Raw genomic sequence first — 72,089 nt, forward strand, 5'->3', positions numbered from 1 at the left:
CTCACTGAAAATCTCTGACACTCTCTGAAACTCTGTGAAACTCTCTGAAACACTCAGACACTCTCTGACAATCTCAGACGCTCTCTGACACTATTTGACACTTTCTGAAACGCTCGGACTCTCTCTGACTCACTCTGCAACTCTGTGACACGCTGCGACACTCTCGGACACTCTCTGACACTCTCTGACACACTCTGAATCTCTCTGAATCTTTCTGACACTCTCTGAAACTCTCTGAAACTCTCTGACTCTCTCTGACTCTCTCTGAAACTCTCTGACACTCTGTGACACGCTCAGACACTCTCTGACACTCTCTGACACTTTCTGAAACTCTCTGACACTATGTGACACTTTCTGAATCTCTCTGGCACTCTCTGACATTCTCTGACACTTTCTGAAGCTCTCTGACACTATCTGACACGTTCTGAATCTCTCAGACACACTCCGACAGACTCAGAAAATCTCAGAAACTCTCTGGCACTCTCTGACACTCTCAGAAAGTCTCTGAAACTCTCTGACACTCTCTGAAACTCTCTGAAATTGTCAGACACTCTCTGACACTCTCTGAAGCTCTCTGAAACTCTATGAAACTCTGTTAAACACTCTGAAACTATCTGACACTCTCTGAAACTCTCTGACACTCTCTGAAACTTTCTATCACTCTCGGAAACTCTCTGAAACTCTCTGACACTCTCAGAATCTCTCAGAAGCTCTCTGGAACTCTCTGACACTCTCTCACTCTCTGTGACACTCTCAGAAACTCTCTGGCACTCTCTGACAATCTCAGGCACTCTTGGACACTCTCTGAAACTCTCTGAAACTCTCTGACACTCCCTGACACTCTCTGAAACTCTCTGAAACTCTCTGAAACTTTCTGACACTCTCTGAAACTCTCTGAACCTCTCTGAAACTCTCTGACACTCTCAGAATCTCTCAGAAGCTCTCTGGAACTCTCTGACACTCTCTCACCCTCTGTGACACTCGCTGAAACTCTCTGACACTCTCTGACAATCTCAGACACTCTCTGAAACTCTTTGAAACTCTCTGACACTCCCTGACACTCTCTGAAACTCTCTGAAACTCGCTGACACTCTCTGATTCTCTCTGAAACTCTCTGACACTCTCTGACACTCTCAGACACTCTCTGACACTCTCTGACAATTTCTGAAAATCTCTGACACTGTCTGACACTTTCTGAATCTCACGGACACTCTCTGACACTCTCTGACTCTCTATGACACTCTCTGACACTCTCTGACACTCTCTGAATCTCTCTGAAGCTCTCCGACACTCTGTGACACTCTCTGAAACATTCTGGCACTCTCTGACACTCTCTGAAGATCTCTGAAACTCTCTGACAATCTGTGACACTCTCTGAAACTCTGTGACGCTCTCTGAAAAACTCGGACACTCTCTGACACTCTCAGACACTCTCTGACACTCTCTGACACTTTCTGAAACTCTCTGACACTATGTGACACTTTCTGAAGCTTTCTGGCACTCTCTGACATTCTCTGACACTCTCTGAAGATCTCTGAAACTCTCTGAAAATCTCTGACACTCTCTGAAACTCTGTGAAACTCTCTGAAACACTCAGACACTCTCTGACACTCTCAGACACTCTCTGACACTATTTGACACTTTCTGAAACTCTCGGACACTCTCTGACACACTCTGATCTCTCTGAAACTCTCTGGCACTCTGTGACACTCTCTGACACTCTCGGACACTCTCTGAAACTCTCTGAACATCTCTGACACTCTCTGAAACTCTCTGAAACTCTCTGACTCTCTCTGACTCTCTCTGAAACTCTCTGACACTCTGTGACACTCTCAGACACTCTCTGACTGTCTCTGACACTTTCTTAAACTCTGTGATACCATCTGACACTTTCTGAATCTCTCGGACACTCTCTGACACTCTCTGACACTTTCTGAAGCTCTCTGACACTATCTGACACTTTCTGAATCTCTCAGACACACTCCGACACACTCAGAAAATCTCAGAAACTCTCTGGCACTCTCTGACACTCTCAGAAAGTCTCTGAAACTCTCTGACACTCTCTGAAACTCTCTGAAACTGTCTGACACTCTCTGATACTCTTTGACACTCTTTGACAATCTCAGACACTGTCTGACTCTCTCTGAAACTCTCTGAAACTCTCTGACACTCTCTGACACTCCCTGACACTCTCTGAAGCTCTCTGAAACTCTCTGACACTCTCTGACACTCTCTGAAACTCTCTGAAACTCTCTGAAACTCTCTGAAACTTTCTGACACTCTCTGAAACTCTCTGAAACTGTCTGAAACTCTCTGACACTCTCAGAATCTCTCAGAAGCTCTCTGGAACTCTCTGACACTCTCTGACAATCTCAGACACTCTCAGACACTCTCTGAAACTCTTTGAAACTCTCTGACACTCCCTGACACTCTCTGAAACTCTCTGAAACTCGCTGACACTCTCTGACACTCTCTGACACTCACTGACACTCTCTGACAGTTTCTGAAACTCTCTGACACTTTCTGACACTTTCTGAACCTCTCGGACACTCTCTGACACTCTCTGACTCTCTCTGACACTCTCTGACACTCTCTGAATCTCTCTGAAGCTCTCTGACACTTTTTGACACTCTCTGAAACATTCTGGCACTCTCTGACAGTCTCTGAAGATCTCTGAAACTCTCTGAAAATCTCTGACACTCTCTGAAACTCTGTGACGCACTCTGAAACACTCTGACACTCTGACACTCTCAGAAACTCTCTGACACTCTCTGACTCTTTCTGAAACTCTCGGACACTATGTGACACTTTCTGAATCTCTCGGTCACTCTCTGACAATCTCTGACTCTCTCTGTCACTCTCTGATATTCTCTGAATCTCTCTGAAACTCTCTGACACTCTGTGACACTCTCTGAAACTTTCTGGCACTCTCTGACACTCTCTGACACTCTCTGAAGATCTCTGAAACTCACTGAAAATCTCTGACACTCTCTGAAACTCTGTGAAACTCTCTGAAACACTCAGACACTCTCTGACACTCTCAGACGCTCTCTGACACTATTTGACACTTTCTGAAACGCTCGGACTCTCTCTGACTCACTCTGCAACTCTGTGACACGCTGCGACACTCTCGGACACTCTCTGACACTCTCTGACACACTCTGAATCTCTCTGAATCTTTCTGACACTCTCTGAAACTCTCTGAAACTCTCTGACTCTCTCTGACTCTCTCTGAAACTCTCTGACACTCTGTGACACGCTCAGACACTCTCTGACACTCTCTGACACTTTCTGAAACTCTCTGACACTATGTGACACTTTCTGAATCTCTCTGGCACTCTCTGACATTCTCTGACACTTTCTGAAGCTCTCTGACACTATCTGACACGTTCTGAATCTCTCAGACACACTCCGACACACTCAGAAAATCTCAGAAACTCTCTGGCACTCTCTGACACTCTCAGAAAGTCTCTGAAACTCTCTGACACTCTCTGAAACTCTCTGAAATTGTCAGACACTCTCTGACACTCTCTGAAGCTCTCTGAAACTCTATGAAACTCTGTTAAACACTCTGAAACTATCTGACACTCTCTGAAACTCTCTGACACTCTCTGAAACTTTCTATCACTCTCGGAAACTCTCTGAAACTCTCTGACACTCTCAGAATCTCTCAGAAGCTCTCTGGAACTCTCTGACACTCTCTCACTCTCTGTGACACTCTCAGAAACTCTCTGGCACTCTCTGACAATCTCAGGCACTCTTGGACACTCTCTGAAACTCTCTGAAACTCTCTGACACTCCCTGACACTCTCTGAAACTCTCTGAAACTCTCTGAAACTTTCTGACACTCTCTGAAACTCTCTGAACCTCTCTGAAACTCTCTGACACTCTCAGAATCTCTCAGAAGCTCTCTGGAACTCTCTGACACTCTCTCACCCTCTGTGACACTCGCTGAAACTCTCTGACACTCTCTGACAATCTCAGACACTCTCTGAAACTCTTTGAAACTCTCTGACACTCCCTGACACTCTCTGAAACTCTCTGAAACTCGCTGACACTCTCTGATTCTCTCTGAAACTCTCTGACACTCTCTGACACTCTCAGACACTCTCTGACACTCTCTGACAATTTCTGAAAATCTCTGACACTGTCTGACACTTTCTGAATCTCACGGACACTCTCTGACACTCTCTGACTCTCTATGACACTCTCTGACACTCTCTGACACTCTCTGAATCTCTCTGAAGCTCTCCGACACTCTGTGACACTCTCTGAAACATTCTGGCACTCTCTGACACTCTCTGAAGATCTCTGAAACTCTCTGACAATCTGTGACACTCTCTGAAACTCTGTGACGCTCTCTGAAAAACTCGGACACTCTCTGACACTCTCAGACACTCTCTGACACTCTCTGACACTTTCTGAAACTCTCTGACACTATGTGACACTTTCTGAATCTCTCGGTCACTCTCTGACAATCTCTGACTCTCTCTGACACTCTCTGAAACTCTCTGACACTCTGTGACACTCCCTGAAGCTTTCTGGCACTCTCTGACATTCTCTGACACTCTCTGAAGATCTCTGAAACTCTCTGAAAATCTCTGACACTCTCTGAAACTCTGTGAAACTCTCTGAAACACTCAGACACTCTCTGACACTCTCAGACACTCTCTGACACTATTTGACACTTTCTGAAACTCTCGGACACTCTCTGACACACTCTGATCTCTCTGAAACTCTCTGGCACTCTGTGACACTCTCTGACACTCTCGGACACTCTCTGAAACTCTCTGAACATCTCTGACACTCTCTGAAACTCTCTGAAACTCTCTGACTCTCTCTGACTCTCTCTGAAACTCTCTGACACTCTGTGACACTCTCAGACACTCTCTGACTGTCTCTGACACTTTCTTAAACTCTGTGATACCATCTGACACTTTCTGAATCTCTCGGACACTCTCTGACACTCTCTGACACTTTCTGAAGCTCTCTGACACTATCTGACACTTTCTGAATCTCTCAGACACACTCCGACACACTCAGAAAATCTCAGAAACTCTCTGGCACTCTCTGACACTCTCAGAAAGTCTCTGAAACTCTCTGACACTCTCTGAAACTCTCTGAAACTGTCTGACACTCTCTGACACTCTCTGACACTCTCTGAAGCTCTCTGAAACTCTCTGAAACTCTGTTACACTCTCTGAAACTCTCTGACACTCTCTGAAACTCTCTGACACACTCTGAAACTTTCTATCACTCTCTGAAACTCTGAAACTCTCTGAAACTCTCTGACACTCTCCGAATCTCTCAGACGTTCTCTGGAATGCTCTGACACTCTCTCACACTCTGTGACACTCTCTGAAACTCTCTGACACACTCTGACAATCTCAGACACTCTCAGACACTCTCTGAAACTCTCTGAAACTCTCTGACACTCCCTGACACTCTCTGAAACTCTCTGACACTCTCTGACACTCTCTGACACTCTCTGAAACTCTCTGACACTCTCTGACTCTCTCTGAAACTCTCTGACACTCTCTGACACACTCAGACACTCTCTGACACTTTCTGAAACTCTCTGACACTATCTGACACTTTCTGAATCTCTCGGACACTCTCTGACACTCTCTGACTCTCTCTGACACTCTCTGATACTCTCTGACACTCTCTGAATCTCTCTGAAAATCTCTGACACTCTTTGACACTCTCTGAAACGTTCTGGCACTCTCTGACACTTTCTGAAGACCTCTGAAACTCTCTGAAAATCTCTGACACTCTCTGAAACTCTGTGACACACTCGGAAACACTCTGACACTCTCTGACACTCTCTGACACTTTCTGAAGCTCTCTGACACTATCTGACACTTTCTGAATCTCTCAGACACACTCCGACACACTCAGAAAATCTCAGAAACTCTCTGGCACTCTCTGACACTCTCAGAAAGTCTCTGAAACTCTCTGACACTCTCTGAAACTCTCTGAAACTGTCTGACACTCTCTGACACTCTCTGACACTCTCTGAAGCTCTCTGAAACTCTCTGAAACTCTGTTACACTCTCTGAAACTCTCTGACACTCTCTGAAACTCTCTGACACACTCTGAAACTTTCTATCACTCTCTGAAACTCTGAAACTCTCTGAAACTCTCTGACACTCTCCGAATCTCTCAGACGTTCTCTGGAATGCTCTGACACTCTCTCACACTCTGTGACACTCTCTGAAACTCTCTGACACACTCTGACAATCTCAGACACTCTCAGACACTCTCTGAAACTCTCTGACAATCCCTGACATTCTCTGAAACTCTCTGACACTCTCTGACACTCTCTGACACTCTCTGAAACTCTCTGACACTCTCTGACTCTCTCTGAAACTCTCTGACACTCTCTGACACACTCAGACACTCTCTGACACTTTCTGAAACTCTCTGACACTATCTGACACTTTCTGAATCTCTCGGACACTCTCTGACACTCTCTGACTCTCTCTGACACTCTCTGATACTCTCTGACACTCTCTGAATCTCTCTGAAAATCTCTGACACTCTTTGACACTCTCTGAAACGTTCTGGCACTCTCTGACACTTTCTGAAGACCTCTGAAACTCTCTGAAAATCTCTGACACTCTCTGAAACTCTGTGACACACTCGGAAACACTCTGACACTCTCTGACACTCTCAGACACTCTCTGACACTCTCTGACACTTTCTGAAACTCTCTGAAACTATCTGACACTTTCTGAAACTCTATGGATACTCTCTGACACACTCTGGAACTCTGTGACACTTTGTGACACTCTCTGACACTCTCAGACACTCTCTGACACTCTCTGACACTCTCTGACACTCTGTGACACTCTCTGAAACTTTCTGGCACTCTCTGACAATCACTGAAGATCTCTGAAACTCTCTGAAAATCTCTGACACTCTCTGAAACTCTGTGACACTCTCTGAAACACTCAGACACTCTCTGACACTCTCAGACACTCTCTGACACTATCTGACACTTACTGAAATTCTCGGAATCTCTCTGAGACACTCTGCAACTCTGTGACAATCTCTGACACTCTCTGACACTCTCTGAATCTCTCTGAAACTCTCTGACACTCTCTGACAATCTCTGACACTCTCTGACACTCGCTGAAACACCGTGATAGGCTCTGACTCTCTCTGAAACTTTCTGACACTCTCTGACACTCTCTGAACATCTCTGAAACTCTCTGACACTCTCTGACTCTTTCTGAAACTCTCACACACTCTCTGAAATTCTCTGACACCCTCTGAAACTCTCTGAACATCTCTGACACTCTCTGAAACTCTCTGACACTCTCTGACTCTCTCTGACACTCTCTGAAACTCTCTGACACTCTGTGACAATCTCTGAAACTTTCTGGCACTCTCTGACATTCTCTGACACTCTCTGAAGATCTCTGAAACTCTCTGAAAATCTCTGACACTCTCTGAAACTCTGTGAAACTCTCTGAAACACTCAGACACTCTCTGACACTCTCAGAGACTCTCTGACACTTTTTGACACTTTCTGAAACTCTCGGACTCTCTCTGACTCACTCTGCAACTCTGTGACACTCTGTGACACTCTCGGACACTCTCTGACACACTCTGATCTCTCTGAAAATCTCTGGCACTCTGTGACACTCTCTGACACTCTCGGACACTCTCTGAAACTCTCTGAACATCTCTGACACTCTCTGAAACTCTCTGAAACTCTCTGACTCTCTCTGACTCTCTCTGATACTATCTGACACTTTCTGAATCTCTCGGACACTCTCTGACACTCTCTGACACTTTCTGAAGCTCTCTGACACTATCTGACACTTTCTGAATCCCTCAGACACACTCCGACACACTCAGAAAATCTCAGAAACTCTCTGGCACTCTCTGACACTCTCAGAAAGTCTCTGAAACTCTCTGACACTCTCTGAAACTCTCTGAAACTGTCTGACACTCTCTGACACTCTCTGACACTCTCTGAAGCTCTCTGAAACTCTCTGAAACTCTGTTACACTCTCTGAAACTCTCTGACACTCTCTGAGACTCTCTGACACACTCTGAAACTTTCTATCACTCTCTGAAACTCTGAAACTCTCTGAAACTCTCTGAAACTATCTGACACTTTCTGAAACTCTATGGATACTCTCTGACACACTCTGGAACTCTGTGACACTTTGTGACACTCTCTGACTCTCTCAGACACTCTCTGACACTCTCTGACACTCTCTGATACGCTCTGACACTCTCTGAAACTCTCTGAAACTCTCTGAAAATCTCTGAAACTCTGTGACACTCTCTGAAACTTTCTGGCACTCTCTGACAATCACTGTAGATCTCTGAAACTCTCTGAAAATCTCTGACACTCTCTGAAACTCTGTGACACTCTCTGAAACACTCAGACACTCTCTGACACTCTCAGACACTCTCTGCCACTATCTGACACTTTCTGAAGCTCTCGGAATCTCTCTGAGACACTCTGCAACTCTGTGACACTCTCTGACACTCTCTGACACTCTCTGAATCTCTCTGAAACTCTCTGACACTCTTTGACACTCTCTGACAATCTCTGACACTCTCTGACACTCTCTGAATCTCTCTGAAACACCGTGACACGCTCTGACTCTCTCTGAAACTTTCTGACACTCTCTGACACTCTCTGAACATCTCTGAAACTCTCTGAAAATCTCTGAAACTCGCTGACACTCTCTGACTCTTTCTGAAACTCTCAGACACTCTCTGACACTCTCTGAAATTCTCTGACACCCTCTGAAACTCTCTGAACATCTCTGACACTCTCTGAAACTCTCTGACACTCTCTGAAACTGTCTGACACTCTCTGACACTCTCTGACACTCTCTGAAGCTCTCTGAAACTCTCTGAAACTCTGTTACACTCTCTGAAACTCTCTGACACTCTCTGAAACTCTCTGACACACTCTGAAACTTTCTATCACTCTCTGAAACTCTGAAACTCTCTGAAACTCTCTGACACTCTCCGAATCTCTCAGAAGTTCTCTGGAATTCTCTGACACTCTCTCACACTCTGTGACACTCTCTAAAACTCTCTGACACACTCTGACAATCTCAGACACTCTCAGACACTCTCTGAAACTCTCTGAAACTCTCTGACAATGCCTGACACTCTCTGAAACTCTCTGACACTCTCTGACACTCTCTGACACTCTCTGAAACTCTCTGACACTCTCTGACTCTCTCTGAAACTCTCTGACACTCTCTGACACACTCAGACACTCTCTGACACTTTCTGAAACTCTCTGACACTATCTGACACTTTCTGAATCTCTCGGACACTCTCTGACACTCTCTGACTCTCTCTGACACTCTCTGATACTCTCTGACACTCTCTGAATCTCTCTGAAAATCTCTGACACTCTTTGACACTCTCTGAAACGTTCTGGCACTCTCTGACACTCTCTGAAGACCTCTGAAACTCTCTGAAAATCTCTGACACTCTCTGAAACTCTGTGACACACTCGGAAACACTCTGACACTCTCTGACACTCTCAGACACTCTCTGACACTCTCTGACACTTTCTGAAACTCTCTGAAACTATCTGACACTTTCTGAAACACTATGGATACTCTCTGACACACTCTGGAACTCTGTGACACTTTGTGACACTCTCTGACACTCTCAGACACTCTCTGACACTCTCTGACACTCTCTGACACTCTGTGACACTCTCTGAAACTTTCTGGCACTCTCTGACAATCACTGAAGATCTCTGAAACTCTCTGAAAATCTCTGACACTCTCTGAAACTCTGTGACACTCTCTGAAACACTCAGACACTCTCTGACACTCTCAGACACTCTCTGACACTATCTGACACTTACTGAAATTCTCGGAATCTCTCTGAGACACTCTGCAACTCTGTGACACTCTGTGACACTCTCTGACACTCTCTGACACACTCTGATCTCTCTGAAAATCTCTGGCACTCTGTGACACTCTCTGACACTCTCGGACACTCTCTGAAACTCTCTGAACATCTCTGACACTCTCTGAAACTCTCTGAAACTCTCTGACTCTCTCTGACTCTCTCTGATACTATCTGACACTTTCTGAAACTCTCGGACACTCTCTGACACTCTCTGACACTTTCTGAAGCTCTCTGACACTATCTGACACTTTCTGAATCCCTCAGACACACTCCGACACACTCAGAAAATCTCAGAAACTCTCTGGCACTCTCTGACACTCTCAGAAAGTCTCTGAAACTCTCTGACACTCTCTGAAACTCTCTGAAACTGTCTGACACTCTCTGACACTCTCTGACACTCTCTGAAGCTCTCTGAAACTCTCTGAAACTCTGTTACACTCTCTGAAACTCTCTGACACTCTCTGAGACTCTCTGACACACTCTGAAACTTTCTATCAATCTCTGAAACTCTGAAACTCTCTGAAACTCTCTGAAACTATCTGACACTTTCTGAAACTCTATGGATACTCTCTGACACACTCTGGAACTCTGTGACACTTTGTGACACTCTCTGACACTCTCAGACACTCTCTGACACTCTCTGACACTCTCTGACACTCTCTGATACTCTCTGACACTCTCTGAAACTCTCTGAAACTCTCTGAAAATCTCTGAAACTCTCTGAAACTCTGTGACACTCTCTGAAACTTTCTGGCACTCTCTGACAATCACTGTAGATCTCTGAAACTCTCTGAAAATCTCTGACACTCTCTGAAACTCTGTGACACTCTCTGAAACACTCAGACACTCTCTGACACTCTCAGACACTCTCTGACACTATCTGACACTTTCTGAAGCTCTCGGAATCTCTCTGAGACACTCTGCAACTCTGTGACACTCTCTGACACTCTCTGACACTCTCTGAATCTCTCTGAAACTCTCTGAAAATCTCTGAAACTCGCTGACACTCTCTGACTCTTTCTGAAACTCTCAGACACTCTCTGACAATCTCTGACACTCTCTGACACTCTCTGAATCTCTCTGAAACACCGTGACACGCTCTGACTCTCTCTGAAACTTTCTGACACTCTCTGACACTCTCTGAACATCTCTGAAACTCTCTGAAAATCTCTGAAACTCGCTGACACTCTCTGACTCTTTCTGAAACTCTCAGACACTCTCTGACACTCTCTGAAATTCTCTGACACCCTCTGAAACTCTCTGAACATCTCTGACACTCTCTGAAACTCTCTGACACTCTCTGAAACTGTCTGACACTCTCTGACACTCTCTGACACTCTCTGAAGCTCTCTGAAACTCTCTGAAACTCTGTTACACTCTCTGAAACTCTCTGACACTCTCTGAAACTCTCTGACACACTCTGAAACTTTCTATCACTCTCTGAAACTCTGAAACTCTCTGAAACTCTCTGACACTCTCCGAATCTCTCAGAAGTTCTCTGGAATTCTCTGACACTCTCTCACACTCTGTGACACTCTCTGAAACTCTCTGACACACTCTGACAATCTCAGACACTCTCAGACACTCTCTGAAACTCTCTGACACTCTCTGACACTCTCTGAAACTCTCTGACACTCTCTGACTCTCTCTGAAACTCTCTGACACTCTCTGACACACTCAGACACTCTCTGACACTTTCTGAAACTCTCTGACACTATCTGACACTTTCTGAATCTCTCGGACACTCTCTGACACTCTCTGACTCTCTCTGACACTCTCTGATACTCTCTGACACTCTCTGAATCTCTCTGAAAATCTCTGACACTCTTTGACACTCTCTGAAACGGTCTGGCACTCTCTGACACTCTCTGAAGACCTCTGAAACTCTCTGAAAATCTCTGACACTCTCTGAAACTCTGTGACACACTCGGAAACACTCTGACACTCTCTGACACTCTCAGACACTCTCTGACACTCTCTGACACTTTCTGAAACTCTCTGAAACTATCCGACACTTTCTGAAACTCTATGGATACTCTCTGACACACTCTGGAACTCTGTGACACTTTGTGACACTCTCAGACACTCTCAGACACTCTCTGACACTCTCTGACACTCTCTGACACTCTGTGACACTCTCTGAAACTTTCTGGCACTCTCTGACAATCACTGAAGATCTCTGAAACTCTCTGAAAATCTCTGACACTCTCTGAAACTCTGTGACACTCTCTGAAACACTCAGACACTCTCTGACACTCTCAGACACTCTCTGACACTATCTGACACTTACTGAAATTCTCGGAATCTCTCTGAGACACTCTGACACTCTCTGACAATCTCTGACACTCTCTGACACTCGCTGAAACACCGTGACAGGCTCTGACTCTCTCTGAAACTTTCTGACACTCTCTGACACTCTCTGAACATCTCTGAAACTCTCTGACACTCTCTGACTCTTTCTGAAACTCTCAGACACTCTCTGAAATTCTCTGACACCCTCTGAAACTCTCTGAACATCTCTGACACTCTCTGAAACTCTCTGACACTCTCTGACACTCTCTGACACTCTCTGACTCTCTCTGACACTCTCTGAAACTCTCTGACACTCTGTGACAATCTCTGAAACTTTCTGGCACTCTCTGACATTCTCTGACACTCTCTGAAGATCTCTGAAACACTCTGAAAATCTCTGACACTCTCTGAAACTCTGTGAAACTCTCTGAAACACTCAGACACTCTCTGACACTCTCAGAGACTCTCTGACACTTTTTGACACTTTCTGAAACTCTGGGACTCTCTCTGACTCACTCTGCAACTCTGTGACACTCTGTGACACTCTCGGACACTCTCTGACACACTCCGATCTCTCTGAAACTCTCTGGCACTCTGTGACACTCTCTGACACTCTCGGACACTCTCTGAAACTCTCTGAACATCTCTGACACTCTCTGAAACTCTCTGAAACTCTCTGACTCTCTCTGACTCTCTCTGATACTATCTGACACTTTCTGAATCTCTCGGACATTCTCTGACACTCTCTGACACTTTCTGAAGCTCTCTGACACTATCTGACACTTTCTGAATCCCTCAGACACACTCCGACACACTCAGAAAATCTCAGAATCTCTCTGGCACTCTCTGACACTCTCAGAAAGTCTCTGAAACTCTCTGACGCTCTCTGAAACTCTCTGAAACTGTCTGACACTCTCTGACACTCTCTGACACTCTCTGAAGCTCTCTGAAACTCTCTGAAACTCTGTTACACTCTCTGAAACTCTCTGACACTCTCTGAGACTCTCTGACACACTCTGAAACTTTCTATCACTCTCTGAAGCTCTGAAACTCTCTGAAACTCTCTGAAACTATCTGACACTTTCTGAAACTCTATGGATACTCTCTGACACACTCTGGAACTCTGTGACACTTTGTGACACTCTCTGACACTCTCAGACACTCTCTGACACTCTCTGACACTCTCTGACACTCTCTGATACTCTCTGACACTCTCTGAAACTCTCTGAAACTCTCTGAAAATCTCTGAAACTCTGTGACACTCTCTGAAACTTTCTGGCACTCTCTGACAATCACTGTAGATCTCTGAAACTCTCTGAAAATCTCTGACACTCTCTGAAACTCTGTGACACTCTCTGAAACACTCAGACACTCTCTGACACTCTCTGACACTCTCTGACACTATCTGACACTTTCTGAAGCTCTCGGAATCTCTCTGAGACACTCTGCAACTCTGTGACACTCTCTGACACTCTCTGACACTCTCTGAATCTCTCTGAAACTCTCTGACACTCTTTGACACTCTCTGACAATCTCTGACACTCTCTGACACTCTCTGAATCTCTCTGAAACACCGTGACACGCTCTGACTCTCTCTGAAACTTTCTGACACTCTCTGACACTCTCTGAACATCTCTGAAACTCTCTGAAAATCTCTGAAACTCGCTGACACTCTCTGACTCTTTCTGAAACTCTCAGACACTCTCTGACACTCTCTGAAATTCTCTGACACCCTCTGAAACTCTCTGAACATCTCTGACACTCTCTGAAACTCTCTGACACTCTGTGACACTCTCAGACACTCTCTGACACTATTTGACACTTTCTGAATCTCTCGGACACTCTCTGACACTCTCTGTCACTCTCTGAAGCTCTCTAAAACTCTCTGACACTCTGTGACACTCTCTGAAACTCTCTGACACTCTCTGACACTCTCCTGAAACTCTCTGAAACTGTCTGACACTCTCTGAAACTCTCTGACACTCTCTGAAGCTCTCTGAAACTCTCTGACACTGTCAGAAACACTCAGAAACTCTCTGAAACTCTCTGAAACTCTCTGACACTCTGTGACACTCTCTGACACTCTCTGACACACTCAGACTCTCTCTGACACTTTCTGAAACTCTCTGACACTATCTGACACTTTCTGAATCTCTCGGACACTCTCTGACACTCTCTGACTCTCTCTGACACTCTCTGATACTCTCTGACACTCTCTGAATCTCTCTGAAACTCTCTGACACTCTGTGACACTCTCTGAAACGTTCTGGCACTCTCTGACACTCTCTGAAGATCTCTGAAACTCTCTGAAAATCTCTGACACTCTCTGAAACTCTGTGACACACTCTGAAACACTCTGACAATCTCTGACACTCTCAGACACTCTCTGACACTCTCTGACATTTTCTGAAACTCTCTGAAACTATCTGACACTTTCTGAAACTCTATGGATAATCTCTGTGGCACTCTGGAACTCTGTGACACTTTGTGACACTCTCTGACACTCTCAGACACTCTCTGACACTCTCTGATACTCTCTGACACTCTCTGAAACTCTCTGAAACTCTCTGAAACTCTCTGACACTCTGTGACACTCTCTGACACTCTCTGACACTCTGTGACACTCTCTGACACTCTCTGACACTCTCTGACACTCTCTGAATCTCTCTGAAACACCGTGACACGCTCTGACTCTCTCTGAAACTTTCTGACACTCTCTGACACTCTCTGAACATCTCTGAAACTCTCTGAAAATCTCTGAAACTCTCTGACACTCTCTGACTCTTTCTGAAACTCTCAGACACTCTCTGACACTCTCTGAAACTCTCTTGCACCCTCTGAAACTCTCTGAACATCTCTGACACTCTCTGACACTCTCTGACACTCTCTGACACTCTCTGACACTCTCTGAAACTCTCTGACACTCTCAGACACTCTCTGACACTATTTGACACTTTCTGAATCTCTCGGACACTCTCTGACACTCTCTGACACTCTCTGAAGCTCTCTGAAGCTCTCTGACACTCTGTGACACTCTCCGAAAATCTCTGACATTCTCTGAAACATTCTGACACTCTCTGAATCTCTCTGAAGCTCTCTGAAACTTTCTGAAACTCTCTGACACTCTCAGAAACACTCAGAAACTCTCTGAAACTCTCTGAAACTCTCTGACACTCTCAGAAACTCTCTGAAAGTCTCTGACACTCTCTGAAACTCTCTGACACTCTCTGAAACTCTCTGAACATCTCTGACACTCTCTGAAACTCTCTGACACTCTGTGACACTCTCTGAAACTCTCCGGCACTCTCTGACAATCACTGTAGATCTCTGAAACTCTCTGAAAATCTCTGACACTCTCTGAAACTCTGTGACACTCTCTGAAACACTCAGACACTCTCTGACACTCTCAGACACTCTCTGACACTATCTGACACTTTCTGAAGCTCTCGGAATCTCTCTGAGGCACTCTGCAACTCTGTGACACTCTCTGAAACTCTCTGACACTCTCAGACACTCTCTGGCACTATTTGACACTTTCTGAATCTCTCGGACACTCTCTGACACTCTCTGACACTCTCTGAAGCTCTCTGAAGCTCTCTGACACTCTGTGACACTCTCTGAAAATCTCTGACACTCTCTGAAACATTCTGACACTCTCTGAAACTCTCTGAAGCTCTCTGAAACTTTCTGAAACTCTCTGACACTCTCAGAAACACTCAGAAACTCTCTGAAACTCTCTGAAACTCTCTGACACTCTCAGAAACTCTCTGAAAGTCTGTGACATTCTCTGAAACTCTCTGACACTCTCTGAAACTCTCTGAACATCTCTGACACTCTCTGAAACTCTCTGACACTCTCTGACACTCTCTGAAACTCTCCGACACTCTGTGACACTCTCAGACACTCTCGGACACTCTCTGACATTTTCTGAAACTCTCTGACAATATCTGAAACTTTCTGAATCTCTCGGACACTCTCTGACACTCTCTGACACTCTCGGACACTCGCTGAAGCTCTCTGAAACTCTCTGACACTCTGTGACACTCTCTGAATCTCTCTGACACTCTCTGACACTTTCTGAAACTCTCTGAAACTGTCTGACACTCTCTGACACTCTCTGACACTCTCTGAAGCTCTCTGAAACTCTCTGACACTCTCAGAAACACTCAGAAACTCTCTGACACTCTCAGAAACACTCAGAAACTCTCTGAAAGTCTCTGACACTCTCCGACACTCTCAGAAAGTCTCTGAAACTCTCTGACACTCTCTGAGACTCTCTGAAACTGTCTGACACTCTCTGACACTCTCTGAAGCTCTCTGAAACTCTCTGACACTCTGTGACACTCTCTGAAACTCTCTGAGACTCTCTGACACTCACAGATAATTTCTGAAACTCTCTGACACTATCTGACACTTTCTGAAACTCTCTGATACTCTCTGACACTCTCTGACGCTCTCTGAAACTCTCTGACTCTGACTGACACTCTGTGACACTCTCTGAAACTCTCTCACACTCTCTGACACTCTCTGAAACTCTCTGACTCTCACTGACACTCTGTGAAACTCTCTGATTCTCTCTGGCACTCTCTGACACTCTCTGACACACTCTGAATCTCTTTGACACTCTCTGACAGTCTCAGATACTCTCTGACACTCTCTGAAACTCTCTGACACTCTCTGACACTCTCTGACACTCACTGAATCCCTCTGAAGCTCTCTGACACTCTGTGACACTCTCTGAAACTTTCTGGCACTCTCTGACACTCTCTGAAGATCTCTGAAACTCTCTGAAAATCTGTGACACTCTCTGAAACTCTGTGACACTCTCTGAAACACTCTGGCACTCTCTGACACTCTCCGACACACTCAGAAACTGTCAGAAACTCTCAGGCACTCTCTGACACTCTCAGAAAGTCTCTGAAACTCTCAGACACTCTCTGACACTTTCTGAAAATCTCTGACACTCTCTGACACTTTCTGAATCTCTCGGAGACTCTCTGACACTCTCTGACACTTTCTGAAACTCTCTGACACTATCTGACACTTTCTGAATCTGTCAGACATACTCCGACACACTCAGAAAATCTCAGAAACTCTCTGGCAATCTCTGACACTCTCAGCAAGTCTCTGAAACTCTCTGACAATCTCTGAAACTGTCTGACACTCTCTGACACTCACTGACACTCTCTGAAGCTCTCTGAAACTCTCTGACACTCTGTGACACTCTCTGAAACTCTCTGTAACTCTCTGAAACTCTTTGACACTCTCTGAAAGTTTCTGAAACACTCTGACACTCTCTGAAACTCTGTGACACGCTCTGAAACACTCTGACACTCTCTGACACTCTCAGGCACTCTCTGACACTTTCTGAAACTCTCTGAAACTATCTGACACTTTCTGAAACTCTATGGACACTCTCTGACACACTCTGCAACTCTGTGACACTCTGTGACACTCTCTGACACTCTCAGACACTCTCTGGCACTCTCTGACACCCTCTGATACTATCTGACACTCTCTGAATCTCTCTGAAACTCTTTGACACTCTGTGACACTCTCTGAAATTTGCTCGCACTCTCTGACACTCACTGAAGATCTCTGAAACTCTCTGAAAATCTCTGACACTCTCTGAAACTCTGTGACACTCTCTGAAACACTCAGGCACTCTCTGACACGCTCAGACACTCTCTGACACTATCTGACACTTTCTGACACTCTCGGAATCTCTCTGAGACAGTCTGCAACTCTGTGACACTCTGTGACACTCTCTGACACTCTCTGACACTCTCTGAATCTCTCTGAAACTCTCTGACACTCTGTGACACTCTGTGACACTCTCTGACACTCTCTGACGATCTCTGAATCTCTCTGAAACTCCGTGACACGCTCTGACAATCTCTGAAACATTCTGACACTCCCTGACACTCTCTGAACATCTCTGAAATTCTCTGAAACTCTCTGACACTCTCTGACTCTTTCTGAAACTCTCAGAAAGTCTCTGAAACTCTCTGAAACTCTCTGAAACTCTCTGAAACTGTCTGACACTCTCTGACACTCTCTGAAACTCTCTGAAGCTCTCTGAAACTCTCTGACACTCTGTGACACTCTCTGAAACTCTCTAACACTCTCTGACACTCACAGATAATTTCTGAAACTCTCTGACACTATCTGACACTTTCTGAAACTCTCTGACACTCTCTGACACTCTCTGAAACTCTCTGACTCTGACTGACACTCTGTGACACTCTCTGAAACTCTCTGACACTCTCTGACACTCTCTGACACTCTCTGAAACTCTCTGACTCTCACTGACACTCTGTGAAACTCTCTGAATTTCTCTGGCACTCTCTGACACTCTCTGACACACTCTGAAACTCTTCGACACTCTCTGACACTCTCAGATACTCTCTGACACTCTTTGAAATTCTCCGACACTCTCTGACACTCCCTGACACTCACTGAATCTCTCTGAAGCTCTCTGACACTCTGTGACACTCTCTGAAACTTTCTGGCACTCTCTGACACTCTCTGAAGATCTCTGAAACTCTCTGAAAATCTCTGACATTCTCTGAAACTCTTTGACACTCTCTGAAACACTCTGGCACTCTCTGACACTCTCCGACACACTCAGAAACTGTCAGAAACTCTCAGGCACTCTCTGACACTCTCAGAAAGTCTCTGAAACTCTCAGACACTCTCTGACACTCTCTGAAACTTTCTGAAACTCTCTGACACTATCTGACACTTTCTGAATCTCTCGGACACTCTCTGACACTCTGACACTTTCTGAAGCTCTCTGACACTATCTGACACTTTCTGAATCTCTCAGACACACTCCGACACACTCAGAAAATCTCAGAAACTCTCTGACACTCTCTGACACTCTCAGAAAGTCTCTGAAACTCTCTGACAATCTCTAAAACTGTCTGACACTCTCTGACACTCTCTGAAGCTCTCTGAAACTCTCTGACACCCTGTGACACTCTCTGAAACACTCTGACACTCTCTGAACGTTTCTGACACTCTCTGAAACTCTCTGAAACTCTCTGAAACTCTCTGACACTCTCTGACACTCTCAGAATCTCTCAGAAGCTCTCTGAAACTTTCTGAAACTCTCTGACACTCTCAGAAACACTCAGAAACTCTCTGAAACTCTCTGAAACTCTCTGACACTCTCAGAAACTCTCTGAAAGTCTCTGACACTCTCTGAAACTCTCTGACACTCTCTGAAACTCTCTGAACATCTCTGACACTCTCTGAAACTCTCTGACACTCTGTGACACTCTCTGAAACTCTCCGACACTCTCTGACAATCACTGTAGATCTCTGAAACTCTCTGAAAATCTCTGACACTCTCTGAAACTCTGTGACACTCTCTGAAACACTCAGACACTCTCTGACACTCTCAGACACTCTCTGACACTATCTGACACTTTCTGAAGCACTCGGAATCTCTCTGAGACACTCTGCAACTCTGTGACACTCTCTGAAACTCTCTGACACTCTCAGACACTCTCTGACACTATTTGACACTTTCTGAATCTCTCGGACACTCTCTGACACTCTCTGACACTCTCTGAAGCTCTCTGAAGCTCTCTGACACTCTGTGACACTCTCTGAAAATCTCTGACACTCTCTGAAACATTCTGACACTCTCTGAAACTCTCTGAAGCTCTCTGAAACTTTCTGAAACTCTCTGACACTCTCAGAAACACTCAGAAACTCTCTGAAACTCTCTGAAACTCTCTGACACTCTCAGAAACTCTCTGAAAGTCTGTGACATTCTCTGAAACTCTCTGACACTCTCTGAAACTCTCTGAACATCTCTGACACTCTCTGAAACTCTCTGACACTCTCTGACACTCTCTGAAACTCTCCGACACTCTGTGACACTCTCAGACACTCTCTGAGACTCTCTGACACTCACAGATAATTTCTGAAACTCTCTGACACTATCTGACACTTTCTGAAACTCTCTGATACTCTCTGACACTCTCTGACGCTCTCTGAAACTCTCTGACTCTGACTGACACTCTGTGACACTCTCTGAAACTCTCTCACACTCTCTGACACTCTCTGAAACTCTCTGACTCTCACTGACACTCTGTGAAACTCTCTGATTCTCTCTGGCACTCTCTGACACTCTCTGACACACTCTGAATCTCTTTGACACTCTCTGACAGTCTCAGATACTCTCTGACACTCTCTGAAACTCTCTGACACTCTCTGACACTCTCTGACACTCACTGAATCCCTCTGAAGCTCTCTGACACTCTGTGACACTCTCTGAAACTTTCTGGCACTCTCTGACACTCTCTGAAGATCTCTGAAACTCTCTGAAATTCTGTGACACTCTCTGAAACTCTGTGACACTCTCTGAAACACTCTGGCACTCTCTGACACTCTCCGACACACTCAGAAACTGTCAGAAACTCTCAGGCACTCTCTGACACTCTCAGAAAGTCTCTGAAACTCTCAGACACTCTCTGACACTTTCTGAAAATCTCTGACACTCTCTGACACTTTCTGAATCTCTCGGAGACTCTCTGACACTCTCTGACACTTTCTGAAACTCTCTGACACTATCTGACACTTTCTGAATCTGTCAGACATACTCCGACACACTCAGAAAATCTCAGAAACTCTCTGGCAATCTCTGACACTCTCAGCAAGTCTCTGAAACTCTCTGACAATCTCTGAAACTGTCTGACACTCTCTGACACTCACTGACACTCTCTGAAGCTCTCTGAAACTCTCTGACACTCTGTGACACTCTCTGAAACTCTCTGTAACTCTCTGAAACTCTTTAACACTCTCTGAAAGTTTCTGAAACACTCTGACACTCTCTGAAACTCTGTGACACGCTCTGAAACACTCTGACACTCTCTGACACTCTCAGGCACTCTCTGACACTTTCTGAAACTCTCTGAAACTATCTGACACTTTCTGAAACTCTATGGACACTCTCTGACACACTCTGCAACTCTGTGACACTCTGTGACACTCTCTGACACTCTCAGACACTCTCTGGCACTCTCTGACACTCTCTGATACTATCTGACACTCTCTGAATCTCTCTGAAACTCTTTGACACTCTGTGACACTCTCTGAAATTTGCTCGCACTCTCTGATACTCACTGAAGATCTCTGAAACTCTCTGAAAATCTCTGACACTCTCTGAAACTCTGTGACACTCTCTGAAACACTCAGGCACTCTCTGACACTCTCAGACACTCTCTGACACTATCTGACACTTTCTGACACTCTCGGAATCTCTCTGAGACAGTCTGCAACTCTGTGACACTCTGTGACACTCTCTGACACTCTCTGACACTCTCTGAATCTCTCTGAAACTCTCTGACACTCTGTGACACTCTGTGACACTCTCTGACACTCTCTGACACTCTCTGAATCTCTCTGAAACTCTCTGACACTCTGTGACACTCTGTGACACTCTCTGACACTCTCTGACGATCTCTGAATCTCTCTGAAACTCCGTGACACGCTCTGACAATCTCTGAAACATTCTGACACTCCCTGACACTCTCTGAACATCTCTGAAATTCTCTGAAACTCTCTGACACTCTCTGACTCTTTCTGAAACTCTCAGAAAGTCTCTGAAACTCTCTGAAACTCTCTGAAACTCTCTGAAACTGTCTGACACTCTCTGACACTCTCTGAAACTCTCTGAAGCTCTCTGAAACTCTCTGACACTCTGTGACACTCTCTGAAACTCTCTAACACTCTCTGACACTCACAGATAATTTCTGAAACTCTCTGACACTATCTGACACTTTCTGAAACTCTCTGACACTCTCTGACACTCTCTGAAACTCTCTGACTCTGACTGACACTCTGTGACACTCTCTGAAACTCTCTGACACTCTCTGACACTCTCTGACACTCTCTGAAACTCTCTGACTCTCACTGACACTCTGTGAAACTCTCTGAATTTCTCTGGCACTCTCTGACACTCTCTGACACACTCTGAAACTCTTCGACACTCTCTGACACTCTCAGATACTCTCTGACACTCTTTGAAATTCTCTGACACTCTCTGAAATTCTCCGACACTCTCTGACACTCCCTGACACTCACTGAATCTCTCTGAAGCTCTCTGACACTCTGTGACACTCTCTGAAACTTTCTGGCACTCTCTGACACTCTCTGAAGATCTCTGAAACTCTCTGAAAATCTCTGACATTCTCTGAAACTCTTTGACACTCTCTGAAACACTCTGGCACTCTCTGACACTCTCCGACACACTCAGAAACTGTCAGAAACTCTCAGGCACTCTCTGACACTCTCAGAAAGTCTCTGAAACTCTCAGACACTCTCTGACACTCTCTGAAACTTTCTGAAACTCTCTGACACTATCTGACACTTTCTGAATCTCTCGGACACTCTCTGACACTCTGACACTTTCTGAAGCTCTCTGACACTATCTGACACTTTCTGAATCTCTCAGACACACTCCGACACACTCAGAAAATCTCAGAAACTCTCTGACACTCTCTGACACTCTCAGAAAGTCTCTGAAACTCTCTGACAATCTCTAAAACTGTCTGACACTCTCTGACACTCTCTGAAGCTCTCTGAAACTCTCTGACACCCTGTGACACTCTCTGAAACACTCTGACACTCTCTGAACGTTTCTGACACTCTCTGAAACTCTCTGAAACTCTCTGAAACTCTCTGACACTCTCTGACACTCTCAGAATCTCTCAGAAGCTCTCTGAAACTTTCTGAAACTCTCTGACACTCTCAGAAACACTCAGAAACTCTCTGAAACTCTCTGACACTCTCAGAAACTCTCTGAAAGTCTCTGACACTCTCTGAAACTCTCTGACACTCTCTGAAACTCTCTGAACATCTCTGACGCTCTCTGAAACTCTCTGACACTCTGTGACACTCTCTGAAACTCTCCGACACACTCTGACAATCACTGTAGATCTCTGAAACTCTCTGAAAATCTCTGACACTCTCTGAAACTCTGTGACACTCTCTGAAACACTCAGACACTCTCTGACACTCTCAGACACTCTCTGACACTATCTGACACTTTCTGAAGCTCTCGGAATCTCTCTGAGACACTCTGCAACTCTGTGACACTCTCTGAAACTCTCTGACACTCTCAGACACTCTCTGACACTATTTGACACTTTCTGAATCTCTCGGACACTCTCTGACACTCTCTGACACTCTCTGAAGCTCTCTGAAGCTCTCTGACATTCTGTGACACTCTCTGAAAATCTCTGACACTCTCTGAAACATTCTGACACTCTCTGAAACTCTCTGAAGCTCTCTGAAACTTTCTGAAACTCTCTGACACTCTCAGAAACACTCAGAAACTCTCTGAAACTCTCTGAAACTCTCTGACACTCTCAGAAACTCTCTGAAAGTCTGTGACATTCTCTGAAACTCTCTGACACTCTCTGAAACTCTCTGAACATCTCTGACACTCTCTGAAACTCTCTGACACTCTCTGACACTCTCTGAAACTCTCCGTCACTCTGTGACACTCTCAGACACTCTCTGAGACTCTCTGACACTCACAGATAATTTCTGAAACTCTCTGACACTATCTGACACTTTCTGAAACTCTCTGATACTCTCTGACACTCTCTGACGCTCTCTGAAACTCTCTGACTCTGACTGACACTCTGTGACACTCTCTGAAACTCTCTCACACTCTCTGACACTCTCTGAAACTCTCTGACTCTCACTGACACTCTGTGAAACTCTCTGATTCTCTCTGGCACTCTCTGACACTCTCTGACACACTCTGAATCTCTTTGACACTCTCTGACAGTCTCAGATACTCTCTGACACTCTCTGAAACTCTCTGACACTCTCTGACACTCTCTGACACTCACTGAATCCCTCTGAAGCTCTCTGACACTCTGTGACACTCTCTGAAACTTTCTGGCACTCTCTGACACTCTCTGAAGATCTCTGAAACTCTCTGAAATTCTGTGACACTCTCTGAAACTCTGTGACACTCTCTGAAACACTCTGGCACTCTCTGACACTCTCCGACACACTCAGAAACTGTCAGAAACTCTCAGGCACTCTCTGACACTCTCAGAAAGTCTCTGAAACTCTCAGACACTCTCTGACACTTTCTGAAAATCTCTGACACTCTCTGACACTTTCTGAATCTCTCGGAGACTCTCTGACACTCTCTGACACTTTCTGAAACTCTCTGACACTATCTGACACTTTCTGAATCTGTCAGACATACTCCGACACACTCAGAAAATCTCAGAAACTCTCTGGCAATCTCTGACACTCTCAGCAAGTCTCTGAAACTCTCTGACAATCTCTGAAACTGTCTGACACTCTCTGACACTCACTGACACTCTCTGAAGCTCTCTGAAACTCTCTGACACTCTGTGACACTCTCTGAAACTCTCTGTAACTCTCTGAAACTCTTTGACACTCTCTGAAAGTTTCTGAAACACTCTGACACTCTCTGAAACTCTGTGACACGCTCTGAAACACTCTGACACTCTCTGACACTCTCAGGCACTCTCTGACACTTTCTGAAACTCTCTGAAACTATCTGACACTTTCTGAAACTCTATGGACACTCTCTGACACACTCTGCAACTCTGTGACACTCTGTGACACTCTCTGACACTCTCAGACACTCTCTGGCACTCTCTGACACTCTCTGATACTATCTGACACTCTCTGAATCTCTCTGAAACTCTTTGACACTCTGTGACACTCTCTGAAATTTGCTCGCACTCTCTGACACTCACTGAAGATCTCTGAAACTCTCTGAAAATCTCTGACACTCTCTGAAACTCTGTGACACTCTCTGAAACACTCAGGCACTCTCTGACACTCTCAGACACTCTCTGACACTATCTGACACTTTCTGACACTCTCGGAATCTCTCTGAGACAGTCTGCAACTCTGTGACACTCTGTGACACTCTCTGACACTCTCTGACACTCTCTGAATCTCTCTGAAACTCTCTGACACTCTGTGACACTCTGTGACACTCTCTGACACTCTCTGACGATCTCTGAATCTCTCTGAAACTCCGTGACACGCTCTGACAATCTCTGAAACATTCTGACACTCCCTGACACTCTCTGAACATCTCTGAAATTCTCTGAAACTCTCTGACACTCTCTGACTCTTTCTGAAACTCTCAGAAAGTCTCTGAAACTCTCTGAAACTCTCTGAAACTCTCTGAAACTGTCTGACACTCTCTGACACTCTCTGAAACTCTCTGAAGCTCTCTGAAACTCTCTGACACTCTGTGACACTCTCTGAAACTCTCTAACACTCTCTGACACTCACAGATAATTTCTGAAACTCTCTGACACTATCTGACACTTTCTGAAACTCTCTGACACTCTCTGACACTCTCTGAAACTCTCTGACTCTGACTGACACTCTGTGACACTCTCTGAAACTCTCTGACACTCTCTGACACTCTCTGACACTCTCTGAAACTCTCTGACTCTCACTGACACTCTGTGAAACTCTCTGAATTTCTCTGGCACTCTCTGACACTCTCTGACACACTCTGAAACTCTTCGACACTCTCTGACACTCTCAGATACTCTCTGACACTCTTTGAAATTCTCTGACACTCTCTGAAATTCTCCGACACTCTCTGACACTCCCTGACACTCACTGAATCTCTCTGAAGCTCTCTGACACTCTGTGACACTCTCTGAAACTTTCTGGCACTCTCTGACACTCTCTGAAGATCTCTGAAACTCTCTGAAAATCTCTGACATTCTCTGAAACTCTTTGACACTCTCTGAAACACTCTGGCACTCTCTGACACTCTCCGACACACTCAGAAACTGTCAGAAACTCTCAGGCACTCTCTGACACTCTCAGAAAGTCTCTGAAACTCTCAGACACTCTCTGACACTCTCTGAAACTTTCTGAAACTCTCTGACACTATCTGACACTTTCTGAATCTCTCGGACACTCTCTGACACTCTGACACTTTCTGAAGCTCTCTGACACTATCTGACACTTTCTGAATCTCTCAGACACACTCCGACACACTCAGAAAATCTCAGAAACTCTCTGACACTCTCTGACACTCTCAGAAAGTCTCTGAAACTCTCTGACAATCTCTAAAACTGTCTGACACTCTCTGACACTCTCTGAAGCTCTCTGAAACTCTCTGACACCCTGTGACACTCTCTGAAACACTCTGACACTCTCTGAACGTTTCTGACACTCTCTGAAACTCTCTGAAACTCTCTGAAACTCTCTGACACTCTCTGACACTCTCAGAATCTCTCAGAAGCTCTCTGAAACTTTCTGAAACTCTCTGACACTCTCAGAAACACTCAGAAACTCTCTGAAACTCTCTGAAACTCTCTGACACTCTCAGAAACTCTCTGAAAGTCTCTGACACTCTCTGAAACTCTCTGACACTCTCTGAAACTCTCTGAACATCTCTGACACTCTCTGAAACTCTCTGACACTCTGTGACACTCTCTGAAACTCTCCGACACTCTCTGACAATCACTGTAGATCTCTGAAACTCTCTGAAAATCTCTGACACTCTCTGAAACTCTGTGACAGTCTCTGAAACACTCAGACACTCTCTGACACTCTCAGACACTCTATGACACTATCTGACACTTTCTGAAGCTCTCGGAATCTCTCTGAGACACTCTGCAACTCTGTGACACTCTCTGAAACTCTCTGACACTCTCAGACACTCTCTGACACTATTTGACACTTTCTGAATCTCTCGGACACTCTCTGACACTCTCTGACACTCTCTGAAGCTCTCTGAAGCTCTCTGACACTCTGTGACACTCTCTGAAAATCTCTGACACTCTCTGAAACATTCTGACACTCTCTGAAACTCTCTGAAGCTCTCTGAAACTTTCTGAAACTCTCTGACACTCTCAGAAACACTCAGAAACTCTCTGAAACTCTCTGAAACTCTCTGACACTCTCAGAAACTCTCTGAAAGTCTGTGACATTCTCTGAAACTCTCTGACACTCTCTGAAACTCTCTGAACATCTCTGACACTCTCTGAAACTCTCTGACACTCTCTGACACTCTCTGAAACTCTCCGTCACTCTGTGACACTCTCAGACACTCTCGGACACTCTCTGACATTTTCTGAAACTCTCTGACAATATCTGAAACTTTCTGAATCTCTCGGACACTCTCTGACACTCTCTGACACTCTCGGACACTCGCTGAAGCTCTCTGAAACTCTCTGACACTCTGTGACACTCTCTGAATCTCTCTGACACTCTCTGACACTTTCTGAAACTCTCTGAAACTGTCTGACACTCTCTGACACTCTCTGACACTCTCTGAAGCTCTCTGAAACTCTCTGACACTCTCAGAAACACTCAGAAACTCTCTGACACTCTCAGAAACACTCAGAAACTCTCTGAAAGTCTCTGACACTCTCCGACACTCTCAGAAAGTCTCTGAAACTCTCTGACACTCTCTGAGACTCTCTGAAACTGTCTGACACTCTCTGACACTCTCTGAAGCTCTCTGAAACTCTCTGACACTCTGTGACACTCTCTGAAACTCTCTGAGACTCTCTGACACTCACAGATAATTTCTAAAACTCTCTGACACTATCTGACACTTTCTGAAACTCTCTGATACTCTCTGACACTCTCTGACGCTCTCTGAAACTCTCTGACTCTGACTGACACTCTGTGACACTCTCTGAAACTCTCTCACACTCTCTGACACTCTCTGAAACTCTCTGACTCTCACTGACACTCTGTGAAACTCTCTGATTCTCTCTGGCACTCTCTGACACTCTCTGACACACTCTGAATCTCTTTGACACTCTCTGACAGTCTCAGATACTCTCTGACACTCTCTGAAACTCTCTGACACTCTCTGACACTCTCTGACACTCACTGAATCCCTCTGAAGCTCTCTGACACTCTGTGACACTCTCTGAAACTTTCTGGCACTCTCTGACACTCTCTGAAGATCTCTGAAACACTCTGAAAATCTGTGACACTCTCTGAAACTCTGTGACACTCTCTGAAACACTCTGGCACTCTCTGACACTCTCCGACACACTCAGAAACTGTCAGAAACTCTCAGGCACTCTCTGACACTCTCAGAAAGTCTCTGAAACTCTCAGACACTCTCTGACACTTTCTGAAAATCTCTGACACTCTCTGACACTTTCTGAATCTCTCGGAGACTCTCTGACACTCTCTGACACTTTCTGAAACTCTCTGACACTATCTGACACTTTCTGAATCTGTCAGACATACTCCGACACACTCAGAAAATCTCAGAAACTCTCTGGCAATCTCTGACACCCTCAGCAAGTCTCTGAAACTCTCTGACAATCTCTGAAACTGTCTGACACTCTCTGACACTCACTGACACTCTCTGAAGCTCTCTGAAACTCTCTGACACTCTGTGACACTCTCTGAAACTCTCTGTAACTCTCTGAAACTCTTTGACACTCTCTGAAAGTTTCTGAAACACTCTGACACTCTCTGAAACTCTGTGACACGCTCTGAAACACTCTGACACTCTCTGACACTCTCAGGCACTCTCTGACACTTTCTGAAACTCTCTGAAACTATCTGACACTTTCTGAAACTCTATGGACACTCTCTGACACACTCTGCAACTCTGTGACACTCTGTGACACTCTCTGACACTCTCACACACTCTCTGGCACTCTCTGACACTCTCTGATACTATCTGACACTCTCTGAATCTCTCTGAAACTCTTTGACACTCTGTGACACTCTCTGAAATTTGCTCGCACTCTCTGACACTCACTGAAGATCTCTGAAACTCTCTGAAAATCTCTGACATTCTCTGAAACTCTGTGACACTCTCTGAAACACTCAGGCACTCTCTGACACTCTCAGACACTCTCTGACACTATCTGACACTTTCGGAAACTCTCGGAATCTCTCTGACACAGTCTGCAACTCTGTGACACTCTGTGAAACTCTCAGACACTCTCTGACACTTTCTGAAAATGTCTGACACTCTCTGACACTTTCTGAATCTCGCGGAGACTCTCTGACACTCTCTGACACTTTCTGAAACTCTCTGACACTATCTGACACTTTCTGAATCTGTCAGACATACTCCGACACACTCAGAAAATCTCAGAAACTCTCTGGCAATCTCTGACACTCTCAGCAAGTCTCTGAAACTCTCTGACAATCTCTGAAACTGTCTGACACTCTCTGACACTCACTGACACTCTCTGAAGCTCTCTGAAACTCTCTGACACTCTGTGACACTCTCTGAAACTCTCTGTAACTCTCTGAAACTCTTTGACACTCTCTGAAAGTTTCTGAAACACTCTGACACTCTCTGAAACTCTGTGACACGCTCTGAAACACTCTGACACTCTCTGACACTCTCAGGCACTCTCTGACACTTTCTGAAACTCTCTGAAACTATCTGACACTTTCTGAAACTCTATGGACACTCTCTGACACACTCTGCAACTCTGTGACACTCTGTGACACTCTCTGACACTCTCACACACTCTCTGGCACTCTCTGACACTCTCTGATACTATCTGACACTCTCTGAAGCTCTCTGAAACTCTTTGACACTCTGTGACACTCTCTGAAATTTGCTCGCACTCTCTGACACTCACTGAAGATCTCTGAAACTCTCTGAAAATCTCTGACATTCTCTGAAACTCTGTGACACTCTCTGAAACACTCAGGCACTCTCTGACACTCTCAGACACTCTCTGACACTATCTGACACTTTCTGAAACTCTCGGAATCTCTCTGACACAGTCTGCAACTCTGTGACACTCTGTGACACTCTCTGACACTCTCTGACACTCTCTGAATCTCTCTGAAACTCTCTGACACTCTGTGACACTCTGTGACACTCTCTGACACTCTCTGACGATCTCTGAATCTCTCTGAAACTCCGTGACACGCTCTGACAATCTCTGAAACATTCTGACACTCCCTGACACTCTCTGAACATCTCTGAAATTCTCTGAAACTCTCTGACACTCTCTGACACTTTCTGAAACTCTCAGAAAGTCTCTGAAACTCTCTGACACTCTCTGAAACTCTCTGAAACTGTCTGACACTCTCTGACACTCTCTGAAACTCTCTGAAGCTCTCTGAAACTCTCTGACACTCTGTGACACTCTCTGAAACTCTCTAACACTCTCTGACACTCACAGATAATTTCTGAAACTCTCTGACACTATCTGACACTTTCTGAAACTCTCTGACACTCTCTGACACTCTCTGAAACTCTCTGACTCTGACTGACACTCTGTGACACTCTCTGAAACTCTCTGACACTCTCTGACACTCTCTGACACTCTCTGAAACTCTCTGACTCTCACTGACACTCTGTGAAACTCTCTGAATTTCTCTGGCACTCTCTGACACTCTCTGACACACTCTGAAACTCTTCGACATTCTCTGACACTCTCAGATACTCTCTGACACTCTTTGAAATTCTCTGACACTCTCTGAAATTCTCCGACACTCTCTGACACTCCCTGACACTCACTGAATCTCTCTGAAGCTCTCTGACACTCTGTGACACTCTCTGAAACTTTCTGGCACTCTCTGACACTCTCTGAAGATCTCTGAAACTCTCTGAAAATCTCTGACATTCTCTGAAACTCTTTGACACTCTCTGAAACACTCTGGCACTCTCTGACACTCTCCGACACACTCAGAAACTGTCAGAAACTCTCAGGCACTCTCTGACACTCTCAGAAAGTCTCTGAAACTCTCAGACACTCTCTGACACTCTCTGAAACTTTCTGAAACTCTCTGACACTATCTGACACTTTCTGAATCTCTCGGACACTCTCTGACACTCTGACACTTTCTGAAGCTCTCTGACACTATCTGACACTTTCTGAATCTCTCAGACACACTCCGACACACTCAGAAAATCTCAGAAACTCTCTGACACTCTCTGACACTCTCAGAAAGTCTCTGAAACTCTCTGACAATCTCTAAAACTGTCTGACACTCTCTGACACTCTCTGAAGCTCTCTGAAACTCTCTGACACCCTGTGACACTCTCTGAAACACTCTGACACTCTCTGAACTTTTCTGACACTCTCTGAAACTCTCTGAAACTCTCTGAAACTCTCTGACACTCTCAGAATCTCTCAGAAGCTCTCTGGAACTCTCTGACACTCTCTGACACTCGCAGATAATTTCTGAAACTCTCTGTCACTATCTGACACTTTCTGAAACTCGCTGACACTCTCTGACTCTCTCTGCAACTCTCTGACACTTTCTGAATCTCTCGGACAGTCTCTGACACTCTCTGACTCTCTCTGACACTCTCTGATACTCTCTGACAGTCTCTGAATCTCTCTGAAACTCTCTGACACTCTCTGAAACTTTCTGGCACTCTCTGACACTCTCTGAAGCTCTCTGAAACTTTCCGAAACTCTCTGAAACACTCAGAAACTCTCTGAAACTCTCTGACACTCTCTGACACTATCAGAAAGTCTCTGAAACTCTCTGACACTCTCTGAAACTCTCTGAAACTGTCTGACACTCTCTGACAATCTCTGACACTTTCTGAAGCTCTCTGAAACTCTCTGACACTCTGTGACACTCTCTGAAACGCTCTGACACTCTCTGACACTCACAGATAATTTCTGAAACTCTCTGACACTATCTGACACTTTCTGAAGCTCTCTGACACTCTCTGAAACTCTCTGACTCTGACTGACACTCTGTGACACTCTCTGAATCTCTCTGACACTCTCTGACACTCTCTGAAACTGTCTGACTCTCACTGACACTCTGTGAAACTCTCTGAATCTCTCTGGCACTCTCTGACACTCTCTGACACACTCTGAAACTCTTTGACACTCTCTGACAGTCTCAGATACTCTCTGACACTCTCTGAAACTCCCTGACACTCTCTGAAATTCTCTGACACTCTCTGACACTTAATAACACTCACTGAATCTCTCTGAAGCTCTCTGACACTCTGTGACACTCGCTGAAACTTTCTGGCAATCTCTGACACTCTCTGAAGATCTCTGAAACTCTCTGAAAATCTCTGACACTGTCTGAAACTCTGTGACACTCTCTGAAACACTCTGGCAATCTCTGACACTCACCGACACACTCAGAAACTGTCAGAAACTCTCAGGCACTCTCTGACACTCTCAGAAAGTCTCTGAAACTCTCAGACACTCTCTGACAGTTTCTGAAACTCTCTGACACTATCTGACACTTCCTGAATCTCTCGGACACCCTCTGACACTCTCTGACATTTTCTGAAACTCTCTGACACAATCGGACACTTTCTGAATATCTCAGACACAGTCCGACACACTCAGAAAATCTCAGAAACTCTCTGGCACTCTCTGACACTTTCAGAAAGTCTCTGAAACTCTCTGACAATCTCTGAAACTGTCTGACACTCTCTGACACTCTCTGACACTCTCTGAAGATCTCTGAAACTCTCTGACACTATGTGACACTCTCTGAAACTCTCCGACACTCTCTGAAACTCTCTGACACTCTCTGAAATTTTCTGACACTCTCTGAAACTCTCTGAAAGTCTCTGAAACTCTCTGACACTCTCTGACACTCGCAGATAATTTCTGAAACTCTCTGACACTATCTGACACTTTCTGAAACTCGCTAACACTCTCTGACTCTCTCTGCAACTCTCTGACACTCCCTGACACTCTCTGAAACTCTCTGACACTCTCTGACACTCTCTGACACATTCTGAAACTCTCTGACACTGTCTGACACTTTCTGAATCTCTCGGACACTCTCTGACACTCTCTGACTCTCTCTGACACTCTCTGATACTCTCTGACACTCTCTGAATCTCTCTGAAGCTCTCTGACACTCTGTGACACTCTCTGAAACTTTCTGGCACTCTCTGACACTCTCTGAAGATCTCTGAAACTCTCTGAAAATCTCTGACACTCTCTGAAACTCTGTGACGCACTCTGAAACACTCTGACACTCTCTGACACTCTCAGACACTCTCTGACACTCTCTGACTCTTTCTGAAACTCTCTGAAACTATCTGACACTTTCTGAAACTCTCTGACTCTCTCTGACACTCTGTGACACTCTCAAACATTCTCCGACACTCTCTGACACTCTGAATCTCTCTGAAACTCTCTGACACTCTGTGACACTCTCTGAAACTTTCTGGCACGCTCTGACACTCTCTGACATTCTCTGAAGATCTCTGAAACTCTCTGAAAATCTCTGACACTCTCTGACACTCTTAGACACTCTCTGACACTATCTGACACTTTCTGGATCTCTCGGACTCTCTCTGACTCACTCGGCAACTCTGTGACACTCTATGACACTCTGTGACACTCTCTGACACTCTCTCAATCTCCCTGAAACTCTCTGACACTCTGTGAAACTCTCTGACACTCTCGGACACTCTCTGACACTTTCTGAATCTCTCTGAAACTCCGTGACACGCTCTGACTCTCTCTGAAACTTTCTGACACTCTCTGACACTCTCAGACTCTCTCTGAAACTCTCTGACACTCTGTGACACTCTCAGACACTCTCTGACACTCTCTGACACTTTCTGAAACTCATTGACACTATCTGACACTTTCTGAATCTCTCAGACACACTCAGACACACTCAGAAAATCTCAGAAACTCTCTGACACTCTCTGACTCTCTCTGAAACTCTCTGACATTCTCTGACAATCTCTGAAACTCTCAGACACTCTCTGACACTCTCTGACACTCTCCGACACTCTCTGACACTCTCTGACACTCTCTGAAACTCTCTGAGCATCTCTGACACTCTCTGAAACTCTCTGACACTCTCTGACACTATCTGACTCTCTCTGAAACTCTCTGACACTATCTGACACTTTCTGAATCTCTCGGACACTCTCTCACACTCTCTGACACTTTCCGAAAATCTCTGACACTAACTGACACTTTCTGAAACTCTCAGACACACTCCGACACACTCAGAAAATCTCAGAAACTCTCTGGCACTCTCTGACACTCCCTGACACTCTCAGCAAGTCTCTGAAACACTCTGACACTCTCTTAAACTCTCTGAAACTGTCTGACACTCTCTGACACTCTCTGAAGCTCTCTGAAACTCTCTGACACTCTCTGAAACTCTCTGACACTCTCTGAAACTTTCTGACACTCTCTGAAACTCTCTGAAACTCTCTGACACTCTCAGAATCTCTCAGAAGCTCTCTGGAACTTTCTGACACTCTCTGACACTCACAGATAATTTCGGAAAATCTCTGACACTATCTGACACTTTCTGAAACTCGCTGACACTCTCTGACTCTCTCTGAAACTCTCTGACACTCCCTGACACTCTCTGACACTCTCTGACACTCTCTGACACTTTCTGAAACTCTCTGACACTGTCTGACACTTTCTGAATCTCTCGGACACTCTCTGACACTCTCTGACTCTCTCTGACACTCTCTGATACTCTCTGACACTCTCTGAATCTCTCTGAAACTCTCTGACACTCTGTGACACTCTCTGAAACTTTCTGCCACTCTCTGACACTCTCTGAAGATCTCTGAAACTCTCTGAAAATCTCTGACACTGTCTGAAACTCTGTGACGCACTCTGAAACACTCTGACACTCTCTGACACTCTCAGACACTCTCTGACACTTTCTGAAACTCTCTGAAACTATCTGAATCTTTCTGAAACTCTCGGAAACTCACTGAAACTCTCATCAACTCTGTGACTCTCTCTGAAACTCTGTGACACTCTCAGACATTTTCTGACACTCTCGGACTCTCTCTGAAACTCTCTGACACTCTGTGACACTCTCTGAAACTCTCTGACACTCTGTGACACTCTCTGAAACTTTCTGGCGCTCTCTGACACTCTCTGACATTCTCTGAAGATCTCTGAAACTCTCTGAAAATCTCTGACACTCGATGAAACTCTGTGAAACTCTCTAAAACACTCAGACACTCTCTGACACTCTTAGACACTCTCTGACAATATCTGACAATTTCTGAAACTCTCGGAATCTCTCTGACTCACTCGGCAACTCTGTGACTCTCTATGACACTCTGTGACATTCTCTGACACACTCTCAATCTCCCTGAAACTCTCTGACACTCTGTGAAACTCTCTGACACTCTCGGACACTCTCTGACACTTTCTGAATCTCTCTGAAACTCCGTGACACGCTCTGACTATCTCTGAAACATTCTGACACTCTCTGACACTCTCTGACTCTCTCTGAAACTCTCTGATACTCTGTGACACTCTCAGACACTCTCTGATACTCTCTGACACTTTCTGAAACTCACTGACACTATCTGACACTTTCTGAATCTCTCAGACACACTCTGAGAATCTCTGAAACTCTCAGACACTCTCTGACACTCTCTGAACATCTCTGACACTCTCTGAAACTCTCTGACACTCTCTGACACTCTCTGACACTCTCTGACACTCTCTGACACTCTCTGAAACTCTCTGAACATCTCTGACACTCTCTGAAACTCTCTGACACTCTCTGACACTCTCTGATTCTCTCTGAAACTCTCTGACACTCTGTGACACTCTCTGAACATCTCTGACACTCTCTGAAACTCTCTGACACTCTCTGACACTCTCTGACACTCTCTGACACTCTCTGAAACTCTCTGAACATCTCTGACACTCTCTGAAACTCTCTGACACTCTCTGACACTCTCTGATTCTCCCTGAAAATCTCTGACACTCTGTGACACTCTATGACACTCTGTGACATTCTCTGACACGCTCTCAATCTCCCTGAAACTCTCTGACACTCTGTGAAACTCTCTGACACTCTCGGACACTCTCTGACACTTTCTGAATCTCTCTGAAACTCCGTGACACGCTCTGACTATCTCTGAAACTTTCTGACACTCTCTGACACTCTCTGATTCTCTCTGAAACTCTCTGACACTCTGTGACACTCTCAGACACTCTCTGACACTCTCTGACACTTTCCGAAACTATCTGAGACTAGCTGATACTTTCTGAAACTCTCAGACACACTCCGACACATTCAGAAAATCTCAGAAACTCTCTGGCACTCTCTGACACTCTCTGAAACTCTCTGAAACTGTCTGACACTCTCTGACACTCTCTGAAGCTCTCTGAAACTCTCTGACACTCTGTGACACTCTCTGAAACTCTCTGACACTCTCTGAAACTCTCTGACACTCTCTGAAACTCTCTGACACTTTGTGACACTCTCTGAAACTCTCTGACACTCTGTGACACTCTCTGAAACTTTCTGGCAGTCTCTGACACTCTCTGACATTCTCTGAAGATCTCTGAAACTCTCTGAAAATCTCTGACACTCGATGAAACTCAGTGAAACTCTCTAAAACACTCAGACACTCTCTGACACTCTTAGACACTCTCTGACACTATCTGACACTTTCTGAAACTCTCGGACTCTCTCTGACTCACTCGGCAACTCTGTGACACTCTATGACACTCTGTGACACTCTCTGACACTCTCTCAATCTCCCTGAAACTCTCTGACACTCTGTGAAACTCTCTGACACTCTCGGACATTCTCTGACACTTTCTGAATCTCTCTGAAACTCCGTGACACGCTCTGACTATCTCTGAAACTTTCTGACACTCTCTGACTCTCTCTGATTCTCTCTGAAACTCTCTGACACTCTCTGACACTCTCAGACACTCTCTGACACTCTCTGACACTTTCTGAAACTCTCTGACATTCTCTGACACTTTCTGAAACTCATTGACACTATCTGACACTTTCTGAATCTCTCAGACACACTCAGATACACTCAGAAAATCTCAGAAACTCTCTGACAATCTCTGACTCTCTCTGAAACTCTCTCACATTCTCTGACAATCTCTGAAACTCTCAGACTCTCTCTGACACTCTCTGACACTCTCCGACACTCTCTGACACTCTCTGACACTCTCTGAAACTCTCTGACACTCTCTGACACTATCTGACTCTCTCTGAAACTCTCTGACACTCTCTGACACTATCTGACTATCTCTGAAACTCTCTGACACTTTCTGAATCTCTCGGACACTCTCTGACACTCTCTGACACTTTCCGAAACGCTCTGACACTAACTGACACTTTCTGAAACTCTCAGACACACTCCGACACACTCAGAAAATCTCAGAAACTCTCTTGCACTCTCTGACACTCTCTGACACTCTCAGCAAGTCTCTGAAACACTCTGACACTCTCTGAAACTGTCTGACACTCTCTGACACTCTCTGAAGCTCTCTGAAACTCTCTGACACTCTCTGAAACTCTCTGACACTCTCTGAAACTTTCTGACACTCTCTGAAATTCTCTGAAACTCTCTGAAACTCTCTGACACTCGCAGAATCTCTCAGAAGCTCTCTGGAACTCTCTGACACTCTCTGACACTCACAGATAATTTCTGAAACTCTCTGACACTATCTGACACTTTCTGAAACTCGCTGACACTCTCTGACTCTCTCTGCAACTCTCTGACACTCCCCGACACTCTCTGACACTCTCTGACACTCTCTGACACTTTCTGAAACTCTCTGACACTGTCTGACACTTTCTGAATCTCTCGGACACTCTCTGACACTCTCTGACTCTCTCTGACACTCTCTGATACTCTCTGACACTCTCCGAATCTCTCTGAAACTCTCTGACACTCTGTGACACTCTCTGAAACTTTCTGGCACTCTCTGACACTCTCTGAAGATCTCTGAAACTCTCTGAAAATCTCTGACACTGTCTGAAACTCTGTGACGCACTCTGAAACTCTCTGACACTCTCTGACACTCTCAGACACTCTCTGACAGTCTCTGACACTTTCTGAAACTCTCTGAAACTATCTGACTCTTTCTGAAACTCTCGGAAACTCTCTGTAACACTCTGCAACTCTGTGACTCTCTCTGACACTCCGTGACACTCTCAGACATTCTCTGACACTCTCTGACACTCTCTGAAACTCTCTGACACTCTGTGACACTCTCTGAATCTTTCTGGCATTCTCTGACACTCTCTGACATTCTCTGAAGATCACTGAAATTCTCTGAAAATCTCTGACACTCGATGAAACTCTGTGAAACTCTCTAAAACACTCAGACGCTCTCTGACACTCTTAGACACTCTCTGACACTATCTGACACTTTCTGAAACTCTCGGACGCTCTCTGACTCACTCGGCAACTCTGTGACACTCTATGACACTCTGTGACACTCTCTGACACTCTCCCATTCTCCCTGAAACTCTCTTACACTCTGTGAAACTCTCTGACACTCTCGGACACTCTCGGACACTCTCTGACACTTTCTGAATCTCTCTGAAACTCCGTGACACGCTCTGACTATCTCTGAAACATTCTGACACTCTCTGACACTCTCTGACTCTCACTGAAACTCTCTGACACTCTGTGACACTCTCAGACACTCTCTGACACTCTCTGACACTTTCTGAAACTCACTGACACTATCTGACACTTTCTGAAACTCTCAGACACTCTCTGACACTCTCTGAACTTCTCTGACACTCTCTGAAACTCTCTGACACGCTCTGACACTCTCTGAAACTCTCTGAACATCTCTGACAATCTCTGAAACTCTCTGAACATCTCTGACACTCTCTGAAACTCTCTGACATTCTCTGACACTCTCAGACACTCTCTGACACTCTCTGACACTTTCTGAAACTCTCTGACACTATGTCAAACTTTCTGAATCTCTCGGACACTCTCTGACACTCTCTGACACTTTCCTAAACTCTCTGATACTAGCTGACACTTTCTGAAACTCTGAGACACACTCCGACACACTCAGAAAATCTCAGAAACACTCTGGCACTCTCTGACACTCTCAGAAAGTCTCTGAAACACTCTGACACTCTTTGAAACTCTCCGAAACTGTCTGACACGCTGTGACACTCTCTGAAGCTCTCTGAGACTCTCTGAAACTCTCTGAAACTCCCTGACACTCTCTGAAACTTACTGACACTCTCTGAAACTCTCTGAAACTCTCTGACACTCTCAGAAACTCTCAGAAGCTCTCTGGAACTCTCTGACACTCTCTGACACTCACAGATAATTTCTGAAACTCTCTGACACTATCTGACACTTTCTGAAACTCTCTGACACTCTCTGACACTCTCTGACACTGTCTGAAACTCTCTGAAACTCTCTGACTCTCACTGACACTCTGTGACACTCTCTGAAACTCTCTGACACTCTCTGACACTCTCTGAAACTCTCTGACTCTCACTGACACTCTGTGACACTCTCTGAAACTCTCTGGCACTCTCTGACACTCTCTGACACACTCTGAAACTCTTCGACACTCTCTGACTCTCTCCGATACCCTCTGACACTCTCTGAAACTCTCTGACACTCTCTGAAATTCTCTGACACTCTCTGACACTCCCTGACACTCTCTGAATCTCTCTTAAGCTCTCTGACACTCTGTGACACTCTCTGAAACTTTCTGGCACTCTCTGAAACTCTCTGAAGATCTCTGAAACTCTCTGAAAATCTCTGACACTCTCTGAAACTCTGTGACACTCTCTGAAACACGCTGGCACTCTCTGACACTCTCCGACACACTCAGAAACTGTCAGAAACTCTCAGGCACTCTCTGACAATCTCAGAAAGTCTCTGAAACTCTCTGACCCTCTCTGACCCTCTCTGACACTTTCTGAAACTCTCTGACACTATCTGACACTTTCTGAATCTCTCGGACAATCTCTGACACTTTCTGAATCTCTCAGACACACTCCGACACACTCAGAAAATCTCAGAAATTCTCTGGCACTCTCTGACACTCTCAGAAAGTCTCTGAAACTCTCTGACAATCTCTGAAAATGTCTGACACTCTCTGACACTCTCTGACACTCTCTGAAGCTCTCTGAAACTCTCTGACACTCTGTGACACACTCTGAAACTCTGACACTCTCTGAAACTCTCTGACACTCTCTGAAATTTTCTGACCCTCTCTGAAACTCTCTGAAAGTCTCTGAAACTCTCTGACACTCTCAGAATCTCTCAGAAGCTCTCTGGAACTCTCTGACACTCTCTGACACTCGCAGATAATTTCTGAAACTCTCTGACACTATCTGACACTTTCTGAAAATCTCTAACACTCTCTGACTCTCTCTGCAACTCTCTGACACTCCCTGACACTTTCTGAAACTCTCTGACACTCTGTGACACTCTCAGACACTCTCTGACAATCTCTGACACTTTCTGAAACACACTGACACTATCTGACACTTTCTGAAACTCTCAGACACTCTCTGACACTCTCTGAACATCTCTGACACTCTCTGAAACTCTCTGACACTCTCCGACACTCTCTGACACTCTCTGACACTCTCTGAAACTCTCTGAACATCTCTGACACTCTCTGAAACTCTCTGACACTCTCTGACACTCTCTGACTCTCTCTGAAACTCTCTGACACTCTGTGACACTCTCAGACACTCTCTGACACTCTCTGACACTTTCTGAAACTCTCTGACACTATCTCACACTTTCTGAATCTCTTGGACACTCTCTGACACTCTCTGACACTTTCCGAAACTCTCTGACACAAGCTGACAGTTTCTGAAACTCTCAGACACACTCCGACACACTCAGAAAATCTCAGAAACTCTCTGGCACTCTCTGACACTCTCAGAAATTCTCTGAAACACTCTGACACTCTCTGAAACTCTCTGAAACTGTCTGACACTCTGTGACACTCTCTGATGCTCTCTGAAACTCTCTGAAACTCTCTGAAACTCCCTGACACTCTCTGAAACATTCTGACACTCTCTGAAACTCTCTGAAACTCTCTGAAACTCTCTGACACTCTCAGAAACTCTCAGAAGCTCTCTGGAACTCTCTGACACTCTCTGAGACTCACAAATAATTTCTGAAACTCTCTGACACTATCTGACACTTTCTGAAACTCTCTGACACTCTCTGAAACTCTCTGACACTCTCTGACACTTTCTGACACTCTCTGAAACTCTCTGACCCTCACTGACACTCTGTGACACTCTCTGAAACTCTCTGGCACTCTCTGACACTCTCTGACACACTCCGAAACTCTTCGACACTCTCTGACTCTCTCAGATACTCTCTGACACTCTCTGAAACTCTCTGACACTATCTGAAATTCTCTGACACTCTCTGACACTCCCTGACACTCTCTGAATCTCTCTTAAGCTCTCTGACACTCTGTGACACTCTCTGAAACTTTCTGGTACTCTCTGACACTCTCTGAAGATCTCTGAAAATCTCTGACACTCTCTGAAACTCTGTGACACTCTCTGAAACACGCTGGCACTCTCTGACACTCTCCGACACACTCAGAAACTGTCAGAAACTCTCAGGCACTCTCTGACAATCTCAGAAAGTCTCTGAAACTCTCTGACACTCTCTGACACTTTCTGAAACTCTCTGACACTATCTGACACTTTCTGAATCTCTCGGACAATCTCTGACACTCTCTGACACTTTCTGAAACTCTCTGACACCATCTGACACTTTCTGAATCTCTCAGACACACTCCGACACACTCAGAAAATCTCAGAAATTCTCTGGCACTCTCTGACACTCTCAGAAAGTCTCTGAAATTCTCTGACAATCTCTGAAACTGTCTGACACTCTCTGACACAGTCTGACACTTTCTGAAACTCGCTAACACTCTCTGACTCTCTCTGCAACTCTCTGACACTCCCTGACACTTTCTGAATCTCTCTGACACTGTCTGACACTTTCTGAATCTCTCGGACACTCTCTGACACTCTCTGACTCTCTCTGACTCTCTCTGATACTCTCTGACACTCTCTGAAGATCTCTGAAGATCTCTGACACTCTGTGACACTCTCTGAAACTTTCTGGCACTCTTTGACACTCTCTGAAGATCTCTGAAACTCTCTGAAAATCTCTGACACTCTGAAAATCTGTGACGCACTCTGAAACACTCTGAAACACTCTGACACTCTCTGACACTCTCGGACACTCTCTGACACACTCTGAAACTCTCTGAAACTATCTGACACTTTCTGAAACTCTCGGACACTCTCTGAAACACTCTGCAACTCTGTGACAGTCTCTGACACTCTGTGACACTCTCAGACATTCTCTGACACTCTCTGACACTTTCTGAAACTCTCGGACGTTATGTGACACTTTCTGAATCTCTCGGTCAGTCTCTGACAATCTTTGACTCTCTCTGACACTCTCTGACACTCTCTGACACTCTCTGAATCTCTCTGAAACTCTCTGACACTCTGTGGCACTCTCTGAAACTTTCTGGCACTCTCTGACACTCTCTGACACTCTCTGAAACTCTGTGAAACTCTCTGAAACACTCAGACACTCTCTGACACTCTTAGGCACTCTCTGACACTATCTGACACATTCTGAAACTCTCTGACACTATCTGACACTTTCGGTATCTCTCACACACACTCCGACACACACAGAAAATCTCAGAAACTCTCTCGCACTCTCTGACACTCTCAGAAAGTCTCTGAAACTCTCTGACAATCTCTGAAACTGTCTGACACTCTCTGACACTCTCTGACACTCTCTGAAGTCCTCTGAAACTCTCTGACACTCTGTGACACTCTCTGAAACTCTCTGACACTCTCTGACACTCTCTGAAACTCTCTGACACTCTCTGACACTCTCTGACTCTCTCTGAAACTCTCTGACACTCTGTGACACTCTCAGACACTCTCTGACACTCTGTGACACTCTCAGACACTCTCTGACACTATCTCACACTTTCTGAATCTCTCGGACACTCTCTGACACTCTCTGACACTTTCCGAAACTCTCTGACACTAGCTGACACTTTCTGAAACTCTCAGACACACTCCGACACACTCAGAAAATCTCAGAAACTCTCTGGCACTCTCTGACACTCTCAGAAATTCTCTGAAACACTCTGACACTCTCTGAAGCTCTCTGAAACTGTCTGACACTCTGTGACACTCTCTGAAAATCTCTGAAACTCTCTGACACTCTCTGAAACTTTCTGACACTCTCTGAAACTCTCTGAAACTCTCTGAAACTCTCTGACACTCTCAGAAACTCTCAGAAGCTCTCTGGAACTCTCTGACACTCTCTGACACTCACAGATAATTTCTGAAACTCTCTGACACTATCTGACACTTTCTGAAACTCTCTGACACTCTCTGAAACTCTCTGACACTCTCTCACACTCTCTGACACTCTCTGAAACTCTCTGACTCTCATTGACACTCTGTGACACTCTCTGAAACTCTCTGTCACTCTCTGACACTCTCTGACACACTCTGAAACTCTTCGACACTCTCTGACTCTTTCAGATACTCTCTGACACTCTCTGAAACTCTCTGACACTCTCTGAAATTCTCTGACACTCTCTGACACTCCCTGACACTCTCTGAATCGCTCTTAAGCTCTCTGACTCTCTGTGACACTCTCTGCAACTTTCTGGCACTCTCTGAAACTCTCTGAAGATCTCTGACACTCTCTGAAACTCTGTGACACTCTCTGAAACACGCTGGCACTCTCTGACACTCTCCGACACACTCAGAAACTGTCAGAAACTCTCAGGCACTCTCTGACAATCTCAGAAAGTCTCTGAAACTCTCTGACACTCTCTGACACTTTCTGAAACTCTCTGACACTATCTGACACTTTCTGAATCTCTCGGACAATCTCTGACACTCTCTGACACTTTCTGAAACTCTCTGACACCATCTGACACTTTCTGAATCTCTCAGACACACTCCGAAACACGCAGAAAATCTCAGAAATTCTCTGGCACTCTCTGACACTCTCAGAAATTCTCTGAAATTCTCTGACAATCTCTGAAACTGTCTGACACTCTCTGACACACTCTGACACTTTCTGAAACTCGCTAACACACTCTGACTCTCTCTGCAACTCTCTGACACTCCCTGACACTTTCTGAAACTCTCTGACACTGTCTGACACTTTCTGAATCTCTCGGACACTCTCTGACACTCTCTGACTCTCTCTGACTCTCTCTGATACTCTCTGACACTCTCTGAAGATCTCTGAAACTCTCTGAAAATCTCTGACACTCTGAAACTCTGTGACGCACTCTGAAACACTCTGAAACACTCTGACACTCTCTGACACTCTCAGACACTCTCTGACACTCTCTGACACACTCTGAAACTCTCTGAAACTATCTGACATTTTCTGAAACTCTCGGACACTCTCTGAAACACTCTGCAACTCTGTGACAGTCTCTGACACTCTGTGACACTCAGACATTCTCTGACACTCTCTGACACTTTCTGAAACTCTCGGACGTTATGTGACACTTTCTGAATCTCTCGGTCAGTCTCTGACAATCTTTGACTCTCTCTGACACTCTCTGACACTCTCTGAATCTCTCTGAAACTCTCTGACACTCTGTGACACTCTCTGAAACTTTCTGGCACTCTCTGACACTCTCTGACATTCTCTGAAGATCTCTGAAACTCTCTGAAAATCTCTGACACTCTCTGAAACTCTGTGAAACTCTCTGAAACACTCAGACACTCACTGACACTCTTAGGCACTCTCTGACACTATCTGACACATTCTGAAACTCTTTGACACTATATGACACTTTCGGAATCTCTCAGATACACTCCGACACACACAGAAAATGTCAGAAACTCTCTCGCACTCTCTGACACTCTCAGAAAGTCTCTGAAACTCTCTGACAATCTCTGAAACTGTCTGACACTCTCTGACACTCTCTGACACTCTCTGAAGTCCTCTGAAACTCTCTGACACTCTGTGACACTCTCTGAAACTCTCTGACACTCTCTGAAACTCTCTGACACTCTCTGAAAGTTTCTGACACTCTCTGAAACTCTCTGAAACTCTCTGAAACTCTCAGAATCTCTCAGAAGCTCTCTGGAACTCTCTGACACTCTCTGACACTCGCAGATATTTTCTGAAACTCTCTGACACTATCTGACACTTTCTGAAACTCGCTGACACACTCTGACTCTCTCTGCAACTCTCTGACACTCCCCGACACTCTCTGACACTCTCTGACACTCTCTGACACTGCCTGAAACTTTCTGAATCTCTCGGACACTTTCTGACACTCTCTGAGTCTCTCTGACACTCTCTGATACTCTCTGACACTCTCTGAATCTCTCTGAAACTCTCTGACACTCTGTGACACTCTCTGAAACTTTCTGGCACTCTCTGAAGATCTCTGAAACTCTCTGAAAATCTCTGACACTCTCTGAAATTCTGTGACGCACACTGAAACACTCTGACACTCTCTGAAACTCTCAGACACTCTCTGACACTCTCTGACTCTTTCTGAAACTCTCTGAAACTATCTGACACTTTCTGAAACTCTCGGACACTCTCTGAAACACTCTGCAACTCTGTGACACTCTCTGACACTCTGTGACACTCTCAGACATTCTCTGACACTCTCTGACACTTTCTGAAACTCTCGGACACTATGTGACACTTTCTGAATCTCGGTCAGTCTCTGACAATCTTTGACTCTCTCTGAAACTCTCTGACACTCTCTGACACTCTCTGAATCTCTCTGAAACTCTCTGACACTCTGTGACACTCTCTGAAACTTTCTGGCACTCTCTGACAGTCTCTGACATTCTCTGAAGATCTCTGAAACTCTCTGAAAATCTCTGACACTCTCTGAAACTCTGTGAAACTCTCTGAAACACTCAGACACTCTCTGACACTCTTAGACACTCTCTGACAATATCTGACACTTTCTGTATCTCTCGGACACTCTCTGACACTCTCTGACACTTTCTGAAACTCTCTGACACTAACTGACACTTTTTGAATCTCTCAGACACACTCCGACACACTCAGAAAATCTCAGAAACTTTCTGGCACTCTCTGACATGCTCTGACACTCTCAGAAAGTCTCTGAAACACTCTGACACTGTCTGAAACTCTCTGAAACTGTCTGACACTCTCTGACACTCTCTGAAGCTCTCTGAAACTCTCTGACACTCTGTGACACTCTCTGAAACTCTCTGACACTCTCTGAAACTCTCTGACACTCTCTGAAACTTTCTGACACTCTCTGAAACACTCTGAAACCCTCTGAAACTCTCTGACACTCTCAGAATCTCTCAGAAGCTCTCTGGAACTCTCTGACACGCTCTGACAATCACAGATAATTTCTGAAAATCTCTGACACTATCTGACACTTTCTGAAACTCTCTGACACTCTCTGACACTCTCTGACACTCTCTGAAACTCTGTCACTCTCACTAACACTCTGTGACACTCTCTGAAACTCTCTGACACTCTCTGACACTCTCTGACACTCTCTGAAACTCTCTGACTCTCACTGACACACTGTGACACTCTCTGAAACTCTCTGGCACTCTCTGACAATCTCTGACACACTCTAAAACTCTTCGACACTCTCTGACACTCTCAGATACTCTCTGACAATCTCTGAAACTCTCTGACACTCTCTGAAATTCTCTAACACTCTCTGACACTCACTGACACTCTCAGAATCTCTCTGACACTCTGTGACGCCCTCTGAAACTGTTTGACACTCTCTGAAACACTCTGGCACTCTCTGACACTCTCCGACACACTCAGAAACTGTCAGAAACTCTCAGGCGCTCTCTGACACTCTCAGAAAGTCTCTGAAACTCTCTGACACTCTCTGACACTCTGTTACACTCTCAGCACTCTCTGACACTTTCTGAAACTTTCTGACACTATCTGACACTTTCTGAATCTCTCGGACACTCTCTGAAACTCTCTGACACTTTCTGAAACTCTCTGACACTTTCTGACACTTTCTGAATCTCTCAGACACACTCCGACACACTTAGAAAATCTCAGAAACTCTCTGGCACTCTCTGACACTCTCAGAAAGTCTCTGAAACTCTCTGACACTCTCTGAAACTCTCTGAAACTGTCTGACACTCTCTGACACTCTCTGACACTCTCTGAAGCTCTCTGAAACTCTCTGACACTCTGTGACGCCCTCTGAATCTCTCTGACACTCTCTGAAACTCTCTGAAACTCTCTGAAACATTCTGACACTCTCTGAAACTCTCTGAAACTCTCTGAAACTCTCTGACACTCACAGAATCTCTCAGAAGCTCTCTGGAACTCTCTGACACTCTATGACACTCACAGATAATTTCTGAAACTCTCTGACACTATCTGACACTTTCTGAAACGCTCTGACACTCTCTGAAAGTTTCTGACACTCTCTGAAACTCTCTGAAACACTCTGAAACTCTCAGAATCTCTCAGAAGCTCTCTGGAACTCTCTGACACTCTCTGACACTTGCAGATAATTTCTGAAACTCTCTGACACTATCTGACACTTTCTGAAACTCGTTGACACTCTCTGACTCTCTCTGCAACTCTCTGACACTCCCTGACACTCTCTGACACTCTCGGACACTTTCTGAAACTTTCTGAATCTCTCGGACACTTTCTGACACTCTCTGACTCTCTCTGACACTCTCTGATACTCTCTGACACTCTCTGAATCTCTCTGAAACTCTCTGACACTCTGTGACACTCTCTGAAACTTTCTGGCACTCTCTGAAGATCTCTGAAACTCACTGAAAATCTCTGACACTCTCTGAAACTCAGTGACGCACACTGAAACGCTCTGACACTCTTTGACACTCTCAGACACTCTCTGACACTCTCTGACACTCTCTGACTCTTTCTGAAACTCTCTGAAACTATCTGACACTTTCTGAAACTCTCGGACACTCTCTGAAACACTCTGCAACTCTGTGACACTCTCTGACACTCTGTGACACTCTCAGGCATTCTCTGTCACTTTCTGAAACAATCGGACACGATGTGACACTTTCTGAATCTCTCGGTCAGTCTCTGACAATCTTTGACTCTCTCTGACACTCTCTGACACTCTCTGACACTCTCTGAATCTCTCTGAAACTCTCTGACACTCTGTGACACTCTCTGAAACTTTCTGGCACTCTCTGACAGTCTCTGACATTCTCTGAAGATCTCTGAAACTCTCTGAAAATCTCTGACACTCTCTGAAACTCTGTGAAACTCTCTGAAACACTCTTAGACACTCTCTGACACTATCTGACACTTTCTGAAACTCTCGGACTCTCTCTGACTCACTCTGCAACTCTGTGACACTCTGTGACACTCTCTGACAATATCTGACAATTTCTGAATCTCTCGGACACTCTCTGACACTCTCTGACACTTTCTGAAACTCTCTGACACTAACTGACACTTTTTGAATCTCTCAGACACACTCCGACACACTCAGAAAATCTCAGAAACTCTCTGGCACTCTCTGACATGCTCTGACACTCTCAGAAAGTCTCTGAAACACTCTGACACTGTCTGAAACTCTCTGAAACTGTCTGACACTCTCTGACACTCTCTGAAGCTCTCTGAAACTCTCTGACACTCTGTGACACTCTCTGAAACTCTCTGACACTCTCTGAAACTTTCTGACACTCTCTGAAACTCTCTGAAACTCTCTGACACTCTCAGAATCTCTCAGAAGCTCTCTGGAACTCTCTGACACGCTCTGACACGCACAGATAATTTCTGAAACTCTCTGACACTATCTGACGCTTTCTGAAACTCTCTGACACTCTCTGACACTCTCTGACACTCTCTGAAACTCTCTGACTCTCACTAACACTCTGTGACACTCTCTGAAACTCTGTGACACTCTCTGAAACACTCTGGCACTCTCTGACATAAACCGACACACTCAGAAACTGTCAGAAGCTCTCAGGCACTCTCTGACACTCTCAGAAAGTCTCTGAAACTCTCTGACACTCTCTGACACTCTGTTACACTCTCAGACACTCTCTGACACTTTCTGAAACTTTCTGACACTATCTGACACTTTCTGAATCTCTCGGACACTCTCTGACACTCTCTGACACTTTCTGAAACTCTCTGGCACTCTCTGACACTCTCAGAAAGTCTCTGAAACTCTCTGACATTCTCTGAAACTCTCTGAAACTGTCTGACACTCTCTGAAACTCTCTGTAGCTCTCTGAAACTCTCTGACACTCTGTGACACCCTCTGAAATCTCTGACACTCTCTGAAACTCTCTGAAACTCTGAAACATTCTGACACTCTCTGAAACTCTCTGAAACTCTCTGACACTCACAGAATCTCTCAGAAGCTCTCTGGAACTCTCTGACACTCTCTGACACTCACAGATAATTTCTGAAACTCTCTGACACTATCTGACACTTACTGAAACTCTCTGACACTCTCTGACACTCTCTGAAACTCTCTGACTCTCACTGACACTCTGTGACACTCTCTGAAACTCTCTGATACTCTCTGACACTCTCTGAAACTCTCTGACTCTCACTGACACTCTGTGACACTCTCTGAAACTCTCTGGCACTCTCTGACACTCTCTGACACACTCTGAAACTCTTCGACACTCTCTGACACTCTCAGATACTCTCTGACACTCTCTGAAACTCTCTGACATTCTCTGAAATTCTCCGACAATCTCTGACAGTCCCTGACACTCACTGAATCTCTCTGAAGCTCTCTGACATTCTGTGACACTCTCTGAAACTTTCTGGCGCTCTCTGACACTCTCTGAAGATCTCTGAAACTCTCTGAAAATCTCTGACATTCTCTGAAACTCTTTGAAACTCTCTGAAACACTCTGGCACTCTCTGACACTCTCCGACACACTCAGAAACTGTCAGAAACTCTCAGGCACTCTCTGACACTCTCAGAAAGTCTCTGAAACTCTCAGACTCTCTCTGACACTCACTGACACTTACTGAAACTCTCTGACAATATCTGTCACTTTCTGAATCTCTCGGACACTCTCTGACACACTCTGAAACTCTTCGACACTCTCTGACTCTCTCAGATACTCTCTGACACTCTCTGAAACTCTCTGACACTCTCTGAAATTCTCTGAAACTTTCTGGCGCTCTCTGACACTCTCTGAATCTCTCTGAAGCTCTCTGACACTCTGTGACACTCTCTGAAAGTCTCTGAAACTCTCTGACACTCTCGGAAACTCTGTTACACTCTCAGACTCTCTCTGACACTCTCTGACACTTTCTGAAACTCTCTGACGCTATCTGACACTCTGTGAAACTCTTTGACACTCCTTGACACTCTCAGACACTGTCTGACTCTCTCTGAAATTCTCTGAAACTCTTTGAAACTGTCGGACACTCTCTGACACTCTCTGAAACTCACTGACATTCTCTGACACTCTCAGAAAGTCTCTGAAACTCTCTGACACTCTCTGAAACTCTGTTACACTCTCAGACACTCTCTCACACTCTGACACTTTCTGAAACTCTCTGACGCTATCTGACACTCTGTGAAACTCTTTGACACTCCTTGACACTCTCAGACACTGTCTGACTCTCTCTGATACTCTCTGAAACTCTCTGAAACTGTCGGACACTCTCTGACACTCTCTGACACTCTCTGAAACTCTCTGACACTCTCTGAAACCTTCTGACACTCTCTGAAACTCTCTGAAACTCTCTGACACTCTCAGAATCTCTCAGAAGCTCTCAGGAACTCTATGACACTCTCTGACACTCACAGATAATTTCTGAAACTCTCTGACACTATCTGACACTTTCTGAAACTCTCTGACACTCTCTGACACTCTCTGACACTCTCTGAAACTCTCTGACTCTTTCTGACACTCTGTGACACTCTCTGAAACTCTCTGACACGATCTGAAACTCTCTGACACTCTCTGAAACTCTCTGACGCTCACTGACACTCCGTGACACGCTCTGAAACTCTCTGGCACTCTCTGACATTCTCTGACACACTCTGAAACACTTCGACACTCTCTGACACTCTCAGATACTCTCTGACACTCTCTGAAACTCTCTGACACTCTCTGAAATTCTCTGACACTCTCTGACACTGTCTGAATCTCTCTGATGCTCTCTGACACTATCTGACACTCTCTGAAACGCTTTGACACTCCTTGACACTCTCAGACACTGTCTGACTCTCTCTGAAACTCTCTGAAACTCTCTGAAACTGTCGGACACTCTCTGACACTCTCTGACACTCTCTGAAACTCTTTGACAAATTGTTGACACTCTATGAAACTCTCTGACACTCTCTGAATCTCTCTGACACTCTCTGAAACTTTCTGACACTCTCTGAAACTCTCTGAAACTCTCTGAAACTCTCTGACACTCTCAGAATCTCTCGGAAGCTCTCTGGAGCTCTCTGACACTCTCTGACACTCTCTGACACTCGCAGATAATTTCTGAAAATCTCTGACACTTTCTGAAACTCTCTGGCACTCTCTGACACTCTCAGAAAGTCTCTGAAACTCTCTGACATTCTCTGAAACTCTCTGACACTGTCTGACACTCTCTGAAACTCTCTGTAGCTCTCTGAAACTCTCTGACACTCTGTGACACCCTCTGAAATCTCTGACACTCTCTGAAACTCTCTGAAACTCTCTGAAACATTCTGACACTCTCTGAAACTCTCTGAAACTCTCTGAAACTCTCTGACACTCACAGAATCTCTCAGAAGCTCTCTGGAACTCTCTGACACTCTCTGACACTCACAGATAATTTCTGAAACTCTCTGACACTATCTGACACTTACTGAAACTCTCTGACACTCTCTGACACTCTCTGACACTCTCTGAAACTCTCTGACTCTCACTGACACTCTGTGACACTCTCTGAAACTCTCTGACACTCTCTGAAACTCTCTGACTCTCACTGACACTCTGTGACACTCTCTGAAACTCTGGCACTCTCTGACACACTCTGAAACTCTTCGACACTCTCTGACACTCTCAGATACTCTCTGACACTCTCTGAAACTCTCTGACACTCTCTGAAATTCTCCGACACTCTCTGACAGGCCCTGACACTCACTGAATCTCTCTGAAGCTCTCTGACATTCTGTGACACTCTCTGAAACTTTCTGGCGCTCTCTGACACTCTCTGAAGATCTCTGAAACTCTCTGAAAATCTCTGACATTCTCTGAAACTCTTTGAAACTCTCTGAAACACTCTGGCACTCTCTGACACTCTCCGACACACTCAGAAACTGTCAGAAACTCTCAGGCACTCTCTGACACTCTCAGAAAGTCTCTGAAACTCTCAGACACTCTCTGACACTCTCTGACACTTTCTGAAACTCTCTGACACTATCTGTCACTTTCTGAATCTCTCGGACACTCTCTGACACACTCTGAAACTCTTCGACACTCTCTGACTCTCTCAGATACTCTCTGACACTCTCTGAAACTCTCTGACACTCTCTGAAATTCTCTGACACTCGCTGACACTCAATGACACTCTCTGAATCTCTCTGAAGCTCTCTGACACTCTGTGACACTCTCTGAAACTTTCTGGCGCTCTCTGACACTCTCTGAATCTCTCTGAAGCTCTCTGACACTCTGTGACACTCTCTGAAAGTCTCTGAAACTCTCTGACACTCTCGGAAACTCTGTTACACTCTCAGACACTCTCTGACACTCTCCGACACTTTCTGAAACTCTCTGACGCTATCTGACACTCTGTGAAACTCTTTGACACTCCTTGACACTCTCAGACACTGTCTGACTCTCTCTGAAATTCTCTGAAACTCTTTGAAACTGTCGGACACTCTCTGACACTCTCTGAAACTCACTGACACTCTCTGACACTCTCAGAAAGTCTCTGAAACTCTCTGACACTCTCTGAAACTCTGTTACACTCTCAGACACTCTCTCACACTCTCTGACACTTTCTGAAACTCTCTGACGCTATCTGACACTCTGTGAAACTCTTTGACACTCCTTGACACTCTCAGACACTGTCTGACTCTCTCTGATACTCTCTGAAACTCTCTGAAACTGTCGGACACTCTCTGACACTCTCTGACACTCTCTGAAACTCTCTGAAACTCTTTGACATTTTGTGATACTCTCTGAAACTCTCTGACACTCTCTGAAACTCTCTGACACCTTCTGACACTCTCTGAAACTCTCTGAAACTCTCTGACACTCTCAGAATCTCTCAGAAGCTCTCAGGAACTCTCTGACACTCTCTGACACTCACAGATAATTTCTGAAACTCTCTGACACTATCTGACACTTTCTGAAACTCTCTGACACTCTCTGACACTCTCTGACACTCTCTGAAACTCTCTGACTCTTTCTGACACTCTGTGACACTCTCTGAAACTCTCTGACACTATCTGAAACTCTCTGACACTCTCTGAAACTCTCTGACGCTCACTGACACTCCGTGACACTCTCTGAAACTCTCTGGCACTCTCTGACACTCTCTGACACACTCTGAAACACTTCGACACTCTCTGACACTCTCAGATACTCTCTGACACTCTCTGAAACTCTCTGACACTCTCTGAAATTCTCTGACACTCTCTGACACTGTCTGAATCTCTCTGATGCTCTCTGACACTATCTGACACTCTCTGAAACGCTTTGACACTCCTTGACACTCTCAGATAGTCTCTGACTCTCTCTGAAACTCTCTGAAACTCTCTGAAAATGTCGGACACTCTCTGACACTCTCTGACACTCTCTGAAACTCTTTGACAAATTGTTGACACTCTATGAAACTCTCTGACACTCTCTGAATCTCTCTGACACTCTCTGAAACTTTCTGACACTCTCTGAAACTCTCTGAAACTCTCTGACACTCTCAGAATCTCTCGGAATCTCTCTGGAACTCTCTGACACTCTCTGACACTCACAGATAATTTCTGAAACTCTCTGACACTATCTGACACTTTCTGAAACTCTCTGACACTCTCTGACACTCTCTGACATTCTCTGAAACTCTCTGACTCCCACTGACACTCTGTGAAACTCTCTGAAACTCTCTGACACTTTATGACACTCTCTGACACTCTCTGATACTCTCTGACGCTCACTGACACTCTGTGACACTCTCTGAAACTCTCTGGCACTCTCTGACACACTCTGAAACTCTTCGACACTCTCTGACACTCTCAGATACTCTCTGACACTCTCTGAAACTCTCTGACACTCTCTGAAATTCTCTGACACTCTCTGAAATTCTCTGAATCTCTCTGAAGCTCTCTGACACTCTGTGACACTCTCTGAAAATTTCTGGCACTCTCTGACACTCTCTGAAGATCTCTGAAACTCTCTGAAAATCTCTGACACTCTCTGAAACTCTCTGACGCTCTCTGAAACTTTCTGACACTCTCTGAAACTCTCTGAAACTCTCTGAAACTCTCTGACGCTCTCAGAATCTCTCAGAAGCTCTCAGGAACTCTCTGACACTCTCTGACACTCACAGATAATTTCTGAAACTCTCTGACACTATCTGACACTTTCTGAAACTCTCTGACACTCTCTGACACTCTCTGACACTCTCTGAAACTCTCTGACTCTTTCTGACACTCTGTGACACTCTCTGAAACTCTCTGACACTATCTGAAACTCTCTGACACTCTCTGAAACTCTCTGACGCTCACTGACACTCCGTGACACTCTCTGAAACTCTCTGGCACTCTCTGACACTCTCTGACACACTCTGAAACACTTCGACACTCTCTGACACTCTCAGATACTCTCTGACACTCTCTGAAACTCTCTGACACTCTCTGAAACAATCTGGCACTCTCTGACACTCTCCGACACACTCAGAAACTGTCAGAAACTCTCAGGCACTCTCTGACACTCACAGAAAGTCTCTGAAACTCTCTGAAGCTCTCTGACACTCTGTGACACTCTCAGACACACTTCTGACACTCTCTGAAACTCTCTGAAACTCTCTGACACTCTCAGAATCTCTCAGAAGCTCTCAGGAACTCTCTGACACTCTCTGACACTCACAGATAATTTCTGAAACTCTCTGACACTATCTGACACTTTCTGAAACTCTCTGACACTCTCTGACACTCTCTGACACTCTCTGAAACTCTCTGACTCTTTCTGACACTCTGTGACACTCTCTGAAACTCTCTGACACTATCTGAAACTCTCTGACACTCTCTGAAACTCTCTGACGCTCACTGACACTCCGTGACACTCTCTGAAACTCTCTGGCACTCTCTGACACTCTCTGACACACTCTGAAACACTTCGACACTCTCTGACACTCTCAGATACTCTCTGACACTCTCTGAAACTCTCTGACACTCTCTGAAACAATCTGGCACTCTCTGACACTCTCCGACACACTCAGAAACTGTCAGAAACTCTCAGGCACTCTCTGACACTCACAGAAAGTCTCTGAAACTCTCTGAAGCTCTCTGACACTCTGTGACACTCTCAGACACACTTCTGACACTCTCTGAAACTCTCTGACTCTCACTGACACTCTGTGACACTCTCTGAAACTCTCTGACACTTTCTGACACTCTCTGACACTCTCTGATACTCTCTGACGCTCACTGACACTCTGTGACACTCTCTGAAACTGTCTGGCTCTCTCTGACACTCTCTGACACACTCTGAAACTCTTCGACACTCTCTGACACTCTCAGATACTCTCTGACACTCTCTGAAACTCTCTGACACTCTCTGAAACTCTGAATCTCTCTGAAGCTCTCTGACACTCTGTGACACTCTCTGAAACTTTCTGGCACTCTGTGACACTCTCTGAAGATCTCTGAAACTCTCTGAAAATCTCTGACACTCTCTGAAACTCTGTGACACTCTCTGAAACACTCTGGCACTCTCTGACACTCTCCGACACACTCAGAAACTGTCAGAAACTCTCAGGCACTCTCTGACAGTCACAGAAAGTCTCTGAAACTCTCTGACGCTCTCTGACACTCTGTGACACTCTCAGACACTCTCTGACATTCTCTGACACTTTCTGAAACTCTCTGACACTATCTGACACTTTCTGAATCTCTCGGACACTCTCTGACACTCTCTGACACTTTCTGAAACTCTCTGACAATATCTGACACTATCTGAATCTCTCAGACACACTCCGACACACTCAGAAAATCTCAGAAACTCTCTGGCACTCTCTGACACTCTCAGAAAGTCTCTGAAACTCTCTGACGCTCTCTGAAACTGTCTGACACGCTCTGACACTCTCTGACACTCTCTGAAGCTCTCTGAAACTCTCTGACACTCTGTGACACTCTCTGAATCTCTCTGACACTCTCTGAAACTCTCTGACACTCTCTGAAACTTTCTGACACTCTCTGAAACTCTCTGAAACTCTCTGAAACTCTCAGAATCTCTCAGAAGCTCTCTGGAACTCTCTGACACTCTCTGATACTCACAGATAATTTCTGAAACTCTCTGACACTATCTGACACTTACTGAAACTCTCTGACACTCTCTGACACTCTGTGACACTCTCTGAAACTCTCTGACACTCTCTGGCACTCTCTGACACTCTCTGAAACTCTCTGACACTCTGTGAAACTCTCTGAAACTGTCTGACACTCTCTGACACTCTCTGACACTCTCTGAAGCTCTCTGAAACTCTCTGACACTTTGTGACACTCTCTGAAACTCTCTGACACTCTCTGAAACCCTCTGACACTCTCTGAAACTTTCTGACACTCTCTGAAACTCTCTGAAACTCTCTGACATTCTCAGAATGTCTCAGAAGCTCTCTGGAACTCTCTGACACTCTCTGACACTCACAAATAATTTCTGAAACTCTCTGACACTATCTGACACTTTCTGAATCTCTCAGACACACTCCGACACACTCAGAAAGTCTCAGAAACTCTCTGGCGCTCTCTGACACTCTCACAAAATCTCTGAAACTCTCTGAGACTCTCTGACACTCTCTGAAACTGTCTGACAATCTCTGAAACTCTCTGACACTCTCTGAAACTCTCTGACACTCTCTGAAACTTTCTGACACTCTCTGAAACTCTCTGAAACTCTCTGACACTCTCAGAATCTCTCAGAAGCTCTGTGGAACTTTTTGACACTCTCTGACACTCACAGATAATTTCTGAAACTCTCTGACACTATCTGGCACTTTCTGAAACTCTCTGACACTCTCTGACACTCTCTGACATTCTCTGAAACTCTCTGACTCTCACTGACACTCTGTGACACTCTCTGAAACTCTCTGACCCACTCTGACACTCTCTGACACTCTCTGAAACTCTCTGACTCTCATTGACACTCTGTGACGTTCTCTGAAACTCTCTGGCACTCTCTGACACTCTCTGACACACTCTGAAACTCTTCGACACTCTGACACTCTCAGATACTCTCTGACACTCTCTGAAACTCTCTGACACTCTCTGAAATTCTCTGACACTCTCTGACACTCCCTGACACTCTCTGAATCTCTCTGAAGCTCTCTGACACTCTGTGACACTCTCTGAAACTTTCTGGCACTCTCTGAAACTCTCTGAAGATCTCTGAAACTCTCTGAAAATCTGTGACACTCTCGGAAACACTCTCACACTCTCTGACACACTCTGGCACTCTCTGACACTCTCCGACACACTCAGAAACTGTCAGAAACTCTCAGGCACTCTCTGACACTCTCAGAAAGTCTCTGAAACTCTCTGACACTCTCTGGCACTCTCTGAATCTCTCTGAAACTCCGTGACACGCTCTGACTCGCTCTGAAATTTTCTGACACTCTCTGAAAATCTCTGAAACTCTCTGAACATCTCTGGCACTCTCTGACACTCTCTGACACTCTCTGATACTCTCTGAAACACTCTGACACTCTGTGACACTCTCAGACACTCTCTGACACTCTCTGACACTTTCTGAAACTCTCTGACACTATCTGACACTTTCTGAATCTCTCGGACACTCTCTGACACTCTCTGACACTCTCTGAAGCTCTCTGAAACTCTCTGAAACTCTGACACTCTCTGAAACTCTCTGAAGCTCTCTGAAACTTTCTGAAACTCACTGAAGCTCTCTGAAACTCTCTGGCACTCTCTGAAACTCTCAGAAAGTCTCTGAAACTCTCTGAAACTCTCTGAAACTGTCTGACACTCTCTGACACTCTCTGAAGCTCTCTGAAACTCTCTGACACTCTGTGACACTCTCTGAAACTCTCCGACACTCTCTGAAACGCTCTGACACTCTCTGAAAGTTTCTGACACTCTCTGAAACTCTCTGAAACTCTCTGAAACTCTCTGACACTCTCAGAATCTCTCAGAAGTTCTCTGGAACTCTCTGACACTCTCTGACACTCACAGATAATTTCTGAAACTCTCTGACACTATCTGACACTTTCTGAAACTCTCTGACACTCTCTGACACTCTCTGACACAGTCTGAAACTCTCTGACTCTCACTGACACTCTGTGACCCTCTCTGAAACCCTCTGACACTCTCTGACACTCTGTGACACTCTCTGAAACTCTCTGACACTCTCTGAAACTCTCTGACTCTCACTGACACTCTGTGACGTTCTCTGAAACTCTCTGGCACTCTCTGACACTCTCTGACTCTCTCTGAAACTCTCAGACTCTCTCTGACACTCTCTGACACTCTCTGAAACTCTCTGAAACTCTCTGACATTCTCTGAAACTCTCTGAACATCTCTGACACTCTCTGACACTCTCTGACACTCTCTGATACTCTCTGAAACACTCTGACACTCTGTGACACTCTCAGACACTCTCTGACACTCTCTGACACTTTCTGAAACTCTCTGACACTATCTGACACTTTCTGAATCTCTCGGACACTCTCTGACACTCTCTGACACTCTCTGAAGCTCTCTGAAACTCTCTGAAACTCTGACACTCTCTGAAACTCTCTGAAGCTCTCTGAAACTTTCTGAAACTCACTGAAGCTCTCTGAAACTCTCTGGCACTCTCTGAAACTCTCAGAAAGTCTCTGAAACTCTCTGAAACTCTCTGAAACTGTCTGACACTCTCTGACACTCTCTGAAGCTCTCTGAAACTCTCTTGACACTCTGTGACACTCTCTGAAACTCTCCGACACTCTCTGAAACGCTCTGACACTCTCTGAAAGTTTCTGACACTCTCTGAAACTCTCTGAAACTCTCTGAAACTCTCTGACACTCTCAGAATCTCTCAGAAGTTCTCTGGAACTCTCTGACACTCTCTGACACTCACAGATAATTTCTGAAACTCTCTGACACTATCTGACACTTTCTGAAACTCTCTGACACTCTCTGACACTCTCTGACACAGTCTGAAACTCTCTGACTCTCACTGACACTCTGTGACCCTCTCTGAAACCCTCTGACACTCTCTGACACTCTGTGACACTCTCTGAAACTCTCTGACACTCTCTGAAACTCTCTGACACTCTCTGAAACGTTCGGACACTCTCTGAAACTATCTGAAACTCTCTGAAACTCTCTGACACTCTCAGAATCTCTTAGAAGCTCTCTGGAATTCTCTGACAGTCACAGATAATTTCTGAAAGTCTCTGACACTATCTGACACTTTCTGAATCTCTCAGACACACTCCGACACACTCAGATCGTCTCAGAAACTCTCTGGCACTCTCTGACAATCTCAAAAAGTCTCTGAAACTCTCTGACACTCTCTGACACTCTCTGACGCTCTCTGAAACTGTCTGACACTCTCTGACACTCTCTGAAGCTCTCTGAAACTCACTGACACTCTGTGACACTCTCTGAAACTCTCTGACACTCTCTGAAACTCTCTGACACTCTGAAACTTTCTGACACTCTCTGACACTCTGACACTCTCTGAAGCTCTCTGAAACTCTCTGACACTCTGAGACACTCTCTGAAACTCTCTGAAACTCTCTGAAACTCTCTGACACTCTCAGAATCTCTCAGAAGCTCTCTGGAACTCTCTGACACTCTCTGACACTCACTGATAATTTCTGAAACTCTCTGACACTATCTGACACTTTCTGAAACTCTCTGATACTCTCTGACACACTCAGACATTCTCTGAAACTCTCTGACTCTCACTGACACTCTGTGACACTCTCTGAAACTCTCCGACACACTCTTGCACTCTCTGACACTCTCTGAAACTCTGTGACTCTCACTGACACTCTGTGACATTCTCTGAAACTCTCTGGCACTCTCTGAAACTCTCAGAAAGTCTCTGAAACTCTCTGAAACTCTCTGAAACTGTCTGACACTCTCTGACACTCACAGATAATTTCTGAAGCTCTCTGACTCTATCTGACACTTTCTGAAACACTCTGACACTCTCTGACACTCTCTGACACTCTCTGAAACTCTCTGACTCTCACTGACACTCTGTGACACTCTCTGAAACTCTCTGACACTTTCTGACACTCTCTGACACTCTCTGAAACTCTCTGACGCTCAATGACACTCTGTGACACTCTCTGAAACTCTCTGGCACTCTCTGACACTCTCTGACACACTCTGAAACTCTTCGACACTCTCTGACACTGTCAGATACTCTCTGAATCTTTCTGAAGCTCTCTGACAATCTGTGACACTCTCTGAAACTTTCTGGCACTCTCTGACACTCTCTGAAGATCTCTGAAACTCTCTGACACTCTCTGAAACTCTGTGACACTCTCGGAAACACTCTCACACTCTCTGACACACTCTGGCACTCTCTGACACTCTCTGACACTCTCTGATACTCTCTGAAACACTCTGACACTCTGTGACACTCTCAGACACTCTCTGACACTCTCTGACACTTTCTGAAACTCTCTGACACTATCTGACACTTTCTGAATCTCTCGGACACTCTCTGACACTCTCTGACACTCTCTGAAGCTCTCTGAAACTCTCTGAAACTCTGACACTCTCTGAAACTCTCTGAAGCTCTCTGATACTTTCTGAAACTCACTGAAGCTCTCTGAAACTCTCTGGCACTCTCTGAAACTCTCAGAAAGTCTCTGAAACTCTCTGAAACTCTCTGAAACTGTCTGACACTCTCTGACACTCTCTGAAGCTCTCTGAAACTCTCTGACACTCTGTGACACTCTCTGAAACTCTCCGTCACTCTCTGAAACGCTCTGACACTCTCTGAAAGTTTCTGACACTCTCTGAAACTCTCTGAAACTCTCTGAAACTCTCTGACACTCTCAGAATCTCTCAGAAGTTCTCTGGAACTCTCTGACACTCTCTGACACTCACAGATAATTTCTGAAACTCTCTGACACTATCTGACACTTTCTGAAACTCTCTGACACTCTCTGACACTCTCTGACACAGTCTGAAACTCTCTGACTCTCACTGACACTCTGTGACCCTCTCTGAAACCCTCTGACACTCTCTGACACTCTGTGACACTCTCTGAAACTCTCTGACACTCTCTGAAACTCTCTGACACTCTCTGAAACGTTCGGACACTCTCTGAAACTATCTGAAACTCTCTGAAACTCTCTGACACTCTCAGAATCTCTTAGAAGCTCTCTGGAATTCTCTGACAGTCACAGATAATTTCTGAAAGTCTCTGACACTATCTGACACTTTCTGAATCTCTCAGACACACTCCGACACACTCAGATCGTCTCAGAAACTCTCTGGCACTCTCTGACAATCTCAAAAAGTCTCTGAAACTCTCTGACACTCTCTGACACTCTCTGACGCTCTCTGAAACTGTCTGACACTCTCTGACACTCTCTGAAGCTCTCTGAAACTCACTGACACTCTGTGACACTCTCTGAAACTCTCTGACACTCTCTGAAACTCTCTGACACTCTCTGAAACTTTCTGACACTCTCTGACACTCTGACACTCTCTGAAGCTCTCTGAAACTCTCTGACACTCTGAGACACTCTCTGAAACTCTCTGAAACTCTCTGAAACTCTCTGACACTCTCAGAATCTCTCAGAAGCTCTCTGGAACTCTCTGACACTCTCTGACACTCACAGATAATTTCTGAAACTCTCTGACACTATCTGACACTTACTGAAACTCTCTGACACTCTCTGACACTCTCTGAAACTCTCTGACTCTCACTGACACTCTGTGACACTCTCTGAAACTCTCTGATACTCTCTGACACTCTCAGAATCTCTCAGAAGCTCTCTGGAACTCTCTGACACTCTCTGACACTCACTGATAATTTCTGAAACTCTCTGACACTATCTGACACTTTCTGAAACTCTCTGATACTCTCTGACACTCTCAGACATTCTCTGAAACTCTCTGACTCTCACTGACACTCTGTGACACTCTCTGAAACTCTCCGACACACTCTTGCACTCTCTGACACTCTCTGAAACTCTGTGACTCTCACTGACACTCTGTGACATTCTCTGAAACTCTCTGGCACTCTCTGAAACTCTCAGAAAGTCTCTGAAACTCTCTGAAACTGTCTGACACTCTCTGACACTCACAGATAATTTCTGAAGCTCTCTGACTCTATCTGACACTTTCTGAAACACTCTGACACTCTCTGACACTCTCTGACACTCTCTGAAACTCTCTGACTCTCACTGACACTCTGTGACACTCTCTGAAACTCTCTGACACTTTCTGACACTCTCTGACACTCTCTGAAACTCTCTGACGCTCAATGACACTCTGTGACACTCTCTGAAACTCTCTGGCACTCTCTGACACTCTCTGACACATTCTGAAACTCTTCGACACTCTCTGACACTGTCAGATACTCTCTGAATCTTTCTGAAGCTCTCTGACAATCTGTGACACTCTCTGAAACTTTCTGGCACTCTCTGACACTCTCTGAAGATCTCTGAAACTCTCTGACACTCTCTGAAACTCTGTGACACTCTCGGAAACACTCTCACACTCTCTGACACACTCTGGCACTCTCTGACACTCTCTGACACTCTCTGATACTCTCTGAAACACTCTGACACTCTGTGACACTCTCAGACACTCTCTGACACTCTCTGACACTTTCTGAAACTCTCTGACACTATCTGACACTTTCTGAATCTCTCGGACACTCTCTGACACTCTCTGACACTCTCTGAAGCTCTCTGAAACTCTCTGAAACTCTGACACTCTCTGAAACTCTCTGAAGCTCTCTGAAACTTTCTGAAACTCACTGAAGCTCTCTGAAACTCTCTGGCACTCTCTGAAACTCTCAGAAAGTCTCTGAAACTCTCTGAAACTCTCTGAAACTGTCTGACACTCTCTGACACTCTCTGAAGCTCTCTGAAACTCTCTGACACTCTGTGACACTCTCTGAAACTCTCCGACACTCTCTGAAACGCTCTGACACTCTCTGAAAGTTTCTGACACTCTCTGAAACTCTCTGAAACTCTCTGAAACTCTCTGACACTCTCAGAATCTCTCAGAAGTTCTCTGGAACTCTCTGACACTCTCTGACACTCACAGATAATTTCTGAAACTCTCTGACACTATCTGACACTTTCTGAAACTCTCTGACACTCTCTGACACTCTCTGACACAGTCTGAAACTCTCTGACTCTCACTGACACTCTGTGACCCTCTCTGAAACCCTCTGACACTCTCTGACACTCTGTGACACTCTCTGAAACTCTCTGACACTCTCTGAAACTCTCTGACACTCTCTGAAACGTTCGGACACTCTCTGAAACTATCTGAAACTCTCTGAAACTCTCTGACACTCTCAGAATCTCTTAGAAGCTCTCTGGAATTCTCTGACAGTCACAGATAATTTCTGAAAGTCTCTGACACTATCTGACACTTTCTGAATCTCTCAGACACACTCCGACACACTCAGATCGTCTCAGAAACTCTCTGGCACTCTCTGACAATCTCAAAAAGTCTCTGAAACTCTCTGACACTCTCTGACACTCTCTGACGCTCTCTGAAACTGTCTGACACTCTCTGACACTCTCTGAAGCTCTCTGAAACTCACTGACACTCTGTGACACTCTCTGAAACTCTCTGACACTCTCTGAAACTCTCTGACACTCTCTGAAACTTTCTGACACTCTCTGACACTCTCTGAAACTCTCTGAAGCTCTCTGAAACTTTCTGAAACTCACTGAAGCTCTCTGAAACTCTCTGGCACTCTCTGAAACTCTCAGAAAGTCTCTGAAACTCTCTGAAACTCTCTGAAACTGTCTGACACTCTCTGACACTCTCTGAAGCTCTCTGAAACTCTCTGACACTCTGTGACACTCTCTGAAACTCTCCGACACTCTCTGAAACGCTCTGACACTCTCTGAAAGTTTCTGACACTCTCTGAAGCTCTCTGAAACTCTCTGACACTCTGAGACACTCTCTGAAACTCTCTGAAACTCTCTGAAACTCTCTGACACTCTCAGAATCTCTCAGAAGCTCTCTGGAACTCTCTGACACTCTCTGACACTCACTGATAATTTCTGAAACTCTCTGACACTATCTGACACTTTCTGAAACTCTCTGACACTCTCTGACACTCTCAGACATTCTCTGAAACTCTCTGACTCTCACTGACACTCTGTGACACTCTCTGAAACTCTCCGACACACTCTTGCACTCTCTGACACTCTCTGAAACTCTGTGACTCTCACTGACACTCTGTGACATTCTCTGAAACTCTCTGGCACTCTCTGAAACTCTCAGAAAGTCTCTGAAACTCTCTGAAACTCTCTGAAACTGTCTGACACTCTCTGACACTCACAGATAATTTCTGAAGCTCTCTGACTCTATCTGACACTTTCTGAAACACTCTGACACTCTCTGACACTCTCTGACACTCTCTGAAACTCTCTGAAACTCTCTGACTCTCACTGACACTCTGTGACACTCTCTGAAACTCTCTGACACTTTCTGACACTCTCTGACACTCTCTGAAACTCTCTGACGCTCAATGACACTCTGTGACACTCTCTGAAACTCTCTGGCACTCTCTGACACTCTCTGACACACTCTGAAACTCTTCGACACTCTCTGACACTGTCAGATACTCTCTGAATCTTTCTGAAGCTCTCTGACAATCTGTGACACTCTCTGAAACTTTCTGGCACTCTCTGACACTCTCTGAAGATCTCTGAAACTCTCTGACACTCTCTGAAACTCTGTGACACTCTCGGAAACACTCTCACACTCTCTGACACACTCTGGCACTCTCTGACACTCTCAAGAGGAAGAGGGCGGCTTATGTTAGGATGAGACGTGAAGGCTCAGTTAGGGCGCTTGAGAGTTACAAGCTAGCCAGGAAGGATCTAAAGGGAGGGCTAAGAAGAGCAAGGAGAGGACACGAGAAGTCATTGGCGGATAGGATCAAAGAAAACCCTAAGGCTTTCTATAGGTATATCAGGAATAAACGAATGATAAGAGTTAGAACAGGGCCAATCAAGGATAGTAGTGGGAAGTTGTGTGCGGAATCAGAGGAGATAGGGGAAGCGTTAAATGAATATTTTTCGTCAGTATTTACAGTAGAGAAAGAAAATGTTGCCGAGGAGATTACTGTGATACAGCCTACTAGGCTAGATGGGATTGAGATTCACAAGGAGGAGGTGTTAGCAATTTTGGAAAGAGTGAAAATAGATAAGTCCCCTGGGCCAGATGGGATTTATCCTAGGATTCTTTGGGAAGCCAGGGAGGAGATTGCAGAGCCGTTGTTGTTGATCTTTAAGTCGTCATTGTCGACAGGAGTAGTGCCGGAGGACTGGAGGATAGCAAATGCTGTCCCCTTGTTCAAGAAGGGGAGTAGAGACAGCCCTGGTAATTATAGACCTGTGAGCCTTACTTCGGTTGTGGGTAAAATGTTGGAAAAGGTTATAAGAGACAGGATTTATAATCATCTTGAAAAGAATAAGTTCATTTGCGATAGTCAGCACGGTTTTGTGAAAGGTAGGTCGTGCCTCACAAACCTTATTGAGTTTTTCGAGAAGGTGACCAAACAGGTGGATGAGGGTAAAGCCGTGGATGTGGTGTATATGGATTTCAGTAAGGCGTTTGATAAGGTTCCCCACGGTAGGCTATTGCAGAAAATACGCAAGTATGGGGTTGAAGGTGATTTAGAGCTTTGGATCAGAAATTGGCTAGCTGAAAGAAGACAGAGGGTGGTGGTTGATGGCAAATGTTCATCCTGGAGTTTAGTTACTAGTGGTGTACCGCAAGGTTCTGTTTTGGGGCCACTGCTGTTTGTCATTTTTATAAACGACCTGGATGAGGGTGTAGAAGGGTGGGTTAGTAAATTTGCGGATGACACGAAGGTCGGTGGAGTTGTGGATAGTGTCGAAGGGTGTTGTAGGGTACAGAGGGACATAGATAGGCTGCAGAGCTGGGCTGAGAGATGGCAAATGGAGTTTAATGCGGAGAAGTGTGAGGTGATTCACTTTGGAAGGAGTAACAGCAATGCAGAGTACTGGGCTAATGGGAAGATTCTTGGTAGTGTAGATGAGCAGAGAGATCTTGGTATCCAGGTACATAAATCCCTGAAAGTTGCTACCCAGGTTAATAGGGCTGTTAAGAATGCATATGGTGTGTTAGCCTTTATTAGTAGGGGGATCGAGTTTCAGAGCCACGGGGTCATGATGCAGCTGTACAAAACTCTGGTGAGGCCGCACCTGGAGTATTGCGTGCAGTTCTGGTCACCGCATTATAGGAAGGATGTCGAAGCTTTGGAAAGGGTGCAGAGGAGATTTACTAGGATGTTGCCTGGTATGGAAGGAAGGTCTTACGAGGAAAGGCTGAGGGACTTGGGGTTGTTTTCGTTAGAGAGAAGGAGGAGGAGAGGTGACTTAATAGAGACATACAAGATAATCAGAGGGTTAGATAGGGTGGATAGTGAGAGTCTTTTTCCTCGGATGAGGATGGCAAACACGAGGGGACATAGCTTTAAGTTGAGGGGTGAAAGATATAGGACAGATGTCAGAGGTAGTTTCTTTACGCAGAGAGTAGTAGGGGCGTGGAACGACCTGCCTGCAACAGTAGTAGACTCGCCAACTTTAAGGGCATTTAAGTGGCCATTGGATAGACATATGGATGTAAATGGAATAGTGTAGGTCAGATGATCGGCGCAACATCGAGGGCCGAAGGGCCTGTACTGCGCTGTAATATTCTAATTCTAATTCTAATTCTAATTCTCTGAAAATCTCTGACACTCTCTGAAACTCTGTGACACTCTCTGAAAGACTCTGGCACTCTCTGACACACTCCGACACACTCAGAAACTGTCAGAAACTCTCAGGCACTCTCTGAAACTTTCTGGCACTCTCCGACACTCTCTGAAGATCTCTGAAACTCTCTGAAACTCTCTGACGCTCTCTGACACTCTGTGGCACTCTCAGACACACTTCTGACACTCTCTGACACTTTCTGAATCTCTCGGACACTCTCTGACACTCTCTGACACTTTCTGAAACTCTCTGACACTATCTGACACTTTCTGAATCTCTCAGACACACTCATACACCCTCTGAAACTCTCTGAAACTGTCTGACACTCTCTGACACTCTCTGACACTCTCTGAAACTCTCTGACTCTCACTGACACTCTGTGACACTCTCTGAAACTCTCTGGCATTCTCTGACACTGTCTGACACAGTCTGAAACTCTTCGACACTCTCTGAGATTCTCTGGCACTCTCTGACACTCTCTGAAACTCTCTGACACTCTCTGAAACTCTTTGGCACTCTCTGACACTCTCTGAAACTCTCTGACACTCACCGACAATCTCAGAATCTCTCAGAAGCTCTCTGGAACTCTCTGAAACTCTCTGACACTCACAGATAATTTCTGCAACTCTCTGACACTATCTGACACTTTCTGAAACTCTCTGACACTCTCTGACACTCTCTGACACTCTCTGAAATTCTCTGACACTCTCTGACACTCACTGACACTCTCTGAATCTTTCTGAAGCTCCCTGACACTCTGTGACACTCTCTGAAACTTTCTGGCACTCTCTGAAGATCTCTGAAACTCTCTGAAAATCTCTGACACTCTCTGAAACTCTGTGACACTCTCTGAAACAATCTGGCACTCTCTGACACTCTCCGACACGCTCAGAAACTGTCAGAAACTCTCAGGCACTCTCTGACACTCTCAGAAAGTCTCTGAAACTCTCTGACGCTCTCTGACACTCTGTGGCACTCTCAGACACACTTCTGACACTCTCTGACACTTTCTGAAACTCTCTGACACTATCTGACACTTTATGAATCTCTCGGACACTCTCTGATTCTCTCTGACACTTTCTGAAACTCTCTGACACTATCTGACACTTTCTGAATCTCTCAGACACACTCCGACAACCTCAGAAAATCTCAGAAACTCTCTGGCACTCTCTGACACTCTCTGAAACTCTCTGAAACTCTCTGACACTCTCTGAAACTCTCTGAAACTGTCTGACACTCTCTGACACACTCTGACACTCTCTGAAGCTCTCTGAAACTCTCTGACACTCTGTGACACTCTCTGAAACTCTCTGACACTCTCTGAAACTCTCTGACACTCTCTGAAACGTTCTGACACTCTCTGAAACTATCTGAAACTCTCTGAAACTCTCTGACACTCTCAGAATCTCTTAGAAGCTCTCTGGAACTCTCTGACAGTCACAGATAATTTCTGAAAGTCTCTGACACTATCTGACACTTTCTGAATCTCTCAGACACACTCCGACACACTCAGATCGTCTCAGAAACTCTCTGGCACTCTCTGACAATCTCAAAAAGTCTCTGAAACTCTCTGACACTCTCTGACACTCTCTGAAACTGTCTGACACTCTCTGAAGCTCTCTGAAACTCACTGACACTCTGTGACACTCTCTGAAACTCTCTGACACTCTCTGAAACTCTCTGACAGTCTCTGAAACTTTCTGACACTCTCTGACACTCTCTGACACTCTCTGAAGCTCTCTGAAACTCTCTGACACTCTGAGACACTCTCTGAAACTCTCCGAAACTCTCTGAAACTCTCTGACACTCTCAGAATCTCTCAGAAGCTCTCTGGAACTCTCTGACACTCTCTGACACTCACTGATAATTTCTGAAACTCTCTGACACTATCTGACACTTTCTGAAACTCTCTGACACTCTCTGACACTCTCAGACATTCTCTGAAACTCTCTGACTCTCACTGACACTCTGTGACACTCTCTGAAACTCTCCAACACACTCTTGCACTCTCTGACACTCTCTGAAACTCTGTGACTCTCACTGACACTCTGTGACATTCTCTGAAACTCTCTGGCACTCTCTGAAACTCTCAGAAAGTCTCTGAAACTCTCTGAAACTCTCTGAAACTGTCTGACACTCTCTGACACTCTCTGAAGCTCTCTGAAACTCTCTGACACTCTGTGACACTCTCTGAAACTCTCCGACACTCTCTGAAACTCTCTGACACTCTCTGAAAGTTTCTGACACTCTCTGAAACTCTCTGACACTCTCAGAATCTCTCAGAAGTTCTCTGGAACTCTCTGACACTCTCTGACACTCACAGATAATTTCTGAAACTCTCTGACACTATCTGACACTTTCTGAAACTCTCTGACACTCTCTGACACTCTCTGACACAGTCTGAAACTCTCTGACTCTCACTGACACTCTGTGACCCTCTCTGAAACTCTCTGACACTCTCTGACACTCTGTGACACTCTCTGAAACTCTCTGACACTCTCTGAAACTCTCTGACACTCTCTGAAACGTTCGGACACTCTCTGAAACTATCTGAAACTCTCTGGAACTCTCTGACAGTCACAGATAATTTCTGAAAGTCTCTGACACTATCTGACACTTTCTGAATCTCTCAGACACACTCCGACACACTCAGATCGTCTCAGAAACTCTCTGGCACTCTCTGACAATCTCAAAAAGTCTCTGAAACTCTCTGACACTCTCTGACACTCTCTGACGCTCTCTGAAACTGTCTGACACTCTCTGACACTCTCTGAAGCTCTCTGAAACTCACTGACACTCTGTGACACTCTCTGAAACTCTCTGACACTCTCTGAAACTCTCTGACACTCTCTGAAACTTTCTGACACTCTCTGACACTCTCTGACACTCTCTGAAGCTCTCTGAAACTCTCTGACACTCTGAGACACTCTCTGAAACTCTCTGAAACTCTCTGAAACTCTCTGACACTCTCAGAATCTCTCAGAAGCTCTCTGGAACTCTCTGACACTCTCTGACACTCACTGATAATTTCTGAAACTCTCTGACACTATCTGACACTTTCTGAAACTCTCTGACACTCTCTGACACTCTCAGACATTCTCTGAAACTCTCTGACTCTCACTGACACTCTGTGACACTCTCTGAAACTCTCCGACACACTCTTGCACTCTCTGACACTCTCTGAAACTCTGTGACTCTCACTGACACTCTGTGACATTCTCTGAAACTCTCTGGCACTCTCTGAAACTCTCAGAAAGTCTCTGAAACTCTCTGAAACTCTCTGAAACTGTCTGACACTCTCTGACACTCTCTGAAGCTCTCTGAAACTCTCTGACACTCTGTGACACTCTCTGAAACTCTCCGACACTCTCTGAAACTCTCTGACACTCTCTGAAAGTTTCTGACACTCTCTGAAACTCTCTGAAACTCTCTGAAACTCTCTGACACTCTCAGAATCTCTCAGAAGTTCTCTGGAACTCTCTGACACTCTCTGACACTCACCGATAATTTCTGAAACTCTCTGACACTATCTGACACTTTCTGAAACTCTCTGACACTCTCTGACACTCTCTGACACAGTCTGAAACTCTCTGACTCTCACTGACACTCTGTGACCCTCTCTGAAACTCTCTGACACTCTCTGACACTCTGTGACACTCTCTGAAACTCTCTGACTCTCACTGACACTCTGTGACACTCTCTGAAATTCTCTGGCAATCTCTGACAATCTCTGACACAGTCTGAAACTCTTCGACACTCTCTGAGATTCTCTGGCACTCTCTGACACTCCCTGACACTCTCTGAATCTCTCTGAAGCTCTCTGACACTCTGTGACACTCTCTAAAAGTTTCTGGCACACTCTGACACTCTCTGAAGATCTCTGAAACTCTCTGACACTCTGTGACACTCTCTGAAACTCTCTGACACTTTCTGACACTCTCTGACACTCTCTGAAACTCTCTGACGCTCAATGACACTCTGTGACACTCTCTGAAACTCTCTGGCACTCTCTGACACTCTCTGACACACTCTGAAACTCTTCGACACTCTCTGACACTGTCAGATACTCTCTGAATCTCTCTGAAGCTCTCTGACACTCTGTGACACTCTCTGAAACGTTCTGGCACTCTCTGACACTCTCTGAAGATCTCTGAAACTCTCTGAAAATCTCTGACACTCTCTGAACCTCTGTGACACTCTCTGAAACACTCAGGCACTCTCTGACACTATCAGAAAGTCTCTGAAACTCTCTGACACTCTCTGACACTCTCTGACACTCTGTGACACTCTCAGACACTCCCTGACACTCTCTGACACCTTCTGAAACTCTCTGACACTGTCTGACACTTTCTGAATCTCTCGGACACTCACTGACACTCTCTGACACTCTTTGACACTCTCAGACACTGTCTGACACTCTCAGAATCACTCAGAAGCTCTCTGGAACTCTCTGACACTCTCTCACACTCTGTGACACTCTCTGAAACTCTCTGACACTCTCTGACACTCTCTGAAACTCTCTGAAACTCTCTGACACTCTCTGACACTCTCTGAAACTCTCAGACACTCTCAGACTCTCTCTGACACTCTCTGACACTTTCTGAAGCTCTCTGACACTATCTGACACTTTCTGAATCTCTTGGACTCTCTCTGACACTCTCTGACTCTCTCTGACACTCTCTGATACTCTCCGACACTCTCTGAATCTATCTGAAACTCTCTGACACTCTGTGACACTCTCTGAAACGTTCTGGCACTCTCTGACACTCTCTGAAGATCTCTGAAACTCTCTGAAAATCTCTGACACTCTCTGACACACTCTGAACCTCATCGACACTCTCTGACACTCTCAGATACTCTCTGACACTCTCTGACACTCTCTGAAACTCTCTGACACTCTCTGAAATTCTCTGACACTCTGTGCCACTCCCTGACACTCTCTGAATCTCTCTGAAGCTCTCTGACACTCTGTGACACTCTCTGAAC

The sequence above is a fragment of the Heterodontus francisci genome, chromosome 24 (genome assembly GCF_036365525.1).
Source record: "Heterodontus francisci isolate sHetFra1 chromosome 24, sHetFra1.hap1, whole genome shotgun sequence".
NCBI lineage: Eukaryota > Metazoa > Chordata > Chondrichthyes > Heterodontiformes > Heterodontidae > Heterodontus > Heterodontus francisci.